The sequence below is a fragment of the Hordeum vulgare genome, chromosome 5H (assembly GCF_904849725.1).
Source record: "Hordeum vulgare subsp. vulgare chromosome 5H, MorexV3_pseudomolecules_assembly, whole genome shotgun sequence".
Lineage (NCBI taxonomy): Eukaryota > Viridiplantae > Streptophyta > Magnoliopsida > Poales > Poaceae > Hordeum > Hordeum vulgare.
The window spans coordinates 573,748,567-573,819,921 of record NC_058522.1 but is presented as its reverse complement, the minus strand read 5'-3'; the positions used below and the strand labels follow the sequence as shown (position 1 = coordinate 573,819,921).

General features: G+C 44.3%; 4 protein-coding genes across 6 annotated transcripts; 3 read left to right on the top strand and 1 right to left on the bottom strand.

Moving 5' to 3' along the window:
• Positions 1-27,127: 27,127 nt before the first annotated feature.
• Positions 27,128-33,054, top strand: LOC123394973 (trafficking protein particle complex subunit 5). Of its 2 annotated transcripts, none has more exons than XM_045089883.1 (9): positions 27,128-27,375; positions 28,061-28,253; positions 29,486-29,574; positions 30,290-30,353; positions 30,904-30,981; positions 32,239-32,315; positions 32,398-32,464; positions 32,553-32,660; positions 32,749-33,054. In XM_045089883.1, exons 2-9 carry the CDS (start codon positions 28,182-28,184, stop codon positions 32,776-32,778), a joined length of 585 nt encoding a protein of 194 aa, XP_044945818.1. In that variant the 5' UTR covers positions 27,128-27,375; positions 28,061-28,181; the 3' UTR covers positions 32,779-33,054. The 2 variants fall into 2 exon arrangements, with proteins under 2 accessions (XP_044945818.1, XP_044945819.1); XM_045089884.1 differs by having other exon boundaries at positions 28,021-28,253.
• Positions 33,055-34,874: 1,820 nt separating this feature from the next.
• On the bottom strand, positions 34,875-39,318 carry LOC123394972 (disease resistance protein RGA4-like). 2 transcript variants are annotated; one of them, XM_045089881.1, is made up of 3 exons: positions 38,422-39,318; positions 35,839-37,932; positions 34,875-35,154 (listed from the first exon to the last, which is right to left on the bottom strand). In XM_045089881.1, the coding sequence occupies exons 1-2, from the start codon at positions 39,231-39,233 to the stop codon at positions 35,871-35,873; spliced, it is 2,874 nt and encodes a 957-aa protein (XP_044945816.1). In that variant the 5' UTR covers positions 39,234-39,318; the 3' UTR covers positions 34,875-35,154; positions 35,839-35,870. The 2 variants fall into 2 exon arrangements, with proteins under 2 accessions (XP_044945816.1, XP_044945817.1); XM_045089882.1 differs by having other exon boundaries at positions 34,875-35,206; positions 35,840-37,932.
• A 10,938-nt stretch (positions 39,319-50,256) lies between these two features.
• LOC123397374 (putative receptor-like protein kinase At4g00960) lies at positions 50,257-52,381 on the top strand. Its single transcript, XM_045091940.1, has 6 exons — positions 50,257-50,421; positions 50,505-50,736; positions 50,824-51,040; positions 51,147-51,270; positions 51,703-51,873; positions 51,995-52,381. The coding sequence occupies exons 1-6, from the start codon at positions 50,257-50,259 to the stop codon at positions 52,379-52,381; spliced, it is 1,296 nt and encodes a 431-aa protein (XP_044947875.1).
• Positions 52,382-53,661: 1,280 nt separating this feature from the next.
• LOC123397373 (disease resistance protein RGA5-like) lies at positions 53,662-63,165 on the top strand. Its single transcript, XM_045091939.1, has 7 exons — positions 53,662-54,671; positions 54,787-57,222; positions 57,342-57,519; positions 57,825-57,892; positions 59,437-59,497; positions 62,126-62,371; positions 63,064-63,165. Exons 1-7 carry the CDS (start codon positions 53,662-53,664, stop codon positions 63,163-63,165), a joined length of 4,101 nt encoding a protein of 1,366 aa, XP_044947874.1.
• The last annotated feature ends 8,190 nt before the right edge of the window (positions 63,166-71,355 follow it).

The window sequence follows — 71,355 nt, the reverse complement described above, 5'->3', positions numbered from 1 at the left end:
TTGCAACTCGAAACAGGAACTGCGGAATAGACGAAGGTTGGCGAAAGATGAAGTGACGATGCGCGTAGGAAATGGTTCCAAGGTTGATGCAATTGCCGTCGGCACAGTCTCACTTCAGTTACCATCAGGATTAGTTATGAACTTAAATCATTGTTATTTAGTGCCTGCGTTGAGCATGAACATTATATCTGGATCTTGTTTATTGCGAGACGGTTACTCTTTTAAGTCTGAGAATAATGGTTGTTCTATTTCTATGAGTAACATCTTTTATGGTCATGCACCCAATGTGAGAGGATTGTTCATATTGAATCTTGATAGTGATACACACATACATAACATTGAGACCAAAAGAGTTAGAGTTAACAATGATAGCGCCATATTTTTGTGGCATTGCCGCTTAGGTCATATTGGTGTAAAGCGCATGAAGAAACTCCATGCCGATGGACTTTTGGAGTCACTTGACTTTGATTCACTTGACACGTGCGAACCATGCCTCATGGGCAAGATGACTAAAACTCCATTCTCCGGAACAATGGAGCATGCAAGTGACTTGTTGGAAATCATACATACCGATGTGTGTGGTCCGATGAGCGTAGAGGCATGCGGCGGATATCGTTATTTTCTCACCTTCACTAATGATTTGAGTAGATATGGTTATGTCTACTTAATGAAGCACAAGTCTGAAACATTTGAAAAGTTCAAGCAATTTCAGAGTGAAGTTGAAAACCATCGTAACAAGAAGATCAAGTTCCTACGGTCTGATCGTGGGGGTGAATATCTGAGTTTCGATTTTGGTGCTCACTTAAGACAATGTGGAATTGTTTCACAATTGACACCGCCTGGAACACCACAGCGTAATGGTGTGTCCGAACGTCGTAATCGTACTTTATTAGAGATGGTGCAATCTATGATGTCTCTTACCGATTTTCCATTATCATTTTGGGGTTATGCATTAGAAACAGGTGCATTCACTTTAAATAGGGCACCATCAAAATCCGTTGAGACGACACCATACGAACTGTGGTATGGCAAAAGGCCAAAGTTGTCGTTTCTTAAAGTTTGGGGATGTGATGCTTATGTCAAAAATCTTCAGCCTGAAAAGCTGGAACCCAAAGCGAAAAAGTGCATCTTCATAGGTTACCCAAAAGAGACAGTTGGGTACACCTTCTATCTCAAATCCGAGGGCAAAGTGTTTGTTGCTAAAAACGGAGCTTTTCTCGAGAAGGAGTTTCTCTCGAGAGAATTGAGTGGGAGGAAGATAGAACTTGATGAGGTTGTCGAACCTCTCATCCCTCTGGATGGTGGCACAGGGCAAGGGGAAACCTCTGTCGTTGCGACGCCGGTTGAGGAGGAAGTTAATGATGATGATCATGAAACTCCGGTTCAAGTTTCTGTCGAACCACGCAGGTCGACGAGACCACGTGCTACTCCAGAGTGGTACGGTAATCCCGTCTTGTCAATCATGTTGTTGGACAACAATGAACCTGCAAATTATGAAGAAGCAATGGTGGGCCCAGATTCCAACAAATGGCTGGAAGCCATGAAATCCGAGATAGGATCCATGTATGAGAACAAAGTGTGGACTTTGGAGGTACTGCCTGAGGGCCGCAAGGCTATTCAGAACAAATGGATCTTTAAGAGGAAGACGGACGCTGACGGCAATGTGACCGTTTATAAAGCTCGACTTGTGGCAAAGGGTTTTTCACAATTTCAAGGAGTTGACTACGATGAGACATTCTCACCCGTAGCGATGCTTAAGTCCGTCAGAATCATGTTAGGAATAGCTGCATTTTTCGATTATGAAATCTGGCAGATGGATGTCAAAACGGCGTTCCTTAACGGATTCCTTAAGGAAGAGTTGTATATGATGCAACCCGAAGGTTTTGTCGATCCTAAGAATGCTAACAAGGTGTGCAAGCTCCAGCGATCCATTTATGGACTGGTGCAAGCATCTCGGAGTTGGAACAAACGCTTTGATGAGGTGATCAAAGCATTTGGGTTTATACAAGTGGTTGGAGAATCTTGTATTTACAAGAAAGTGAGTGGGAGCTCTGTGGCGTTTCTAATATTATATGTGGATGACATATTGCTGATTGGAAACAACGTAGAGTTCTTGGAGAGCGTAAAGGATTACTTGAATAAAAGTTTCTCTATGAAGGACCTAGGAGAAGCTGCTTACATTCTAGGCATTAAGATCTACAGGGATAGATCAAAACGCCTGATAGGACTTTCACAAAGCACATACCTTCATAAAGTTTTGAAGAGGTTCAAAATGGAATAGTCCAAGAAAGGGTTCTTGCCAGTTTTACAAGGTACGAGATTGAGTAAGACTCAGTGCCCAGCAACTGATGAAGATAGAGAGCATATGCGCTCCGTCCCCTATGCTTCAGCCATAGGTTCTATCATGTATGCAATGTTGTGCACTAGACCGGATGTTAGCCTGGCCATAAGTATGGCAGGTAGGTTCCAGAGTAATCCAGGAGTGGATCACTGGACGGCGGTCAAGAATATCCTGAAGTACCTGAAAAGGACTAAGGAGATGTTTCTCGTGTATGGAGGTGACGAAGAGCTCGCCGTAAAAGGTTACGTCGATGCAAGCTTTGACACAGATCCGGACGACTCTGAGTCACAAACCGGATACGTATTTATTCTTAGTGGGGGTGCGGTAAGCTAGTGCAGTTCCAAGCAGAGCGTCGTAGCAAATTCTACATGTGAAGCGGAGTACATGGCTGCCTCGGAGGCGGCTAAGGAGGGTGTCTGGATGAAGCAATTCATGACGGATCTTGGAGTGGTGCCAAGCGCACTGAATCCAATAACCTTGTTCTGTGATAACACGGGTGCCATTGCCCTAGCAAAGGAACCACGGTTTCACAAGAAGTCCAGACACATCAAACGACGCTTCAACCTCATCCGCGACAACGTCGAAGGGGAGGACGTAAATATATGCAAAGTGCACACGGATCTGAATGTAGCAGACCCGCTGACTAAACCTCTTCCACGGGCAAAGCATGATCAACACCAGAACTGTATGGGTGTTAGATTTATTACAATGTAATTCGCATGATGATGTGAGGGCTAGATTATTGACTCTAGTGCAAGTGGGAGACTGTTGGAATTATGCCCTAGAGGCAATAATAAATGTGGTTATTATTATAATTCCTGTATCAAGATAATCGTTTATTATCCATGCTATAATTGTATTGAACGAAGACTCATTTACATGTGTGGATACATAGACAAAACACTGTCCCTAGCAAGCCTCTAGTTGGCTAGCCAGTTGATCAACGATAGTCAGTGTCTTCTGATTATGAACAAGGTGTTGTTGCTTGATAACTGGATCACGTCATTAGGAGAATCACGTGATGGACTAGACCCAAACTAATAGACGTAGCATGTTGATCGTGTCATTTTATTGCTACTGTTTTCTGCGTGTCAAGTATTTATTCCTATGACCATGAGATCATATAACTTACTAACACCGGAGGAATACTTTGTGTGTATCAAACGTCGCAACGTAACTGGGTGACTATAAAGATGCTCTACAGGTATCTCCGAAGGTGTTCGTTGAGTTAGTATGTATCGAGACTGGGATTTTTCACTCCGTGTGACGGAGAGGTATCTCGGGGCCCACTCGGTAATACAACATCACACACAAGCCTTGCAAGCAATGTGACTTAGTGTAAGTTGCGGGATCTTGTATTACGGAACGAGTAAAGAGACTTGCCAGTAAACGAGATTGAAATAGGTATGCGGATACTGACGATCGAATCTCGGGCAAGTAACATACCGAAGGACAAAGGGAATGACATACGGGATTATATGAATCCTTGACACTGAGGTTCAAACGATAAGATCTTCGTAGAATATGTAGGATCCAATATGGGCACCCAGGTCCCGCTATTGGATATTGACCGAGGAGTCTCTCGGGTCATGTCTACATAGTTCTCGAACCCGCAGGGTCTGCACACTTAAGGTTCGACGTTGTTTTATGCGTATTTGAGTTATATGGTTGGTTACCGAATGTTGTTCGGAGTCCCGGATGAGATCACGGACGTCACGAGGGTTTCCGGAATGGTCCGGAAACGAAAATTGATATATAGGATGACCTCATTTGATTACCGGAAGGTTTTCGGAGTTACCGGGAATGTACCGGGAATGACGAATGGGTTCCGGGAGTTCACCGCGGGGGGGGGGGGGGGGGGGGGGGGGGGGGGGGCACCCACCCCGGGGAAGCCCATAGGTATTGGGGGTGCCGCACCAGCCCTTAGTGGGCTGGTGGGACAGCCCAAAATTGGCCTATGCGCGTTGGGAAGAAAATCAAAGAGAAAAAAAAAGAAAGGAGGAGGTGGGAAAGGGAAGAAGGACTCCACCTTCCAAACCAAGTAGGACTCGGTTTGGGGGGGGGAGACCTTCCCCCCTTGGCTCGGCCGACCCCTTGGGGGTTCTTGGACCCCAAGGCAAGGCTCCCCCTCTCCCTCCTATATATAGTGGAGTTTTAGGGCTGATTTGACATAACTTTGCCACGGCAGCCCGACCACATATCTCCACGGTTTTACCTCTAGATCGCGTTTCTGCGGAGCTCGGGCGGAGCCCTGCTGAGACAAGATCATCACCAACCTCCGGAGCGCCGTCACGCTGCCGGAGAACTCTTCTACCTCTCCGTCTCTTTTGCTGGATCAAGAAGGCCGAGATCATCGTCGAGCTGTACGTGTGCTGAATGCGGAGGTGCCGTCCGTTCGGCACTAGATCGTGGGACTGATCGCGGGATAGTTCGCGGGGCGGATCGAGGGACGTGAGGACGTTCCACTACATCAACCGCGTTCACTAACGCTTCTGCTGTACGGTCTACAAGGGTACGTAGATCACACATCCCCTCTCGTAGATGGACATCACCATGATAGGTCTTCGTGCGCGTAGGAATTTTTTTGTTTCCCATGCGACGTTCCCCAACAGGTACTTCTAAAATTAATGATGATACTACTACTATATTTCATGAAACTAGAACTGTGCCACTGAATGAATTATTTGATGCTCATATTGCTAGAGCTAAAGAAATTGAAAATGATGAAACCGATGAACGCTTTGAATCATCTACTACACCTTGCTCTACCTATAGATATGAATTTCCTTATGTACCCAAAGGTTATGGTATGGATGGGAAGTAGCTAGGGACTTCCTTGCTTGTGAAAATAGAGATGATCTGAAGAAACTAATATGCAAACTGAAAGAAAAATCTATGATGGAGAAAATGAAACGTGATCCTAAATTTGTTACTTATCCTATATTTGTTACTGATAAATATTATAAATTCTCTATAAACCTTGAGTTGATTTCGATAGTAGAATCTGATCCTTTCCATGGTTATCAAAATGAAACTGTTGTTGAATGATATTGTTGTTTGTTTACTAATGAGGAAAAGATATGTTACTATTATATCATTAAGCTTTCTCCTTTCTCGCTAAAAGGCGAGGCTAAAAAAATGGGTCCCTTTCTCTTGCTCCTGGTTGTGTGCGTAGTCCCCGGGAGGATATTCTTTATTACTTCTCTGAAAAATATTTCTTTGTTCATAAGAAACAAGCTGCCTTACAGGAGATATTTAATTTTGGGCAAATTGAAGAAGAGAATCTCCCTCAAGCTTGGGGGAGACTTCTCGAGTCACTTAGAGCTTTGCCTCATCATCCCCTTAAGGACAATGAAATACTTGATATATTTTATAATGGACTAACCAATACTTCTAGGGATTTTCTAGATAGTTTTGGTTGTTAACCATGATATTACTTGCACACAACATTCGCTTTTATTACTGGCACACAACATAAGAAGTTTGTGTTCTAGAAACCTCGGTCAACTTTATAGTTGTTAACCATGATATTTAGTGAAACTAAAATAGATACAAATGATAACATATATTTGCGGATCATCTAAATAATGCAATTTTAATATTTGAAAACTTATGAACCTTTTCTTAGTAGATCTAAAATATATTTTCTAGTATAATAGTATAATAAATATATTGTAATTTTAAATTTAGCTATATCATTCCATAGGTGCTAAGTATAATAGGAAAATAATTAAGATCGTATCTCGAAAGATAAGTTGTAGTTGTAAAGAAGTAAACAAAAATTGTCTAAAAACGGCATACACATAGGTTTGACTCTCATGAACCTCACGGGTGGGTATATGACAATGACCATGTTTTTTTAGTATGTAGATCATTGACATCACCCAAAACATTTTCCTGGAGTTGTGGGCCTTAAGGACGATGAGATTTAGCACCACATGCCCATGAGCTTTGCGGCCATGTGGTAGCATGCTCGGCGTCTATGCAACCCGCAAACTTTGAAGGTCGAGCTATCTTACATTAATTTACTCCGAAGAAGCACCAAGACATTGTTTACATTGTTCTTTGATCGTGGATTTTTAGCACGGAGCTCTGAGGTGTCTTTCAGAATGGAGCCTCCATCGTGAGCGTACCACATCTCCAAGTTTGTTCGTTTGTGTGCACCATGGTCTATTTAATAGAGTATGCATAGAAACCTAAACTAAATTGTTTGTTTACGCGATTATAAAAATGTTAGCTTCTTGTGAACTTGTGATTGCATTACAGAATTCGTGTATCATCTTGAGCCCGCGCTTTTCTTCTAACTAGATGACTCGTGTCTTGTTAGGAGGGTTCTACACTAGTGTCATAATTGCCCGTGCTAACATAATTTTAGGGGGGTGAAAATTATTGTTTCTCTTTAGTGTAAAATAAATTTCCTAAAATATCACACAAAAATAGTTTCGGTCATTTACATGCAAAGGGGAGCCATCGGGGGACAATATTAGTCATTATGGATGAGGTATGAGAGGGCAATACCCTAAGGAAATGGATATACTGAGTTGACTAGGCCACACCATGAGATACGAAAGAAGACACTCTCATGAGATAATGATATATAATCCATACCCAGGATCGGTTGTTATAAGGGATATGTTTGTTGTATCTGTGCATGATTGAATCATGGGGAATCACCTCAAGATTTTTTTTCCTCAACCGAGGGCTGCCTACAAAACCTCTCGGGCCCTTTCCAGAGGTGATGGATCGAATCTATAACTTGTAGGATATATCCTCACATATAAATATACACGCAGCAGGAGTAGGCTATTACCCATCACGAGGTTTAGAACCTGGGAAAAATGACAATGCCATGTCTATGCTCATTCTCTCTGGCTTTTAGGATAACATCGCTACTCTATACCCATGTTGTACATTGACATGAGAGTACAAGATCAATGGTTATAACCCCTTCCCACTCCATGGAGAACTAATCTTCAACATTTGGTGCCCATCATGGGGTAACACATTGATCATGCCGTTGCTACAAATACACAATCATGAAAAGAAACAACTAGACAAGCCAAAGAAAAATTAGTCTACTATTTGACTATGCATCTAGTATTTTTCATTTCTGTCCTTACCTTGACATGTGTCCAGGTTGAGAAGCATAGGCGCACTCATAAGATATGGACATTGGATCGGCAAGATACCAATGACGCGCAAGTGAACAACCATATGAGGTGTTGGCCTCGCCACCTTATGATATGCCTACATAAGCGTATGCGTGCGTGGACATCTTCAATCTTGTCCGTCATATACACCGCCTTGGCATTCACAGTTTGAGAATCTTACAAACCATCTTTCCCAATACTATAAGCCATGAATCAATCAATTTTTTTTAGTATTTGTTAGTATTGCACAACAACATAAGCACCCATTAAATGTTTGATACTCTAAATAGAGGTGTGGCGGCTCCATATTCGTCAACCCCTCCATTGCTCATTCGGGCTAGGCTAGGATAGTTTGATTTTTAAATTTGAAATTTCTTAACTAGATTATTCATCACTTAGGTGTGGAAGTCAGTCCATGCACGGACGGAACCAGGATTCGGCCTCGCCTAGGGCCCCAAGCTTTCAACAGTGTCAGCACAATGCTAACAGTGTATGAAGGAATTGCTCCTCACGCCCTGGGTCCAGGCCCTCCTGCCTGGGTCATGGATCCGCCAGTGAGTCCATGACCAAGTTGTTAGTTGTATTTGAGACAATTCATGCTGACTAACAATAATGATGATTCTATTCTTGCAGGTTGTTCTAATATAAAATGACCCGAAGAGGCAGATTCAACTAATCTCGACCATTAATTCAATGGTTTAGATTACTTCAATTGTGAATGCTCAACACATTAAACATGCAACTAATATTATATCAAATATCAACATTAATGCTAATCGTGCAAATAATATCCTATAAATAGTTTCATACAACTAATAGTATATTTGTTAATATGAGCGTGCATTTGCACCATACATATCAACTACTTCCTCCGTACCTAAATGTATTTTTTTTAGATATCAACTACTATTGGACCGTGTACAAATGTATATAGACATATTTTGAAGCTCATTGCGTTTCGTATGTAGTCTCGTATTGAAATGACTAAAAAATCTTATATTTAGGAACGGAATGAGTAATTTGCCGAAGGAGTAGCCCAGATCCAAGCATATACGAAAACATCTTGTCATGCATGGCGCCGGACCCACATGCATGCAGACCAAACCGGAGCATGCTTGGCTGCTCGCAGACACGGGAGACGAAGGAATTCAGGATTTCTCCCGGGGAATGAGGATCTCCACTTGAACATAGATCATGCCGGCTTGATTCGGAGTATGAGCTTTAGCTCCCTTGAAGTTGCTTTCACGCTCACGTATCCGCATGCAAGTACTCCAGCATCACTGAGACGGCTGAAAAAATGTGACACTTCACAAATTCCAGGAGACCCGCACGCATGTCTGCTTAGTTGATCCTTCCGACCGTGACAGCCACAGATCTAAACAGCATGTCTCGTAACCAGTGATGTTGAGTTTGGAACCGACAAGGCCGGGGTACGTCTTCGGTCCGCGTCTCAAGGGTAGAGTACAAGAGCATTGTTGCTGTTGATTTGAACAAGGGTCCAAGCATCGGGTAATACACCGAATACAAGGGGGGCCCGCCCAGGTGTGTGTGACCGCCATTGAAGCCTGGAAGCTCGTTCATGTCTCTGTGAGAAGACCGAAACGTTTTCTTCTAACCTGACGGGCCTTGGGCCTCGTTTTCTTTTGATGGTCAAATAGTGGTGGGTCACAGCAGGCTTGGGCAGAGACCACAACGGATCAGCATGAACTAGCTATCCTATAGACTTTAGTTGTGCTATATAAAGAAAAGTATGCTTTTATGTTTGCCTTAAAAGGAAAAAAATATTCTTTTATGTTCTGCTAAAAAGAAGAAGAAAAAAAGCTATAACTTTATGCTCCCTTAAAAAAGCTATCCTTTTATGTACGCCTAAAAAAGGCTGTCCATTTTTTTCTTTCTAAAACAGGGAATTAGAGATAATTTAGTACTTGCAGCAGCCGCAATTCAGTTCCACATAATGAATTCATACATTGTAAGCTATAAAATATTCTTTGATGTTAATTTCATCATATGAAATTTATAGTTCGTCGTGTCGTCGAGCATGAGGTCAAAAAAAATGGATCAAGATTCGCACACTAGTTCAATTTGGCTCATAGGATGGTAACCACAATGCGGCTTGCTTTTGTGTGCCACCTCCAGTGATCAATGCTTTATCAGGAGGCGCTACTCATTCAACGGTAATATTTTATATTAATATGTCTCTTCTCTTTCATAACAAAACCTAAGATATTTTGGAGATTTTCAGATAATAACTATAAGTTATTTGATATGAATATTTTTAGAATGTATTAAGATGTTTATTGATAACATATTATGTAAACATATACTCCCTTCGTTCTTTCATATAAGATGTATTTTTTTAAGAAAAATTCCACAATATAAAATGCATTTCTTCTAGTTTCTCATAATTCCATTCCTAGCCCTCTAGAAAATAGGGAAGTATATCTCTCCTGATTACATGTATCACTATTTGTAGCAAAAGAAGGGAAAGTATCTTCCTCTCAATTGCATATATCTCTTTCTTTCACGGACTAATTGATTTATCTGCAACAAACCGACGAATTCATGTGCCTTGCTCACTGTGTCGCAAATAATACATCTTACATAAAAAACAGAGGAAGTATTAATTATTTTGATGCTTATATTAAAGGGCCCGTGTTCGAGTTTGGTCCCGGGCCCCCGAAACCTCAGGACCGGGCCTGTCTAGCAATGACGTTTTAGCTCCGGATATCATATAACAAAGGTTAAGTTTTGAAATATTTTTAAATTATGATCATTTTGTAAGCACCATACTTCAAAATTTTGTGTATCGTCGTTCAATACTATGCCGATACCTCGATATGTCAGATACGGCTTCGATACAGGTATCCTCGAGGTCGCGTTGATGTTATGAGCATACGACCAGCACGGTCAGGTCAGCCTAGGTATCTGCATCACTCCTGTCCATACCGGATTTCTAAAACCGATGAAATAACAATTACAGATTGGAAAAAATGTATGATCAATCGTAGAGAGCTACTTGAAAGCAAGATTATGCGTATGCCAAGAATGAGAGACAAGATGATCTCCATTCTCCATAATGGAGAGTTACGGCCTATCTTGTTTTACGATATTCTACCTAAGAAAGGATAGAGTAGGTCCTATGAGAGAGGAGTAGGTCCTAGGTACAATGTGTTATTATGTGCTATAATATGTTATAGTTGATGATGATGATGAGGAGGAGTTGTGATTATGACTAGTGACCAACTTTTGTTATATGATGTCTCATTGATGAAAATGATGATTAAATAGTGTTGGTGGTAATGACTATGATGATTATTAGCTATAGTGATGCAAGAGTTTTTATATTAATATGATGATGATGTTGATCATGATTATCATGATGATTTGTTATTATGATCATGATTGGTTATTATATCATTGGGTAAGGAAAGCGGATTAGATTACTGTGTGGATGAATCTTCGACGTTGGGTTCATTAGCCCAGATGTCGTAAATGAATGGTCGGTATGCCATAATACCTAAGAGACCGAGTATAACTTGCTAAAGTCGTTACTTCTACATCACGGAGAAAGAGAGGACACTTCTCTCTATTAGCTAGCTAACACAATATGAAACCCATAAATTAGCCCTCCAAAACCCCCAACACCACCCCCCTCATTTGAAAAAAAAAACACCTTCTGATCCCGTTGATATTACCAACCGAGACTATAGCCCCTCATGCCTGGGCTCCCCGTAGAGGCTACGTGGAGGCCCGTCTGTCCCGGTTGATAAAGGAACCGGGATTAAAGATTTTGGGCTTTAGTCCCGACCCTTTAGTCCCGGTTACGGAACCAGGGCTAATGGGCGTTTGGAACCAGGACAAATGTGCCATTTTCTACTAGTGACTATCCGATGTTGTGGCTGGAGCTTCTCTTCATTTTCACGGAATGATCAATCAACGCTTGTACTAGTTAGTGATGTTGGACTTGGTCATCAAGTAGGTCATGCCATCTTTGACCACGAGGACCATTTGGTCGTCAAATAGCCTATTTCCAATGCCATGCGTCTTGGAATGCATCCAAAGAATACTAAGAAGACACAAATAAGCATCAATACTCGAAGATTTGACATGTAGCCACAAGAACGACTCTCGTCTACGTGGAAAATTGTCAAAGTCAGGTTAGGTCAAGCCAATTCAACATAAGTCCTGAAAGTCCTGAACTACCAACGATGGTAAAAAGGGGAAACTAGGAAACAAAAATATTCAACGCCCACATCGATACTACTCTTTTTTTTGCGTGTGAACACCGATACTACTTTAACACTCCATCTTATTGTCCCCTTTCTCAAGCGTGGAGACACCCAACATATTTGTTAAGGTTTTTCACTACATTGCTCAGGGTACCACCATCCGTGCCTTCCACTTGTAACCCCTCTCATTATGGATAACTGCCATTTATCAGTGCGGAAGTATCTCTCTAGGATAACTCTCTGCTTCCTCAGTTCTCACCAAACATAGCCATATGGATAATGCTTTTAAGGCAGACCCATGGGCATAGAATTTCGGACCCACATGGAAATAAAAGGCCCGGGCCAGCCTTCGGCCCGCCACGGGCCAAGGCTGATGTGACATCCTCGACTTTTGCTACAGTGATTATTGTAATTAAGCTACAGTGATCAACCGCTAACGATGCCACGTCATCGAATTCCCATCTCAGACCCGCGTTGATTTCGCGTCTGTCCGGATTAAAAGGTTTGGAAACAAAAGAAAAAAAAATTTATAAGTTCATTACGAATATTAAAAGAATAGGGATATGAAAGATAGGATTAAAAGTACGTATAATAATTTGTAAAAGAAAATATAATAAGAGAAAGTGTTTCAAAAGAAAAATTCAAATAGTAAATTAAATAATAAAAGAAAGAAAAGAAAACTGAAAGAAAGAAATGATAAAAGGGAAAAGGTAAAACAAAATAAAAACAAATCTAAAAAAAAAAAGAGAAAGCAACTCCCTCCCCGGCCCAGCTGGGCCACCCACCGGCCCAGCCGGCCACCTCCCGCAACCCTAATCCCCCCTGGCGACCCCCACTCCCCTCGCTACTCCCTCCCCCCCCCCCTGTCACGCCGCCGCCAGCCACCCCCTCGTGGGGGGGCCCCACCCCACCCACCGACGCTCCCCCCCACGCTCGGTCCTCTCCCCCCCACGCCCACGAGAGGACCCCATCTCCCCCGTGACCCACGCCCCATCTCCCTCCCACGACCGAGCCCCTCCACACCCCGTCGCCCCCCTCCTCTCCACCTCGCCTCCCCTCCTAGATCCTCCACCGCCGGCGGCCACTCCTCCCGCCGGCAGCCCCCCCGGCGGCCACTCCTCCTCCCACCGGCGGCTCCCCTTGGTCCCCCTCACCACGCCGGCGAGCCGCCCCCCACGGCTCCTCTCCTCCCGCCGGCGGCCTCCTCTCCCCACGGCCGCCTCCCTCCACCGACCATCCTCTCCCGGCGGCCCCCCCCACCTCTCGGCCTCCACCCCGCCGGCAGGGGCGCCGGCCACCTCGCCCCCCCCCATCTCGGCGGCCGGCCCCTTCCGGGAGGTCCCTCTCCGGCGGCCCTCTCTACGGTGGCCGCCCCTCACCGTCGGCGGCTCCATCTCCGGGGGGCCCTCCTCACCGGCTCCTCCTCGCCGGCACACCCGTCTCCACCGTCATCTACGTGCGAACTCCGGCTTCACCGGGCCGTCACGTCACCGTCGGTGAGCCCCTCCTCGGGCTCCTCCCACCGTGTCGATCTCCTCGCCGCCCCGGTTCCGTTCCGGCAAACGGGGCCTCGATCCGTCGAGGGTAGACTCCGTTAGGAGGGATTAAAGTTTAGGTTCTTCTAGGTGGTGTTAGAGAAAGTTGTTCTCTGTCTCTGTTAACACAGGGAGATGAGTGTTGAGAGAAAAGAAAAATGAAAAAGAATAAATGGTGTATTAGATGCGTATGTATGTATGTATGTATGAGATGTGATGTATGTATTTGTGTATTTGGATATTTAGAGGAATACGGTATTTGCACGGATAGGTATCTAATAAAAATAAATGAGGAAATAACCTTAGGCCACTTACCGGTGGGGCCAATGCACCGCTGTCAATGACAGGGAGGCCCCACGCGATAATTAAAAATAATGTTTTTCTTAAATAAATAAATAAATAGATATATTAGTTAAAATAATTAATTAACATAATTAGAGTATGACACGTGGGTCCCTCGTTGAATTAAATAAAACTTGTGCCTATGACGTTCGGGACCCGCTGGTCAGTTGACCAGTCAAATGTGATGTCAGCATGACATCGCGATGATGTCATAATAGGATTTTACTAAATCTTTTAAATCTGTTTTTAATTCCTAAATAATTAATAAAACTTTGAAAATTAATATTAAATAATCCGTAAGTCAGATTAAAATAATTTCAACATGAAAGTTGATCAGCAAAGCGAGACGAACCCGGATACACGGCCCGTTCGTCTGTCACGCGTCCCTAGCAGAGCAAACATGGAACTTTTCCATCGTTTCCAGTGTAACCGGTAGTAGCCCGAGACCCGGAAAATATCGTCAGATATTCTTCCGACCCGTCTATGACGGATGTTGCTGTGTTAGCTCATGTCTAGCCTGCATATTTCCATGTCATGCTTTGTGTTGCACCGGTGCTATTATTTATTGTTTCTTCCCCCTCTTCTTACCGGTAGACCCCGAGACTGACGCTGCTGCCGGGTACATCTACGACCCTGCCGATCAGTCCTTTGCCGCAGAGCAGCAAGGCAAGCAAACTCCCCTTGATCATTCCTATATCACCTATGTCTTTCTTCCTACTGCTTGCATTAGTATTTTGCTACTGTTGTAGTTAGCTCCTATATCTGATGCATAGCCTGTTTTTGATGAACTGCTACTTTCAGTCCTGTACCTTTAATCTGCTTAGTATAGGTGGAGCAGTCATCCCCTCTGACCCCGTAGTTCAGTTGCCCCGCTTGTTTTCAAATCTCGATCTCTGATCGACGAGCCAGACCCGACACAGCACGTTCACCCCCCTTCGTTGTACGACGCTACAGGGATACTGTCGGGTACCGAGGGTGACACCTCGCTAAGTACTCCTGATGATATCGCTGTAGTATAGCTAGTCGGTCGTGGTTATCGAGGGTGATTCCTCTTTCACCATTCCCGATGACGTCTCTGTCGTGCAACCCCGCGAGTGTGGGACCCCCGAGGGTGATTCCTCTAAGCCCACCTTGACGGGTACATCGTTCGGGATCCAACGAGGGTGATACCTCGGATTCCCCCCCGATGTTACGACCACACAGTTACTCGACCATGTTTCTGGGATCATTGGTGTTTAGTTGTAAGACGGGTGGATTCCCGCGAGACTGTGTTGTTGGCCTAATTAAAATGCTAATGGATTTGGGTATTTGATCTGGGTTGGTCGGAGACCTTTTCGCACTAACCGGCTACGCGGGAAGAATTATGGGTACTCGACGTCGCGGTATCAGCCGAAGCTTTTCAGATGCCAGCAGTGTAGCGGCGCGCGCCCGAGTGGTCCCGAGATGCATCGCGCTTGTGATTAAGGGATGCTAGGACTGACGTCGGCCGCCCACGCCACGTGCAGGAGCGTGAAGGGGAACTGGGCCCATGACCCCTTTGTGCTTAGGATTTAGACCGGCGGGCTGGCCTCTCTGATTAGTCTTAGGTGGGGCTGCGACGTGTCGATATTCCGAGGCCGGGCAGGACCCAGAAAAGTATGTCCGGCCAGAGTGTTATCGAGCGTGACGGGACATGTGGTGCACCCCTGCAGGGATGAAAATTAACTATTCGGATAGCCGTGTCCACGGTTACAGGACGACTTGGAGTTGTGCCCCGATCTTTTACAACTACAATTGTTACTTAACTGGAATTAGTTTGCCTCAGGATTGCTTCCTTGCAGGGAGTCGAGGGAGGATCTTTAGGCGTGACCTCACTTTTATATTGCTGCAACAATATGACTATTTATGTGTTACCCCTGTTCTACTCCCGTCTATTGCTGCAAGACCCTGAAGATGCTAGTCTTCGATAGGACTAGGCCTTCTCTCTCTATTCTCGCATTGCTGCAGTCAGTCCACATATACACCCCCCTTCTTTGATACTGATGCATAATTAGAATAGTTCTGATGTAAGACTTGCGAGTACTTTGGATGAGTACTCACCGCTGCTTTGCTCCCCCCCTTGTCCCCTTGATCCGTTTGCTGCGACCAGATGATGAAGCCCAGGAGATGGAGGTCCCCGCCACCGACGACTGCTACCCCGACGGTGCCTACTACTACGTGGAGGCCGCTGATGATCAGGAGTAGTTAGGAGGTTCCCAGGCAGGAGGCCTCGCCTCGTTCGATCGTTGTATCTTTTGTGCTAGCCTTCTCTAAGGCACCCCCATGTTGTTTTATGTCTGTACTCAGATATTTGTTGCTTCCGCTGACTCGTGTGTTTATCGAGCTTTCGTATTCTAGCCCTCGAGGCCCCTGGCTTGTAATATGAAGCTGATGTTATTTTATTTGTGTCTAGAGTTGTGTTGTGATATCTCCCCGTGAGTCCTTGGGTTTGATCGTACGCATTTGCGTGTATGATTAGCGTACGATTAAGCCGAGGGCGTCACAAGTTGGTATCAGAGCCAACTTCCTGTAGGTAGCCCCCTTTCCAACTCCTTGGCCGAAGTTGAGTCTAGTGTTTGAAAAACTTTACTAACACTAATGTTGTGGCTTACGGGCCCACATCTCAATTGGGTGGTATTAGTATCTTTTACTCCTTTTCTATACTCTGGGCTCTACTTTCTCTTCTCTTTCGGGTCAAAGATTTTACTAACTCTAACATTAGGTTCTCGAATCACATCAATCCGGAGCGCTGGACTATCTACTCTTTTTCTCCTGAATATGTATTACACACACTGTCATTGACATTCGTCAATCTTATTTTCAGATGCGTCCCGCAAGACAGCACGTGCGCCTGACACAGGCCACCGAGACGACTGGGTTCCCGGCCATTTTGGTCGATCTCCTGACCAGGCTGGGATATCGCTCGTACCCCGAGTACACCGTGTTCGAGGATTTCCACGAGTACAACCAGTGCCAGTATCAGGCTGAGGTTCGCATCTTCGACCAGAGGGGCGGTGAGACCCTCGAGCGCCACGTGTTCTGTGGTATTGGAGTGTCGGTCGAGATGGCCGTCCACGATGCGGCCTACATCGCCATCACCCGACTCCGTGGAGCGTACCCTCACCTGGAGGAGAGCCCTTTCAGATACATCCCGCATGCTCCTGCTGGGGATGAGACTGGGTCTGATCTCACTGCCTACGCTTCTGACGTTCGGGAGCGCAGCGACCGTTCCTACGTCGCTGTCTGCGCCCCCTACGTGACGCGTCGGTACGACGCGCGGATTCTGGTGCAGTACACTGAGGCAATGGATCGTGCTTTCCGAGCTCTGACTGTGGAGTTGTATGCTACGCGCGCTCGTCTTTACGACGCGTTGACAGAGCTGCATCCATCACACTGTCCGAGGGTTCCACCTATGCGCATCCGCGAGCCGAGCAGGACAGAGCTACCATTAGCTCTCGAGTGGACTGATGTTGGGGGTAGAACCCCTGCACTTGGACCTCAGCTGCTCGACTGGATGCGGTACCCTCACCAGAGTCACAACGGGACACAGGGTCCTGTCCCTACCTTCTATCACCGCCAGCTACCAGGATTCGATCGTCCTCTCCGACGTTGATGTAGCCTTATCGCTACATCTCGTTGTGGTACTCTTCCACCGCGTGCCTGCGCGCCGCCTAGTGAGTCCAGGGTATCGTCAAATGCGTCCGGGCTATCGCCAAATTTCGAGTTTTTAATCGTTAGTCTGTAATCGAACTTATGTATGGGTCTGTATGTCGAACTCAACTACTATGGAGTATCTATCGCATTTCCCTTTCATTATGCTTGATTACTTCATGAATGCGTGCGATGCCTTTCGATTACTTTAAGCTAAACTACCCGTGCTAAATATTTAACAGGATGGTTAGACCAGCTGGCCGCCCGCGTGGCCGTGCCAACGATGCACCACCCCCGCCTCCTGAGTATATGTCGGGGATGATCCAACAGTTTGAGCTGAACCGCCAGTTTATGCAAGGGCTCATGGATCAGTTCCAAAGGCCGAACATGAACCAACCACAAGGCGTGACACTGCAAGACTTCTGCCGTCTCAACCCTGCGATCTACCGCAGCTCAACTCAGCCTCTTGATGCTGATGACTGGCTCCGTGACATTTCTTATGAGCTAGAGTCTGCCAATGTGCCCCTAGCAAGCTATGTCAACTTTGCCGCCTACTTTCTGAAGGGTCCCGCTGCTCAATGGTGGGACAGCCACAGGCACTCTCAGCCCGATGGAACTATCATCACTTGGGCAGAGTTCAAGGCTGCTTTCCGTGCTCGATACATTCCCCAGGGAATCATGGATCGGAAGAAGCATGAGTTCCGCAACTTAGTCCAGGGCAACAAGACTGTGGATGCTTATCAGCGGGAATTTCTGGAATTATCTCGCTATGCTGAAGAAGACATTGCGACTGATGCACGCAGGCAGGAGAAGTTCCGTGAAGGCCTCCACCCTGATATCAAGCTGACACTCCTCGTTCAGGACTATGCTGATTTCGCCACCCTCGTGAACAAGGCTATTCAGGTTGAGACTGGTCTGCAGGAATACAAAGATAGCAGCAAGCGCAACCGTGACATGGGCTCATCTTCGGGCTCATCTGCACAGAAGCGGAAGATCTGGATTCCCAACAACATGTACCATGCACCTGCTCCTACTCCGAGGCCGTCCTATGCTGCACCTCGCCTGCCTCCTCCACCACCTAGGCAGCCGAGGCTTCCAGCTCCACCACCTCGAGTTCCTCCTTCCCGTCCTGAGGACGGGCTGTGCTTCAAGTGTGGCCGTCCAGGTCACCGTGCTAGAGACTGCAGGCAGAATCAGAATCAGCTGGCACTTCCCGCAACTGGCCGTGGCAACAACCAGAACCGCAACTTCAACACTAAGCCAGCTTATGTTCGTGGTCAGGCCAACAACATTGATATGGGTCAAGCTCAAGACCAGCCTGCTACCGTGATGGGTACACTTCTCGTTAACTCAGTACCTGCTTCTGTATTGTTTGATACAGGAGCATCGCATTCCTTTATGACGGAAAAATTTGCATACATGCATGACATTAGGAGCGAAGAGATGAACCTCCCGATAGTGGTAAACACCCCTGGGGGCGAATGCCGAACCTCTGTGATTTGCCCCCATGTTCCAGTTGAAATTGAAGGATTAGAATTCCTTGCCAACCCCATCCTACTAAAGTCATCCAACATTGATCTCATATTGGGGATGGACTGGTTGAAAGCTCATACGGCGTCGATCGTTTGTGCCACCAAAACCGTCCACCTCCTACACCCTTCAGATGAACTAGTAAGCTACCATGCTCATCTCGTCCGTAATGCTGAGGCACGGCTGTATGCCTTAAATGCATTAAATGCGTCGCCTCTTGAAGGGATTGAAAACATTCCAGTGGTCCGAGAGTTCCAAGATGTCTTTCCAGAAGAACTTCCGGGGATTCCCCCTGCTCGAGCTGTCGAGTTTGTCATTGACTTGGTACCCGGTACCACTCCTATTGCCAAGCGTCCTTATAAAATGCCACCACATGAACTCCTTGAACTTAAGCAAGAAATTGACAACTCGCTCCGTCTGGGTTTCATCCGTCCGAGTTCCTCTGCTTGGGGAGCACCTTCTCTCTTTGTTAAGAAGAAGGATGGGACAAATCGATTGGTTCAAGACTATCGTCCTATCAACCAGGCCACTATTCAAAACAAATATCCTCTCCCTCGGATAAATGATTTGTATGATCAACTTGCTGGTTCCACCGTTTTCTCTAAGCTCGACTTGAGATTGGGATACCACCAGATCCGTGTTCGCAAGGAGGATATTCCAAAGACCGCCTTTGTTACTCGATATGGATCATACGAGTACACCGTCATGTCCTTCGGCTTAACCAATGCACCGGCAACCTTCTCTCGATTGATGAATTATATATTCATGGACTACCTCGACAAATTTGTCGTGGTATATCTGGATGATATTCTGGTGTTTTCGAAGAACAAAGAAGAGCATGCTGAACATCTTCGTCTTGTACTGGATAAGCTTCGGGAGCATAAACTCTATGCGAAGTATTCCAAATGTGAGTTCTGGCTAGACGAAGTGACTTACCTTGGTCATGTGATTTCCAAGGATGGTATTGCGGTCAACCCCGAACGAATTCAAGCTATTCTTGACTGGACTCCCCCAAAGAATGTCAAGCAAGTTAGAAGTTTTCTCGGACTCGCCAGCTATTGCCGTCGATTCGTCGAGAACTTCTCCAAGATTGCGAAGCCCTTAACCAACCTGCTTCACAAAGGTGTTAAGTATGAATGGACTGATAAATGTCAGGAAAGTTTCCAGGCACTCAAGGACAAACTGACGTCCGCTCCAGTACTTGCTCCTCCAGATACGAAAAGGGATTTCGTCATATACTGTGATGCTTCTCGTCAAGGGATAGGTTGTGTCCTAATGCAGGATCGCAAGGTGATCGCTTATGCTTCACGTCAACTGCGTGCTCATGAAGAGAACTACCCAGTTCATGATCTCGAGCTTGCCGCAGTCATTCATGCATTGAAGGAATGGCGACAATACCTAGTCGGTAATCGCTGTGAAATCTACACCGACCATCAAAGTTTGAAGTACTTGTTCACTCAACCGGAGCTGAACCTGCGTCAACAAAGATGGATGGAGCGTATAGCAGATTTTGACTGTAGTATATCATATACCCCTGGCAAGGCTAATGTAATGGCTGATGCCTTAAGTCGCAAGTCATACTGCAACCACCTCCAGGTTCATCAGGTTCACGATCGTCTGCAAGAGGAATTCCGTAAGCTGAACCTCCACATTGTTCCTCAGGGTTACCTTGTTCCCCCTCCTGAAGAGTATCAAAAGATGAACCTTCGTGTTGTTAATCAGGGTTCCCTCAGTAACCTAGTGGTTGAACCAGATCTTGTGAGCTCCATAAAGAATATACAAAACTTTGACGATGATGTCGACAGGATTAAGAGCTATATTGCGAAGGGTAAACCCTCCTTTTTCACTGTTGATGAAGGTGGCGCCTTGTATTTCAAGGGTCGCCTATTCGTTCCAAATAAGAAGGAAAATCTCAGGATGACTGGGAAGGTGATGGAAGAAGCTCATGACACACCATTGTCTATTCACCCGGGTAGTACCAAGATGTACCAAGACATCCGGCAAAGATTCTGGTGGCCCAATATGAAACAAGACATTGCACGCTATGTGGCAGAATGTGATATATGCCGGCGTATCAAAGCAGAACACCAAAAGCCTGCTGGAACTCTGCAACCTATCTCTATTCCCGAGTGGAAATGGGATCACGTTGAAATGGACTTCGTCACTGGTTTTCCCAGATCTCAGAAAGGTAATGATGCTATTCTTGTCGTCATTGATCGACTGTCCAAAGTTGCACATTTCCTAGCCGTCAAAGAAACGATTAATGCTAGTCAACTGGCAGATCTTTATATGTCAAGAGTTGTTTCACTTCACGGTATTCCGTTGGTAATCAGTTCGGACCGTGGCAGCTTGTTCACTTCAAAATTCTGGGAAAGTTTTCAGAAGGCTATGGGGACTCATCTGTCCTTCAGCACGGCATTTCATCCTCAATCCCAGGGACAAGTTGAACGAGTCAACCAAATTCTCGAGGACATGCTTCGAGCTTGTGTCATTTCTTTCGGTAAGAAATGGGAGGAATCTCTCCCGTATGCCGAGTTCTCTTACAACAATAGCTATCAAGCTAGTCTGAAGATGGCCCCTTTCGAAGTATTGTATGGGCGAAGGTGTCGGACTCCTCTGAATTGGTCAGAAACTGGGGAACGATCACTCTTCGGTCCGGATATTATTCAACATGCCGAAGATCAAGTGCGCATTATTCATGAGAATCTGAAGGCTGCTCAGTCTCGTCAGAAGAGTCAGTATGACCGTCATCATCAAGATATGGTCTATCAACCTGGCGAAAAGGCTTATCTTCGTGTCACACCAATGAGAGGTGCACACCGTTTCGGAATCAAGGGCAAGTTAGCTCCTCGTTATATTGGTCCTTTCACTGTTCTCGAAAGGCGTGGAAGAGTGGCTTATCAATTGGAACTACCGGCGAACCTTTCTCAGGTTCACGATGTCTTCCATGTTTCTCAGCTCCGTCGCTGCTTCAAGGACCCTATTCGAGCAGTGGATCACGATATGCTTGAGCTACAACAAGACCTCTCTTATAAAGAGCATCCGGTCCGCATTCTCGACCAAGCTGAACGTAAGACTCGTCGCTGGGTCACCAAGTTCCTTAAGGTGCAGTGGTCAAATCACTCTGAAGATGAAGCCACTTGGGAACGCGAGGATCATCTTCGCGATGAATACCCCGGGCTCTTTCCATCTACCTCTTAATTCTCGGGACGAGAATTCTTGTTAGTAGGGGAGAATTGTGACATCCTCGACTTTTGCTACAGTGATTATTGTAATTAAGCTACAGTGATCAACCGCTAACGATGCCACGTCATAGAATTCCCATCTCAGACCCGCGTTGATTCGCGTCTGTCCGGATTAAAAGGTTTGGAAACAAAAGAAAAGTACCTTATAAGTTCATTACGAATATTAAAAGAATAGGGATATGAAAGATAGGATTAAAAGTACGTATAATAATTTGTAAAAGAAAATATAATAAGAGAAAGTGTTTCAAAAGAAAAATTCAAATAGTAAATTAAATAATAAAAGAAAGAAAAGAAAACTGAAAGAAAGAAATGATAAAAGGGAAAAGGTAAAACAAAATAAAAACAAATCTAAAAAAAAAAGAGAAAGCAACTCCCTCCCCGGCCCAGCTGGGCCACCCACCGGCCCAGCCGGCCACCTCCCGCAACCCTAATCCCCCCTGGCGACCCCCACTCCCCTCGCTACTCCCTCCCCCCCTGTCACGCCGCCGCCAGCCACCCCCTCGTGGGGGGGCCCCACCCCACCCACCGACGCTCCCCCCCACGCTCGGTCCTCTCCCCCCCACGCCCACGAGAGGACCCCATCTCCCCCGTGACCCACGCCCCATCTCCCTCCCACGACCGAGCCCCTCCACACCCCGTCGCCCCCCTCCTCTCCACCTCGCCTCCCCTCCTAGATCCTCCACCGCCGGCGGCCACTCCTCCCGCCGGCAGCCCCCCCCGGCGGCCACTCCTCCTCCCACCGGCGGCTCCCCTCGGTCCCCCTCACCACGCCGGCGAGCCGCCCCCCACGGCTCCTCTCCTCCCGCCGGCGGCCTCCTCTCCCCACGGCCGCCTCCCTCCACCGACCATCCTCTCCCGGCGCCCCCCCCACCTCTCGGCCTCCACCCCGCCGGCAGGGGCGCCGGCCACCTCGCCCCCCCCCCATCTCGGCGGTCGGCCCCTTCCGGGAGGTCCCTCTCCGGCGGCCCTCTCTACGGTGGCCGCCCCTCACCGTCGGCGGCTCCATCTCCGGGGGGGCCTCCTCACCGGCTCCTCCTCGCCGGCACACCCGTCTCCACCGTCATCTACGTGCGAACTCCGGCTTCACCGGGCCGTCACGTCACCGTCGGTGAGCCCCTCCTCGGGCTCCTCCCACCGTGTCGATCTCCTCGCCGCCCCGGTTCCGTTCCGGCAAACGGGGCCTCGATCCGTCGAGGGTAGACTCCGTTAGGAGGGATTAAAGTTTAGGTTCTTCCAGGTGGTGTTAGAGAAAGTTGTTCTCTGTCTCTGTTAACAGAGGGAGATGAGTGTTGAGAGAAAAGAAAAATGAAAAAGAATAAATGGTGTATTAGATGCGTATGTATGTATGTATGTATGAGATGTGATGTATGTATTTGTGTATTTGGATATTTAGAGGAATACGGTATTTGCACGGATAGGTATCTAATAAAAATAAATGAGGAAATAACCTTAGGCCACTTACCGGTGGGGCCAATGCACCGCTGTCAATGACAGGGAGGCCCCACGCGATAATTAAAAATAATGTTTTTCTTAAATAAATAAATAAATAGATATATTAGTTAAAATAATTAATTAACATAATTAGAGTATGACACGTGGGTCCCTCGTTGAATTAAATAAAACTTGTGCCTATGACGTTCGGGACCCGCTGGTCAGTTGACCAGTCAAATGTGATGTCAGCATGACATCGCGATGATGTCATAATAGGATTTTACTAAATCTTTTAAATCTGTTTTTAATTCCTAAATAATTAATAAAACTTTGAAAATTAATATTAAATAATCCGTAAGTCAGATTAAAATAATTTCAACATGAAAGTTGATCAGCAAAGCGAGACGAACCCGGATACACGGCCCGTTCGTCTGTCACGCGTCCCTAGCAGAGCAAACATGGAACTTTTCCATCGTTTCCAGTGTAACCGGTAGTAGCCCGAGACCCGGAAAATATCGTCAGATATTCTTCCGACCCGTCTATGACGGATGTTGCTGTGTTAGCTCATGTCTAGCCTGCATATTTCCATGTCATGCTTTGTGTTGCACCGGTGCTATTATTTATTGTTTCTTCCCCCTCTTCTTACCGGTAGACCCCGAGACTGACGCTGCTGCCGGGTACATCTACGACCCTGCCGATCAGTCCTTTGCCGCAGAGCAGCAAGGCAAGCAAACTCCCCTTGATCATTCCTATATCACCTATGTCTTTCTTCCTACTGCTTGCATTAGTATTTTGCTACTGTTGTAGTTAGCTCCTATATCTGATGCATAGCCTGTTTTTGATGAACTGCTACTTTCAGTCCTGTACCTTTAATCTGCTTAGTATAGGTGGAGCAGTCATCCCCTCTGACCCCGTAGTTCAGTTGCCCCGCTTGTTTTCAAATCTCGATCTCTGATCGACGAGCCAGACCCGACACAGCACGTTCACCCCCCTTCGTTGTACGACGCTACAGGGATACTGTCGGGTACCGAGGGTGACACCTCGCTAAGTACTCCTGATGATATCGCTGTAGTATAGCTAGTCGGTCGTGGTTATCGAGGGTGATTCCTCTTTCACCATTCCCGATGACGTCTCTGTCGTGCAACCCCGCGAGTGTGGGACCCCCGAGGGTGATTCCTCTAAGCCCACCTTGACGGGTACATCGTTCGGGATCCAACGAGGGTGATACCTCGGATTCCCCCCCGATGTTACGACCACACAGTTACTCGACCATGTTTCTGGGATCATTGGTGTTTAGTTGTAAGACGGGTGGATTCCCGCGAGACTGTGTTGTTGGCCTAATTAAAATGCTAATGGATTTGGGTATTTGATCTGGGTTGGTCGGAGACCTTTTCGCACTAACCGGCTACGCGGGAAGAATTATGGGTACTCGACGTCGCGGTATCAGCCGAAGCTTTTCAGATGCCAGCAGTGTAGCGGCGCGCGCCCGAGTGGTCCCGAGATGCATCGCGCTTGTGATTAAGGGATGCTAGGACTGACGTCGGCCGCCCACGCCACGTGCAGGAGCGTGAAGGGGAACTGGGCCCATGAACCCTTTGTGCTTAGGATTTAGACCGGCGGGCTGGCCTCTCTGATTAGTCTTAGGTGGGGCTGCGACGTGTCGATATTCCGAGGCCGGGCAGGACCCAGAAAAGTATGTCCGGCCAGAGTGTTATCGAGCGTGACGGGACATGTGGTGCACCCCTGCAGGGATGAAAATTAACTATTCGGATAGCCGTGTCCACGGTTACAGGACGACTTGGAGTTGTGCCCCGATCTTTTACAACTACAATTGTTACTTAACTGGAATTAGTTTGCCTCGGGATTGCTTCCTTGCAGGGAGTCGAGGGAGGATCTTTAGGCGTGACCTCACTTTTATATTGCTGCAACAATATGACTATTTATGTGTTACCCCTGTTCTACTCCCGTCTATTGCTGCAAGACCCTGAAGATGCTAGTCTTCGATAGGACTAGGCCTTCTCTCTCTATTCTCGCATTGCTGCAGTCAGTCCACATATACACCCCCCTTCTTTGATACTGATGCATAATTAGAATAGTTCTGATGTAAGACTTGCGAGTACTTTGGATGAGTACTCACCGCTGCTTTGCTCCCCCCCTTGTCCCCTTGATCCGTTTGCTGCGACCAGATGATGAAGCCCAGGAGATGGAGGTCCCCGCCACCGACGACTGCTACCCCGACGGTGCCTACTACTACATGGAGGCCGCTGATGATCAGGAGTAGTTAGGAGGTTCCCAGGCAGGAGGCCTCGCCTCGTTCGATCGTTGTATCTTTTGTGCTAGCCTTCTCTAAGGCACCCCCATGTTGTTTTATGTCTGTACTCAGATATTTGTTGCTTCCGCTGACTCGTGTGTTTATCGAGCTTTCGTATTCTAGCCCTCGAGGCCCCTGGCTTGTAATATGAAGCTGATGTTATTTTATTTGTGTCTAGAGTTGTGTTGTGATATCTCCCCGTGAGTCCTTGGGTTTGATCGTACGCATTTGCGTGTATGATTAGCGTACGATTAAGCCGAGGGCGTCACAGCTGATCCCCGAAGCCAAGCCTTGAGGCTGACTACGACATGGCTTGTTTATTCGCAAGCCGTCCCGAAACAGCTCAGACTCGGCACACGACCAAGTCTGCCCTCTTAGCACCGTTTGGGGGTGTTTCGACCTTTTTAGGGGGACACATGGTTTTGGAACCCCGAGCTCTCACACGCTTCGCTATGTACAATAAAATTAGAAAAAATAATTAAGAAACTTAAATTTTTCCGTTTTTGTGATAAACCTTGGTGAATGTGAAGGTTTGGGCAAACAAACTGATGCTTCGAAAAGACTATTGTTGGAAGCATTTTGGAGCATCAATTTTGTTTTTTGTCCAGATCTCCACGAATGTCATTTCATTAGAAAAAAATGCAGGAAGTTAAAACATTCATCAATGCTTGTCACAAAAAATTGAAAAGATTTACTATTTTTTTTGTTTTTACTTTTCATCATAGAGCATGTGAGCCGGGGATTAAAGAGCACTTCCGTTTTTAGGAGCCTTTTTAATACTGCTTGACATTTTTAGGGATTTTTTTGCATTTAAACCTTGAATTAAAAGGCCTGGATGGCTGAAATGGCTCAGAAGGCTGAAAATGAACGAAGCCCAGCCCACAAGCGTGTGTCGGGTCATGCAGATCCTTTTACTGCCTCCATTTTTAAATATATTTTTTTGTTTCTAAATAATTGTAGTCAGGATGAGTTTTTTTAACTACAATTATCTAAGAACAGGGGAGTAGTCTTTTTTAGAGATTTCACTATAAACTACATACAGATGTATATAAACATATTTTAAAATATACATTCATTTATTGTAATCCATAATGATCTTTTTAAAAAGACTTGCATTTAGAAACGAAGAGAATATGTCGCATGCTAGATGGTTTTCAAACTTAAGCCATGAAAGGGCCAACATGGACCCTGCCAGGCCTGTATATTGACCAGGTTTGGAGAGTAGAGTAGATCCCCATTTCAGAATTATCCAAAAAAAAGATCCCTATTTCAGAAAAATTACCACAAAAATCCCACCTCTCCCTTTCCTCTCCCCTCTCCCTCTCACCTCTCTGGTTTACTACTCGTCCCGCTCACACCCGACCTCGCCTCCCGCCGGATCGCCGCCGGCCCCGCCCGCCAGCCCGCCGTGCCTCTCCCCGCCCCCACCGTCTCCATCCAAGCCGGTTCCGGATCCAGGCCGCTCCGTCCCCGCCCGCTCCCCCACACGTCAATCTCGGCCGCCCCCGTCCCGCCCTCCCTGCGTGCAGATCCACAGTCCTCGACATCCCCGGCTCCCGATCTGCCCGGCCCGCGCTCCTCCGCGTCCGCTGGTACTGCCGCTTCCATCTCTGGTTCTTCTGCCGTGCGAGCAGAAATGACGCCGCTGTTTGCTAGAGTAGTATTTCCCTTTTCATCATGCTCCGTATGCCATTGCTGCTGCTGCTGTGTGATGCCATGCTCGCAAACAAATTGTGGCTTTAGAGCCTCTGAGACGCTAGGACCGCATGGCCTGACCTAAGAATGTCTGAAGGTGCAATGAATTTCAGTGGCCCCATACAGATCACTGTAACGAAAATATCACAATTCTTCACTTTTGCCATCGGTCCATAGTCTAAGATGCTAAGAAAGAAGGACTTGTAGTGAAGATGTTAGGGAACAGGCATGTACACAACTGTACTTAAATAGCATCGCAAGAACATGCAAATTGTGTAATAAGAACTAGGAGTATTTCGTCTTGGCATCTTACGGACTCTAGAGCAATAGTTCTGTTTGTGTGTATGGCATATCAGTTCTCCCCAGATGATTTCAGAAACTGCCTACCTCTTATATCAGTTTTCATTATCCTTCAATTACTGCTTATATTTGTTCTATGCAATTTGCTCCCTACCATTACTGTAGAGCACCTTTCCAGTATGCTGAACACATAATTGGTTCATGGACTGAACTCTAGTAATGGGCATCATTCAATGGTGCAGTTTACATGTCTCAGGACCTGCCTCACTTCTACCTTTGCAGTATAGAAAGAGGTAACCCAGGAACCCCTGTACGGTCTCAGCTTGGTCATAAGTATTTCGACAAACCCCAAGAAATCTGAAGAAACCCGGAGGAAGGGAGAACCCAGAGGAGGCCAGACAAGATGATCGGCGTGGGGAAGGCGAAACAGTATGCAAACGTGCTCGACAAGCCTCTCGGTCGTGGCAGACAGGAGGTACGCTTGTTGCCCACCTCAAAATCCCTTCAGATACCATGAGTCAGGTATAGGTAACTGAGGCAAGTTCACGGGTTCGGCGAGTAGTTTGACGGGAAGTTGTTTCAGATCCTGGACAATTATATCGAGCAGCATGACTGTTTTTTACTATGGTCTGTAACTGTGGGGGTGTTGTTTATTTTTTGTTATGCAGTAGTATGCAATTGGAATGCGAGTCTAGTTGAAAGTTGAAACCTAATCCATGTTGGTAGTGGTAGCTGTGAGGAAATATGCAACTTGTATGTCCTGGAGGCCAAGGACGGCCAGTACAAATATACCAAGTACATGTGGAAATATACACAAAATCTCTAATGAAAATTGGAAATAACACGTCCTACAAAGGAAACTAATATATATGTCTTAACAGTAGCTTCCATTGGAGACGTTCTGAAACTATTGCCCAAGCACACTAGTTCATGTGTTTTTCAGGAATGGAAGGAAATACGTTGATATTATGCATATCAACAAACTGTATTGAAGTGGAAGTTACTGTGCACCTCAGTGATACTTTCAATTGGATAATTTTTGTAGAGCTAAAATGTTGCTTTATTCTACCTTGATGGCAAAATGCAAAATGTGTACTTGCTTAGTTCCTGAATGTGAAAGAGTTTGACTGTAAAATGGAGTGACATTCATTCTTTTCATTGGTATTTGCCTTCCTGAAGTTTGATTGAAGCTTTTGACAGGAGCCATTTGTATTTGTGCCAATATATTTTTGTATCATGCAGACAAGTTTCTTATACCAAGTCATCACATTAGTACTACATGAAAATACTCCCAAGTGATTTCTCATTTTTCTCTGAAGTACATTCAAGTGAGTGTGAACCTAAACTGTAGTTGCTTTCCTGTAAGCACTAAGGAGGACCCATTTCTTGAAAAGGGCCAAATGCAATAACAAACAACAACTCCTTGCATTAGTTGAGTTGTTAAATAAACAGCATAAATATATTGAAGTGAAAGTTACCATGCACTTAGTGATACTTGGATATATTTTTAGAGCTAAATATATTGCTTCTCCTCTGCCCTGGTTGCAGTATGAGAAGTGTTACTTGCTAAATGTGAGTATTTGAATGTAAGATGCAGTGGCACATTCAGTCTTTCTGTTTATAGTTTGTAACTTGTGGCGAAACAATATTTTTGCTTCCTTGTTTTGTTTTTGTACATGCTTAATAAATGTTTTTTGTATTTCATAGGTCAGTTTGAGTGCGTTTGCATTCTTGTTCTCGGAGGTAGTTCAATACAACCAGACTCAAGTTGACAACATTGCTGAGCTGGAAAGGAGGTAGTCTCTGTTTCTTATTCACACATCTGCTCATACTGTTGATGAGCATGTTCTAGTTCATGGTAAAAAAGAAAACCTGTGGTCTAGTTAATTTTATCCATACTAACTAGTTATTCACTGTCCTATGGCAATTCGTTTTGTGCCTGATGAACCTGTGAGACTGATGAACTAGTTATACACAAGGTAGGCAGTTTCAGTTCTCTGAGACTGATGAACCTGTGTTCTAGTTCATGGTAGAAAAATACTTGGTTGGTACCTGGTAGTGGGTGGTACAACCTTTTTAGTTAGTACATGGTACTCTTGGATATACAGGTCACATAAGTTTCCAGGTGCTATGTGTTGCCACTTACTGTATGCTAGTGTCTTAAATCATACAGAATTTCAGATAATGTAAAGGTTCACAGTTACTTTTTCATATGTTGAGATGTTTCTCTGATATGCCATATAATGTGACTGACATCTGGTTGGTCCAATTTCTGCAGCTCTAATGTTTCAATGTATCTACTTGTTGTGAATTGTATTTGTCATTTTACCATATAAGATACTATCTCGTTACTTCTCATTGGAGAATGGAGACGGTAATGTTATTGTGTTAATTCATGCAAGGACGTTTGATAATGATTCTCACTAGAAATACATTGCTCGATTTTCATGGTTAATATTTATTGATGCTTATCGTAACATCTGTTTCTCTTCTTTTATGATTTGTACACAGGCTGGAGGACGCTGGTTATGCTGTTGGTGCAAGAGTTCTTGAACTCCTATGTCACAGGGAGAAGGTTTGATGCATAGTCATCTTATTCCATGATTTTCTTGGTCCAGAATATGGCTTTGTAGTAGAGTACTTGTCTATTGCTTCATATACTTCCTCGCTTCTTTGTTGTGACTTGTGAATGGCATGCCATAGTCATGGCCTTTTACTTGCATAACTTCTTTTGGATAATAACTTGCTGCTTGTATCACTTGTCTTCCTTTAAAGAGGAAATCATAGCACAATATCTGTAGCACATCTAAAATGCAGATAATGATCCATCTGGATAGAGTTATCAGAAGAATTTGTAATTTGGATAAAAAATCTAACCGTAATGTTAGATGAATTTTTGAACTGATTGAATAATAACAACTTAGTGTGACCTCATCATTTTTTGTGGACCCCATAAATATGATATTCAATTAATCATAGGCTATCATTTCTCTCAGGGTTCCATGTGTTCTCCAAGTTTACATCATTAACCTCCTTTATTGACTTATTGTATACATACTTAATGCTTTCTGTAATTTTTTATTCTGTTGAGATAGTCATGTTAGTAATGATAATAATCAATCCAGGGGAATAGACGAGAGACTCGACTGCTGGGCATTTTATCATTCATTCACAGCACGGTATGGAAAGTACTGTTTGGAAAGGTAATCTATTCTGCATATCAATCTTCTTTTATTCCTATTCTGTCCCACAATAGTTGGAGTCATTATCATAACTGTAGGCGTTTTTGTAAAGGTTGCACTTACCTTTTTAGTTTTTCCATTCACTGTGCACTTTCTTTGTTGTCCTCATGTCCTGTCAAAAGATTGCTGGCTGAGCTTATTTGTTAGTGGTCTGATTGCCTGAGTATTGTTAAGCTTCATGCACTAGCCAACGCAACCTAAAGTCCGAACTGATGGGAAGGGCTAGGCAATCCACATATACACTTCAACAAGTATCATGACTGATAAAATGGTCTATACCTAGCTGCCTTGGTGTTTGATATTTCTGCCAGACTACCTAACCAAGAACACCTCAACAATGTAATTTGATTTCTGTCTTTCTGAATTCTGACTTGTGATTTGAAAAATGAAATAAGTCAGGATGTTGTAATAGCATGGAAGTCAAAAAGACAGTATTATCATTTTCAATAATTTCTCTCACAAGCATGAGCACTAAAGAAGAGCTTGGATGGAAATTTAACATGAATGATGTTTCAACATTTTGGTGCCATTTGGAATGTTATTATTCAGCAAAGAAGACTCTTTCGAGTAGTGTTCTCCTAATTCCCACTCTTTGTAGTAGTATGGCCTAATATTCTGTGTTTTTAAATGATGCACTCATTTGGATAGCGTTAGCATATACCCCGTATTGATCGTCTATGAGAAGAATAAACTAGAAATATATAATCCCCATTCCCTTCTATGCCCCGCATCCCAGGTGACTTGACCAGCTTACCATTGCTCTTTTGTTATACTACCTCTGTCCTGGTTTATTGGTCACCTTCGTATTTTGTGCTAAATTTTGACCATAGATTTAACTAACAAAATGTTAGTGCATGTCACCAAAAATTATATCGTTGGATTCGTATTGAACATAGTTTCTAATAATATTATTTTTTGTCACATGCCATTAACATTTTGTTAGTTAAATCTAAGGTTAAAGTTTGGCACAAAATACAAAGAGGACCAATAAACCAGGACGGAAGTAATACATACTTAGGCTGGTCCTCAAACCCCCATACAAGAAGATTTATGATACTCATATTTAAACTACTTTCTGTTGTTGTGTTAAAGAAGAAATTGACGCATTCATTTATAGTATGGGTTGAGAGTGAATAGGGGCCTGGTTATGTTCTCATCACTGGACTGAGTTTGCTTATTTGATGCTTATCCCCGAAGATGCTTTCTTATTGTTTCCAGGTGGCTGACTCGCTTGAGAAAGGGACAGAACATGAGGATGAATACATGATTAGTGAGAAGGAGCTTCTTGTTAACCGGTTTGACGAACTTTCTTTTTAACTCCTATATTTTCCCTTCCTCTGCAAGTCTAAAACCATGGGTTCCATTATGTTTGATCAGGTTCATTTCCGTGCCGAAAGACATGGGAGCATTCAACTGTGGAGCTTTTGTTGCAGGGATTGTAAGGGTGGGAGCTCCAGCTCAAATATCCAAGTCAAAACATGTCTTGTTGGATGAACAATTGGTGCCTGAACACGTTTTTGAATTTCTTATAGGGCGTATTGGACAACGCTGGCTTTCCTGCGGTGGTGACGGCACATTTTGTGCCAATTGAAGGCCAACAGAGGCCCAGGACAACGATCTTGATTAAATTTGCTGAAGAGGTAAAATAGATTATGAAAGGCAGCAAGAGTTTGGGGCCAATGTTTTAACAGTGAGCTAACGTTGTTTGAATAAATTGCTCATTTTCAGGTTATACACCGGGAAGCGAGGCTCGGCTGAAATTTCTGCCATCTGTGTACACCTTGTTGCGAAAGATTGTTTTTATCCGCAAAGTTAATCTCCCATAACTTGAATTTTTCACTTTGTTCGTTCTACCTTGTATGGAAGGAGCGTCCCAGCATTCTTGTTTGCAAACTATTAAAACTCTCCGCCCTGCAATGACGATTTGTTAGTGAAATTGGGCAAGATATAGTGATATGTGCATGAACCGCAAACCCCCGGAATGTTCAGGATATAAATATAACATTTGGTGAATGCAACATTTATGTGCCCGTGCACATATAAATGTAACACAAGCTCCTCTGCTGGGTTGTGCCTCCGCTGCCGGTTCAAAAAATTTTGGCTGCTTCATCAACAATCAATCAAAAAATAAGCCAAGAAACCTATTTTTGGATCACAATGGCAGATAGCTGTGCCGGCCGGGGCAAAATCGACAAATTTGACCTTAGGGCGTAAAAAATTCACAAACTGAACTGTATTTGAAATTTTTTTTGTTCAGCTGACCCTTTTGTGTGGCGCCTGATAGTTAGACGCCACACTAAAATGTGACGCCTAACGCTTAGGCACCACACTGCCATCTCTGTGCCGTGACGCATTGTTCACTAGCTGTACATCGGGTCACCTGCTCCTCTCGATGTTAGCCCATGCTGTTCTGTGACTGTCAGCCTTCTTATTTCCACTAATGCTGCTACTAACCCGCACGCCGAGCCAGCACCGATACGCTGATTCCGTGTGTGTGGCCTGTGAATCTTTTTAGCAGTGGCATCAATATCCGCTTGTAGCATGGTTGCATAAGCATGTGAAATGCTGTTGGGATTGCAATGAGATAAGCGAAAGGTATCTGGATCGCGCCTATTCCTTTGTCCATGGTGCCGTCGACTTGTATCGTCAATGTCATTAGCAGCGTGAAGGGCATGTAGATGAGCAATCAGCTGATGAAGATTGGAAGCATTCGAATGATGGCCCTTGTTAACTCCTCGATTTGAGTGGTGCTACAGAATGAAAATGAATTGTTATCTCTATCAAATATATTCAAGATTTTTCCAGGAATATACTAAAAGGATTATAGTTGACGTCTTGAGCTAAAAGGATTATATTTGCTTTTTTGTTTCTTGATACAAGTGCAGAAGAGGAGAAAAGGATCGTTGATTCTTGACCATGAGACTGAGATTTCGTCAGAATTTCTCATGATGAGGCATGATCAATGAGGATTTGGCTGCTTCTTTAACTTGCTCGCCCCCTTTCTTGTTTAATGCTTGGAAGTCATAAACTATGTAATGAGATTTCGTTTGATATTACATCTTGGACTCTTGGTAGATGTATCTTTTTGCTGAGGCGATAGAAAATTCTCATTTTCTGTGATGCAGTTCTTCCTAGGAATCATGGACGCAGCAACCTTCAGTGGACCGATCGAGTTCATAAAGAGCGAGCCATCTCCGGAAATGAAGCTGATAGCACCGGCAGCGCAGTCCATCATTGCTGGAATAGCAGCCTGGCTACCATGTGCCTTCATACAACTAGCCAACAATGCGGCACGGCACACAGATGGCAGTGTGGCGTGCAATGACTACAGCTAAGGTGCCACACTGCTGAGGAGGGTGGGGTCGGACGCCTGCGTGCCCGAGGATGTGATGCCTACGGCTAAGGCGTCACACAATGCAGTGTGACGCCTAACTGTCGGGCGCCACACAAAAGGGTCAGCTAGGCGAATTTTTTTCAAGCGCAGTCTAGTTTGTGAATTTTTTGCGTCCTAGGATCAGATTTTGCCGCCGGCCGGCATTCAGTACTACGGAGCTCAGCAAAAAAAAAAAAGTAAGCCCTGTTTTAAAAAAAACTTTGGTGGGTGCATTTTGCAAAATATCATGTCTTTTTTCTTTATCTCTCTCTTTTTCTTTTACTGGAAATGTGCCGTGAATTTTATCAAAGTAAATCCTGTTTGAGTGAATATAAGCAAGACACATACGAGGCTGTTTTTAACTTGGGTAGATGTTGGTCCAGTAAATGAGTTGCAACATTAGCCATCATTGGCAGTAACAGGCAGTTCAGCCTATCTAGTAAGTGGATTACATTCTACCCATAGCATATGCTGCACAACAAAAATAAACAGACACCGCTGATTATTTTTATTTAAAAAATGTCAGAATAACTCTTCTGGTGTCAGCACCCAGGGGTGCACACAACCAATTGTTACCAAGTCATAGTTCAACCAGTCATACAACAAAAATAAAGATACAAGCAAAAGGCATTAACCCCACTAAGATCTCAGGAATTATGAAGCCTGTTCCTTAACCATGACCCATTTTCAGACATAAATCCTCCGATAATTTGTCCCAGCTCGTTGCTACACTCCATCACGGCCTCCTGCTGATCCGCCCGTTACAACATTGACCATGACTGTAGCCAGTTGATAGTGATACATGTACATAGCCTGCAGATGATTAGAAATATTATTATTTTTGGTCAAACACAACATCATTGTGGAAAGCCATATGGACGAACGTAAAACGCTTACACCAACAAAAGTAAGAGATCCTAATGCCCGCGGGACTTCTTAAGCCAATTCCCAAATATACGAGCAATTGAATTAATGTGGCTTAAATAGAAAATCTGCTGAATAAGTTACCAATTAAAACAAGAAAAATGTCAGTGAAGGAATAGACGACGAACGGTCTTCTCCTGATCATGAAAGGCATAAAGCATACTGCTATTCCAGTTCTTTTTTCCAAGGTCATATTTAGCGAGCATTACTCCTCGAAATAAGTACCATAGTTTGACTTTGAGAGGAGTGAGTAAGTACATATATGCCTACTTCGACACCTAAAACCCATAGTAATAAGCGCCTTATACATCGAGCTAACTGAAAATGTCCTAGATCAATAAAAATGTCACATATAAAGACACCCCTTTCATTATTAAGCTGCACAGTGGTTAAATCAGCACAAAGGACATTCCTCTCCACTAACTTATTGCCAAAAATAGGCCGCCTAAACTCCAGAGGAAGGTTGGAAATTAGGGTCATACATCACGTAAAACTACAGAAAAGTAAATCGAAAAAACTGACCAGCATGCTGAATCAAGGATCGAGATCCTTCTTAAGACACCACAATGCTGCTCGCCGACTCATTTAAAGGAGGACAAACTTCAGAAATCCCCATACGACTGAATGCTGGATTCAGTTGATCATTTGAACTCTCTGCTTCATCACCAGATTTGAACAGCAAAACTTTTGGCCCATTCGGGTGATCCTCAGCGGCCTTCTCCCATTGTTTCTGGGTTTCTTGACTGACTTGAGGATGAAGGATGACCTCCTCAAGATGTCCGAAACATTCAATATTGATGACAGAAAGGTCATTTATATCTTTGCAAAGAAGCTGGAGTGTGACGAGAAACCGCATAGCTCCTTGTTTGATTGTGGGGAATGTCGAATGTTGCAGCTCAAAACAAAGGCGTAGAAGCCTGGGCAGTGCATGAACTTCTATACTGAAGTCCTCAATTTCGTGAGCAATCAGTTTTAAATACTGAAGGTGCTTCAAACTACTCAAAGCTTCAAGAACACCAGCTGTAAGTTTACTATTCGAAAGGCAAAGCTCCTTGAGACCCCGAAGTGATACAACAAACTGAGGCAAGGTAGTCAAGTTGCCATGTAATTTCAGAGAGCTGAGGTAGCTGGGTCCTTGTATGGAATCCAGGAAATCTCCAGAGCATTCATCGAAATGAAGCGATAGAGAACGTGCAGTATCACTGTTTTCATCCTTTTTGTCCTGAATGAACTGTTGAATGGCCCTCATAAGATCGGACCAGTCAGTGCTACTTGCAGTTGCAGATGGCTTACACCAAATCTTCACCTTCCTCAATCTATTCATATGACCCATGAGATGAAGAAACCCTTCACTTCCATCGGTGATAAATCCTGCTAGAGTTTCGATGTTACTTTTTCCTTCCGAAAGAAACTTCTGTACTTCATTGCCTGTCTTCTTTTTGAGGAAAACACTCTTTTTATAGACTTTGCCTGAAATCCTAAACTCTCCCAATATGTGCATTAAACAGGGCAACAAGAAAACTTCCACCGGCAGTATATTTACCTTTGTTCTCCTCACATCAAGTGCCTCCAAATGCTCCAGTTTTGCAATATCCTCTGGAAGTTCGGTAACACTACCCCCAAGGCTCAGATACTTCAGCAGCAGCAGGTTGCATATGCCTTTGATATGATCATCCTTCAAGTCATCACATTTTTCAAGATCAAGGACTCGCAGCAGTTCATACTTGCTGAAGTTGAGTACAGTTTTACATGCGTCCCCGAAGATTGTCAGGGATCGGACAAGTGATAAATCAATATTCTTTAATCTGTCACCATCCTTGGCATTTTTATGATGGAGAGAAAGCCGACGGGCATATTTGCCAGCCTCTTTCTTGTCATCACAAAACAAAGTTACAAAGTTCTGAGAGATTGACAACTGCAAAATGAACTCACGCATCATGCCATAAGTTTGGCAAGTCTTAACATTACCATTGTTGCTTACACCGATGGGTTCGATGAGGTTCCGGTCCATAAGCTCGTCGAAATTTTCAGCTGCAAGTTTCATGGCATCACATGAAGCTTGGGTTTCTACAATCCCCTCAGCTGACCATCGCCTCAACAAGCTTTTCTTTCTCATGGGATGATCACTCGGGAACATGGCAAAATATAACAAGCAGGCTTTGAGAGCATGCCCGTCCAGGCTGGCGTAGCTACGCATCAGAGCCCGTCGCATATCACCAAAGGTCTCTCCATTCTCCATATGATAACGAATGTTGTTGCATGCATCTTCACATGTACGTCCAATCGGCCAACCAATTGATTTCAAGAACTCACCCATGGTAATCAGGGCAAGGGGCTGGCCATAACATTTGTTCAGAATTGCTGTTGTATCAGGCTGGTCGTAATGTAAATATTTCTTCGGGCAAGCTTTCTCGGAGAATAATCGCTTCGAGCATTTTTCATCGAGCCTACTCATTCTGTGCACATAGCCGTTCTCAGAGCTGCAGGCACTAGCAACTGACTGAATGGTTGTCGTCACCACAACTCTGCTGCTACCATCGTTGCCATCTGGGAAAGCTGGTTTGATTTTTTTCCACTGAACTTGCGTTTGAATGTCATCGATTACAATGAAATATCTGAAAAACAAATCAAGAAGAAAAAATGATTTAATCTGCATCCTTTCTGAAGCCAGCTATACATAACGACTTTGCTACCAACTACACCCGTGGTCGCAGGGCCGCAATTTCTCACACTAGCTACATAAAATGTAGAGAAATTATCAGGTTCGAGTACATCTTTCGGTTTTAAGAGATTAAAACTCATAGTAGAAAAAGAGAAACATTAGAGAGTCACTCATTTTAACCATGATAACAGAAGAACACATAGTCTGCTTATTTTTCAGGGTTCAGGGCTTGCTTACAACAGCACAACAAAGTAATTAAGGAAAGCTGAGATATTATTACTACCGTTGACTCTTTTGAGTTTTGATTCAGCACACTTAGTGCTAGCAAGGTGATACCAAATTGATACCTTTAGTGCTAGTAATTAGAGCTCTCTGGATTAACAAGTCAAAATATGAAATGAATCGGAGAAGAATAAAGGAGATAAGTTCTAGTAGTAATTACCTCTTGTTGGCCAACTGATTTCTGACTTGTACGCACAGCTGCGAGACATTGGAGGTGTCGAGCAGCAGAGTTTCCTGGCAATCAGATCCGAACTCCCGGAGCATGTCCGCCAGCACCTCCCCCGGGCTCTTGAGCGCGGCACACACCCACGCGCGCTTGTCGAACCTCTCGCCGCCGGCTTGTGTTCTGTACACGTCGGCGGCGAGAGCAGTCTTCCCCAACCCCCAGCACCCTACGATGGAGATCACCTTGAGCTGCATCGGCCGCCCCTCGGCCGCCTCCGCCAGCTGCTCCAGGAGCTTCGCGCGGTGCTCCTCGACGCCGACGAGATCCGCGTCGACGAGGCGCGGATCCGAAGCAGAGGAGGGCGACGGGGCAGCACCGGAGGTCTGGGCGGGGACGGGGTACCTCTGCCTCCGGTCGTGCGCCTCCACCACCATCTGCTTCATCCTCTGCAGCTTCTGGGCGAACTGCAGCCCGGTGAGGAGCGTCTTGGGGGACTGCACGCGCCGGCGGAGCAGAGAAGACTGCTGCTTCCAGCTCGCGCGGTACATGAGGCTGTCGATGCAGTCCTCTATCCCGTGAGCCAGCTCGCGCAGATCTTCCATGGACAGGAGCAGCAGGGCTGCTCCATGGTCGTGTCTCGGCGTGTTGAGCTCCATGTCGATGGAGCGGACGATCATGCCCAGCTCCTTCTCGAGGAATTTGATGTCCCGCATGATGTCCTTGCTCAGATTCCAACTCTTCTCAACCAGCGAGAAGAGCTTCGGCAGCATAATCTTGATGGAGCCGCTCAAGATGGCGGCCTCCATCTCCGTCTCCTAGCTACAAGCTCGGCTGCTCGAGCTCGATCGATCCGCAGCTCTCCAGTATGCGTCCAGTGGTTGACCAAGAAGAGGATATCTGTTAGGAGCTGCTAGCACGGAGAGTGCATGGACGAACCGGATACATACGACTTTGAAAATTCCATTTCCAAATGCTAAAAAATCTGAAAAAAAGTTACAGGGTACATCTCTGTGTTCTATTTGCATGCATAAGTTTTCACAAAAAAATATTTCTTTCCTTTGACCTTTGAAAAAAGATAAAAAATTGTGTCTGAAACACTATTTAGAATAACTGAAATTTGTCTTTTTTCAAGACAAAACAAAAAGACATTTTTTCACAAAAAAAGTGTGCCGCACACCCAACTTTGTGATCATACACATCTATGCGTGAAGTTTTTATTTGAATTTTTTGACACTTTAAAACTGCTTAAAATGTTTTTTTAAATAGGTTCATATGCCCATGGGTTCAGGTCCTGCGAGAACTCAGAGCATCACCCTCTCATACATACCCCGAATGGATCAGTGTCCGTACAAAAACCACCTAGACGGATGCCTCAAACCCATGCTGAACGGGGTATCTAGCCCAAATATGAAGCTTGATATGGAGAGGTCCAGGGGCGACCAGTTGCATCCGTCATGTCCGATTGACGACCAGGTCCCACATATAATCGCATGAAACCCAACAATCCGACGAACGTCTCCTCAAGTGGAGGTGTGAACGCGGCGTGACACCGCTTTGACTCGTCGACCGAGGCCTTGGTACGTATTTAAGCCGATAGGGAGATGTTCGATGAGGATTATGGTAGCATAGTTTATTTAATCTACTTAGTATGCGGGTTTTCTTGTTTGCATATCAATTATCCGGATGTAGAGTAGTAATTTTAAGGTGTGGCGCACTGGCCCGCATTTCTTGTGCGCAACTGTAGATGCTCGCACTACTCACACTTACTGATATGTATCCAACTAATCTATAATTCTTCATTGTTTCATGCTATTATATTATCAATCAGGGATGCTTTATATGCATTTATTTGTTGTTTCATACTATTTTTTTAGCACTAACCTATTAATCCAGTGTCCAACGTCAGTTGTTGTTTTTTGCGAGTTTCTAGCTTTTTAGGAAATCGGTATCAAATGAAGTCCAGACACAATGAAACTTTTTGATGATTTTTTGGGACAAAAATAAGACCTGGAAGCTTGAGAGGGAGACCGAAGGGCACACGAGGTGCCCCAAGCCAACATGACGCGCCCAAGGGGGTGGTCGCGCCCTGATGGCTGGGGCCACCTCCTAGCTCCTCCTGACCTAACTCCGGCTCTATAAATCCTATTTCATGGAAAAAGCACCAAATATCCAACCAAAATACTTTTTCACTGCTACAAGTCTCTTTTCCGCCGTGATCCCATATGGAGCCATGTTTGTTGGAAATATGCCCTAGAGGCAATAATAAGTTAGTTATTATTATGTTTCCTTGTTCATGATAATCGTTTATTATTCATGCTAGAATTGTATTGATTGAAAACTCAAATACATGTGTGGATACATAAACAACACACTGTCTCTAGTGAGCCTCTAAGGACTAGCTCGTTGATCAAATATGGTCAAGGTTTCCTGACGATAGACATGAGTTGTCACTTGATAACGGGATCACATCATTAGGAGAATGATGTGATGGGCAAGACCCAAACTATGAACGTAGCATATGATCGTGTTAGTTTATTGCTACTGTTTTCTGCATGTCAAGTATCTGTTTCTATGACCATGAGATCATGCAACTCCCGGGCACCGAAAGAATGCCTTGTGTGTATCAAACGTCACAACGTAACTGGGTAACTATAAAAGTTTTCTACAAGTATCTCCGAAGGTGTCCGTTGGGTTGGCGTGAACCGAGAATAGGATTTGTCACTCCGTATGATGGAGAGGTATATCTAGGGGCCACTCGGTAATACAACATCACAATGAGCTTGCAAGCAATGTGACTAAGGAGTTAGTCACATGATCTTGTATTACGGAACGAGTAAAGACACTTGCCGGTAACGAGATTGAAATAGGTATGGAGATGACGACGATCGAATCTCGGGCAACTAACATACCAATGGACAAAGGGAACAGTATACAAGATTGATTGAATCCTTGACATCATGGTTCGACCGATAAAGATCTTCGTAGAATATGTAGGAGCCAATATGGGCATCCAGGTCCTGTTATTGGTTATTGACCGGAGAGTGTCTCAGTCATGTCTACATAGTTCTTGAACCCGCGGGGTCTGCACACTTAAGGTTTGGTGACATATCGGTATAGTTGAGTTATGTATATATGTTGGTGACTGAAGGTTGTTCGGAGTACCGGATGTGATCCTGGACGTCATGTGGAGTTCCGGAATGGTCCGGAAATGAAAATTGATATATAGGAAGGAGGTATATGGGTTCTGAAAAGGTTTCAGGCATTACCGGTAAAGTACCAGGAGTGACGAATGGGTTCTGGGGGTTCACTGGGAGGGACGATCCACCCCGGGGGGGGGGGCACATAGGCCCAAGAGGTGGCACACCAGCCCCTGGTGGGTTGGGCGGCCAGCCCTTATGGACCTATGCGCCGAAGTGTGAGGAGGGAGGGAGTCCAAATTGGAGGAGGACTCCTCCCTAGCGCCTCCACCTCCCAATCGGAGGAGGACTCCTCCTCTTGGGCGCCACCCCTCCCGTCCTTCCTATATATAGTGGAGAGGAGAGAGGCAGCCACACCCGAAAAGGTTATGACGTGCAGCCGCACCCAATTAGGTCATGGCACAGCTTTCTCTCCCTCCTCTAGTTCGTTGTACCTCTAGCTAGATCGATTCGGTAGCGCACGTCGCAGCCCTGTCGGATCAACCCCACCAACACCGCCGCCATGTCGTCGTGCTGACGGAGAACCCATCTAGCTCTCCGCCTCCTTTTGCTGAATCAAGAAGGTAGAGAACGTCATCAAGTTGTATGTGTGCTGAACGCAGAGGTGCCGTCCGTTCGACACTGGATCGGGCGGATCCTGATCGGATCGCGAAGACGTTCCACTACATCAACCGTGTTATATATGCTTCCGCTTAGCGATCTACAAGGGTATGTAGATGCACTCTCCCTCTCGTAGATGTTAGTCTCCATAGATTGATATAAGTGAGCGTAGGAACTTTTTTGTTTCCCATGCGACGTTCCCAACAATTGTATCAGAGCTAGGTCTATGTGTAGATGACATCTCGAGTAGAACACAAAGGAGTTTGTGGGCGTTGATATTCAGATTGTTGCCCTCCTTAGTCTTTTCTTGATTCATCGGTATTTGGGATGAAGCGGCCCGGACCAACCTTACTCGTCCGCGTACGAGAGACCGATTCCATCGACAGATATGCAACTTGTTGCATAAAGATGGTTGGCGGATGTCTCTCTCTCCGACTTTCGTTGAATTAGATTCTTCAGAGGCATTCCTTGTAGAAGGTTAAATAACAACTTGCATATCACCGTTGTGGTTTTTGCGTAGGTAAGAAGCGTTCTTGCTAGATACCCATAGCAACCACGTAAAACATGCAACAACAAATTAGAGGACGTCTAACTTGTTTTTGCAGGGTATGTTATGATATAATATGGCCAATGACATGATGCTATATATTTGATGTATGACATGATCATGTTGTAATAGTTAATATCGACTTGCATGTCGGTGCTACGGCAACCGACAGGATCCAGAGGGTTGTCTTTAATTTTTTAGCGTTTAGTGGTGCTTTACTTTATCGCTAAATCAGTAGCAATAGTAGTACAAGCATAGATGGCGCGACAATCTCTATGGCAACACAATGATGGAGATCATGGTGTGGCGCCGGTGATTATGAGCATCATGTCAGTGCTTTGAAGATGGAGATTAAAAGCACAAGTTCATGGCCATATCATGTCACTTATGATTTGCAAGTGATGTTAATCCTTTTTTATGCACCTTGTTTTGCCTAGGACGATGGTAGCATTATAAGGTGATCCCTCACTAAAATTTCAAGATAAGTTTGTGTTCTCCCCGAGTGTGCACCATTGTGACAGTTCATCATTTCGAGACACCACGTGATGATCGGGTGTGATTGACTCTATGTTCACATACAATGGGTGCAAGCCAGTTTTGCACACGCGGAACACTCAGGTTAAACTTGACGAGCCTAGCATGTACAGACATGGCCTTAGAACAGAGAAGACTGAAAGGTCGAACATGAGTCATATAGTAGATATGATAAACACGGATATGTTCACCATTGAAACCACCTTATCTCACGTGATGATCGGACTTGGGTTGGTGAATTTGGATCATGTACCACTCGAATGACCAAAGGGATGTCAATTTGAGTGGGTGTTCTTAAGTAATATGATTAATTGAACTCATTATCATGAACATAGTCAGAATATCTTTGCAAATTACATAGTAGATGATTAGCTTGCACTATAGCTCCCATGTATTTTGATATGTTCCTAGAGAAAACTAAGTTGAAAGATGATAGTAGCAATTATGCAGACTGGGTCCATAAATTGAGGATTGTCCTCATTGCTACGCAGAAGGCTTGTGTCCTTAATGCATCGTTCGGTGAGCTACCCCAAGCGTCGTTTGTAGATGTTGTGAACATCTAACATACACGTTTTGATGACTACATGATAGTTCAGTGCGTCTTGCTTTACGGCTTAGAATTGAGGCTCCAAAATGTTTTGAACGTCATGAAACATATGAGATGTTTCAAGAGCTGAAATTAGGATTTCAGGCTCGTGTCCGTGTTGAGAGGTGTAAGACCTCCGACACGATTCTTTGCCTGCAAAGTAAAGGAGAAAAACTCAATCGTTGAGCATGTGCTCAGATTGTCTGGGTGCTACAATTACTTGAATCAAGTGGGAGTTTATCTTCCACATAAGATAGTGATTGACATAGTTCTCCAAAGTCACGGCCACTAAGATACTAAGCTTGGTGATGAACTATATTATACCAGGGATGGAGAAGATGGAGCTCCCGAATCACTTTTTTCACCGTCGCAAGTCTTTGTTCCGCCGTCTGCCTATCTGGAGCCATGTTCCGGTGTCCTGCTAGAGGGGGAACGATGACGGAGGGCCTCTACATCAACCTTGCTGCTCCCATGATGATGTGTGAATAGTTTACCACAAACTTATGGGTCCATAGCTAGTATATAGATGGCTCTCTCTCTTTCTATGTTCTTCAATACAAAGTTCATCGCATCTTCACGATGATCTATTCGATGTGATCACTTTGTGCGGTGCATTTGTTGGGATCCGATGAATTATGGGTTTATGTTCAGATTATTCATGATAAAGATTTGAGTGTTCTCTGAATATGATTCTTATTTGCATATTATAGCTTCATAAATCTCTCCGATCTATTGATTTGGTTTGGCCAACTAGATTGATCTATCTTTAGTGAGAGTGGTGCATTATAGTGGGATCAATCTTGCGGTGCTTAATCCCAGTGATAAAAAGGGACATAACACATACTAGTATTGTTGCCACTAAGGATAAAATGATGGGGGTTCATTCATATTTGAGTTTAAATTGTCTACATCATGTCATTGTTCTCCAAGCATTACTCTGTTTTACTTAATACTCTAGTTGCATGTTGGATAGCGGTCGATGTATAGGGTAATAGTAGTAGATGCCGACAGGAGTCGGTCTACTTGCTTATGTACGTGATTCCTATATACACATGATCATTGTCGTGAATAAATATTGCATAACTATGCGCTTTTTTATGAGTTGCCCAACAGTATTTTGTTTATCCATGGTATGCCTTCTTCGACAGAGATGCCACTAGAGAACCCTATGTCCCCCGGATCTATTCACATATAAATTTACAAAAGCTCTAAATACCTTGTTGCTTTTATTATTTGTATTTACTATTTATATTTAATATATTTCAACTATATATATACACTACTTATCTTCTTGCAAGTAACAAGTTCAAGGGGATTGACAATCCTCTTGTCCGCGTTGGATGCAAATGTTTGCTCTTTTCTATGTAGACACTTAAGTCGGGAGTTGTGTGATCCTCCTATTGGTTCGATAACCTTGGTTCTCACCGAGGGAAATACTTATTTATATTCTATTGCATCATCCCTTCCTCTTTGACGGAAAAAACCCAACGCGTATCACAAGTATCATTAGGTTCAACACTATTACTTGTCGAAAGGACTAAAATTGATCCACTATACTTGTGATTCATCACCTCTCTGGACGATGATGTTGCCATGTCGCTTGCCGGGATGGGTGGTTGAGGGTGGAACGACAACAGGCAAGACCCGACCGAGACGAGATCTGCTTGAGGGGTTGCGCGTCCAATACTTCCAGGCGACGGGCGCCGGCTGGGATGCGTCCATGGTGGTGCTACAGAGCTGGGGATGGTGGTCCAGAGTGGCTGGAGGAAGAACAATGTCAGTGGATGGATGGAAGAGCGAGAACTGACGTGCAAAAATGCCCCTCCCGTCAAATCTCGCTAGCGATAGGGGTCACCCTCGGTTCGGCCTCCTGCCCCATGTTTCTAAGGTTTGAAGGGAAGAATATGCCGTGCCCCGTAAAAAATTTAAGGGTCTCGGTTCGATACGATTTCTATGCAGACCATTTTTTCCGCGCAAAACTGTAAGCCGACGGTTATTTTTGCGGGCCTACGCGGTATAAGGGGTTTGCTATGCTCTTAGCATCTACAAAGGAGTGTCGACCTGCGAATATGGTATTGCCATCACATGTGAAATAGCTCGCGGGGCAAAAAAACACCACATGACTATGGCCCCGGTCACACCCATGTCCCACTTGTCATGGAGCTCTGTGGACAGTCGTGCTAGTGCAGGTTGCTCGTGCATATAGAACGGTCGAGAGATCACTAAGAAGCCAGCCGGGGGGGGGGGGGGGGGGAGCACCACACCGCAGGGCTGGGCCCTCAGTGGTGCTATCTGTGCGGCCAGCACGGGGCCCATAATTCTGTAGGGCTCAAAAAAATTAAGTAGACCTAGTATTGAGAAAAAATGGGCCAATGGACAAGATTGGTGTTGGGCCGAAGCCGCGACGGGGGAAGCTAGAGATGGGCACTGGTGGGGAGGGCGAGTCTATCGACGACTCGATCTTGGCATCGTGCAGGAACCCAAGTCGCCGCCTCCTTGACTCCTCGTGGTTGCGTCCGTGCGTCGAGGGCTCAAGGCGCTCGTGCCCTGCCTGGCTGCCGCAGTGCCTTGTGCATCTGGCCGCCCTGCCTCTATGGCCTGGTGCGGTACTGTGGTGCCATCTGCATCTGGTCGGCCGCCCAATCCAGTGAATTCTACAAAGTCTGTCGTCTGTGTGTACACATTACACAATTCCAGCCCACTCCTTAGTTCTTAGTGCTTAGCAATTAGCATTAGGCATTAGCCATTAGCACTTCGGGTCTTACTTTTAATTTATAATTTTGCAATTAACTTTTGACAGAGATTCAAGCCTTGATTAGAGATTGATTTTTATCGCATGGAGTAGAAATTACAGTGTATCCGTATTATCGAACATGACCCAAAACTAGGTGAGTTAGATGGTTCGTCTAATTACCAAACATTAACACATGATCTTCAATTGACATATGATATTATATAAGTTTAAGTTTATTTAATTCATTTTCCTTATCTTGTGTTTTGATAATGCAGATTTGAGTCATCATGGAAAACATCAATCTCGTGCCTATAAACGCAAGAATAAAATTTAATTAATACATCTTATAAAGATGGTATGGACAGATATGTTAGAAGAAAAGCACCGCAAGCGTCATCTGGTAATCAGTCTGTTGATCCTTCTACCCTTGCGCTTGCAATTGTTCCTTACATTCATTCTAAAGATGTTGAGACAGAGACAAATAATATAGAGGTAGAGGAAGATAATATTGATGTTGATTTGAATAATTCACCTCGTGAGGATGTTGATGATTCTTTTTGATCTGATATATTTGATCCAAGAAGCTGGGATTCTCTTGATTCTAAAGAGATTTATATCTTAGCACAAAACCGTCCAAAAAAGACGAATCAATTAAGAAAGGTCCTAAAGATAGATATCATAAAAGGTTTACTGCAGTATTACATTACATAAATTATATTTTTTTCTGCGACATATATATACACTATAATTGCTCGTTAGTTTTTTCTAGATAGGACCCTAATTTTTAGTTTGCACAGGGTCTCGGATTTTGCTGGCCCGACCTGGCCACACGGCATGTAGGGCACTCTCGCTACTGAGAGGTGGCCTCGACTGCACGGTGGCATGTGTGCATCGGCGATCCACCCGTCATGGACCGTCGTGATGGTTCGTTCGGGCATACCGAACGACCCGCGAGGGACCGATGACGCTGACAGGCGGACCAGGGCACACCCTGAGTGCGGGGCAACATGCGGGAATGCGCTCACAGATGTGCCCGACGTCACCCAATGATGGTGCCTCCAAATGCGGCCCGAGTCCACCCCTCATGGAGTGTGGAGACAGGTTGCTCGGATTCGTGGGCAGGTCGAATGGCTCAGAGAGCTTTCGAGAGGCCCCCACGACACGCCCCTACGAAACGGACGAGCGAAGGGCATTCTTGATTGCGAGGCCCCAGGGAGGTGGGTCCTCCAACATTCTTTATAGGAGTAATGATCTTCTTGATGTTGCCTTAAGTTAACCATCTAATATATGCTCTTTCTGAAGAAAAGTGACACTGCTTACCTCCCTCCTTTCCGAATCATTGCAATAGGGGATAAACAGAGACCACCTTATGTGCGCCCATAAGGAAACTCTTAATTATCGTTTGATAATCAAAGTGAGGTTGAATTATAATGGCGTATAGGATAAAGGGGCTTCTGCATGTATATTATAAAAATGTTCATAGTGTTAAAAAATGTTCATTGTATATTTAAGAAAATGTTCATTGTATATTAATAAAACATCTAACATATAAATAAAATGTCCATTGTGTATTGATAATTGTTCAGGTATATCACAAAAATGTTAAAAATGTTTAGTGCTTATCACAGAAACGTTTGGTGTATATTTACAAATTGTTCAATGTATATTACAGATTTTTTCAATGTATTTTTTTTTTCACATTTTTCATTTTTTCGTTCGCTTTTTGAAAATATGTATCCGTTTTAAAGGTTTTTTTGGACATCTTTTCAAAATTTCAAACATATTTACATTTTAAAAAAATTGTTGACATTTTCCAAAAAATTGAATATTTCAAAAAATACAACGGATTTGCCAGTGTAGCTAGTACTTACTCCCTCCGTTCCTAAATATAAGTCTTTTAAATATTATGGGTCTACATACAGAGCAAAATGAATGAACCTACACTCTAAAATATGTTTATATACATTCGTATGTAGTCCACTAATGGAACATTTAAAAGACTTATATTTAAAAACGGAGGGAATAGAGCTTCATTTTGGCACGCCACAGGTGCTAGCTCGATTGGCTACCACGTTGCTTTGTAGCATTTTTTTAAGGTATGGGAGTCGGACGAAATCACTAATTGAAGAGTACTTTGAAAAATCACTATCGCCTTTTTAGGTTGTAACAAGTGATGTTCTGTGTATGTCTGTTACTTGTTGTAGCTTGAGAGTTTTTTGTAGGTCCATTATTTTTAAAACATTTTATTTCTTAAACTATGCGTACAAATCTTGAATCATTTTCATCGTTTGATTCTTCGCATCGAGATCTTCAAAATTAAATAACATGTTGATATGTTTTGATAACTTTTTGTTTATGAAAAAAGACAAAAAAGCCATGCCTCTTCCAAAGAAAAATAAATAAAAAACATGTTTTTTTTCTAAGGAAAACGTTTCGTCATTGCGCGCCGGCCGGTCGCACGTGACCTGCGCATGAGCTTATTAGGCATGCAACTTTTATCTCGTTTAAATTTGTTACAACTAGTGTTCAAATTTGATACAATTGTTTTCCATTTGTTACATCTATTCATTAAAAAAGTTGTATTCACGTTTGGTTGCAACTCGAGTTCGTCGGATTTTTCGTTACAACCAGTGTTTTTGATTTTTGCTACAACTGTGTTAATTTTTGCTGCAACCGTTCACTAAAAAAGTTGTATACACGTTCGTCAGAGTTACACCCCGAGTTCACCGGATTGTTTTGCTATAATCCTTTTTTTGTTTTGCTACCGCGCATCATCAACTTCGTTTTTTCTTAAAAGCACATTAATATTTTTTTGCTACAACTATATTTTTATTACAATCGTGGACAAAATTACTGCATCGTGAATGAAATTTATTGTATCATTTTTTTTTGCTTTATGAAGATCTGACAGTGCGGTCCGTGTGCAGCTGGCGGATCGGCCGGCCCGCGCGTGGCCGGCCGAACGATTGGACGGAAGGGCCGGCGGAGAGCACTGCCCTTTTTCTAACGGGCTCGGCCGTTTGGGCGCCCTTCAGCGAAAGCTTAGTATTGGACGCACGCGGACGTCCAATAAGAGCTCTCATCAACATGCTCATGTGGAGGGAGCTAACTCAATTAGTGCATCCCTTCTCCCAAAGAGACCGTTGACCTGATAGCCTCATCCCCTTCTTCTCCTTCATCAAGCAAGTAAATCTGAAGCTCCATCTCCTTTACTGGGAAGCAAGCAGGTAAATCTGTCCAGGTAAAGTAGTGGATCTTGCCTGGGATGTACGGGGCTCTGCCGTCTGCGGATTCATCATTCATCATTCATCCGAGTGTGATGGAGGGAGTATATATGTAGTCGTCGTTTTGGGGGATCTGCCGTCAACCGTGTTTTGTTCCGCCATCGGTGGTAATGATAGTGGAATCCGGCGATGAGGTCGTCTGAAAAAAAAAACTGTTTTACTTGGTCGCAGCTGATAATTAGTTGCATAGTAGGAGTGCGATCTTAATTTGTTCCTTAGGTTCCATATCGATCTATATTACTTCATTAATTAGCTTCGGAGCGAGTGGGGATTTGGGTCTACTATGTAGGTCATACATACATAACGAGTTTGCTCTTATTTCCAGGTTAATTACATACTGAATGCAAATGGACAGCAAAGCTTTTACTGCACAAAAAAGTACCCTAGAGCAGATTTTAATTGATGAAACAGCCATGCCCAAGCCCCTACCATTATCACTCTTGAAGGACATCACAAATGATTTCTCCAATGACCGGGAGATTGGAAGAAGTAGATTTGCTGTGGTTTATAAGGTAGTATACATGGCATGAGTGTTCCAATCTTAATCACACATGTTTTGAGAACTCAAACACATGCTAACACTTGTGAGCAATAGGGAATACTTGGCGACAAGTTGGTTGCAGTGAAGAAGTTGTCCAACCGTTATATGCATGACACGGAGTTTCACCAAGAGGTTCAATGCCTGATGAAGACAAATCACAAGAATGTAGTAAGATTTCTGGGATATTGTGCTGGTAAACAAGGAAACCTTGTCATGACACATGTCCAACAAAGATTGTTTTGCTTCGAGTATATACCTAAAGGGAGTCTTGATAAATATATCACCGGTATGACCATGCGGCCTCTATTCGATATACTAGAAATTGTGTAATGTGTCCCAATTTATAAGCCCGTTTCTCCTATCACCTTTATAGATGCATATCGTGAGTGGCAAACCTGCTACAAAATAATTAAAGGGATTTCTGAGGGCCTGCAGTTCCTGCATGAGAGGCATATCATTCACTTGGATCTGAAACCTGCCAATATACTGCTCGACGATAGGATGGTACCAAAAATTACTAATTTTGACTTGTCTAGATGCCTTGGTGGAAATCAAAGACAGAATATTACCAAAACTATGTTAGGAACATTGTAAGCTAGCTAGTTCCTCTTGAAAGCTCATTCTTTTCTGCTATGTCATTTGAATTATACTCTCTTTGTCCATTAATCCGTCAGATCTTTTTCTATTTTCATACAGTGGATATTTGGCACCAGAATTTTACGAAATGGGTGCAATCACAAGTGGGACTGACTTGTATAGTCTTGGTGTTATTATCATAGAAATACTGACCGGGCAGAAGGGGTATCAAGATACTGAGCAAGTAAGAACACTATATGCCATTTTGACAATGCTAAAAGCTCATTTTTCTTTTTGGCTAAGAAGGATGGACTTAGAAAAAATCACTCTTTTACTTTGCACATTGTCATTAGATTTAGTTTGAGATGTAGCACACTATCATTTCTGGAAGTACATCTAGTAGAGGAAAACACAGTTTTGGCTGCAAAAGAATCAATACAACATATTTCCATGTAGAGAAACTTCCTTCCCAATTTGATGCTTCATTTATGGAAGTGCAGTTTACATTGATAGGTCTGACTCGAATTTTTTGGGACAGTCTACTTTTTAGAGAATTTTTGTTCTTAGTTTGATGCTTGAATGTGTGTGGTTGCCATATACTACACATATGGTTCCTATATAGAAAGATGTTGTTCATCCATTTGATGGACCATAACCCACCGGCACAATTTTTTAGGTACTTGAAAGTTGGAGTTATAAGATGGAGAGATCACAACGAGACACATTATTGGAACAAATACGAGTATGCTATGAGATAGCTTTAGAGTGCATAGACTTCAATCCAAAGAAGAGACCAACTAGTGCACGTGATATAATTGAGAGGCTTCATGAAATGGAGAATATCCAGGTACGTTCAAATTTTTAGAGTTAATAAATTTCTACCTTGCTATAGAACCGTTTGAGCTGGTAGAATATGGGCTTTGGTGACCCAACTTTTATGTTTGACCACCAATATAGAAACACAATAGCTAAATGTCAGTCGACTGACTTATGATTTTGGGTCAGTCGATTTTGAACATCGTCGAAGGGAGGCCGGAGGGAAGGAAATAGAAGGAAGGATCTTGTCGGAGGGCTACCCCACCATCTATCTTAGGGTGGCGGGTGGAGGCAGAAGAACGGCAGTGGTGCAACTTCACCGAAGAAAATCTCCGTCGGCTCTGGGACTAGAGGGATGGCGCGAGGGGGGTGGGGGTTGTTGGGAGGAGGGAGATGCGGCAAGGCTGCACGGGAGCGCCGCCGGCCGCGGGCGGCTAGGCTGGCGGCGGGGCGACGTTCGAAGGAAGAAGATGGGTGGCTGGAGGCTAAAGAAGGTGATCCAGTCATCCTTTTCATCCAACGGCCTAAACATTGACTGAGCACAGTTTTTTTAGGCGATTGTCATCTAGCCACACCCATATAGAGAATATGTATATACAAAAAATAATAATACTGGATCTGTTACGAGATATATTTTCGTAACATTTAGTTATTTTTTGTTCGAAACACCCCCCCCCCCCTCGTTCAAAAATGCATGATGTTTTGGATTTTGCATAGTCTGCAACATACAACTTTGACGATGCTTTTTTCTTCCAAGTATTTTCTGTAGCAATGCATGTGTCACACTTCTTCATTCCAGTCTTCTATCACTAAGTAATTCTTAAATTTACCAGATTAAAGAATAAATTTGCTATTGCTTAGACATTTGGGAATTTGTAAATTATTAGTTGGCCAAACATTTTTTTTGTGAAATATGCTTAGTATGTTTTTGGCCTCGTAGTTTTTCTTATTGTTTCATCTGTTCTCTTGTTTGTGTGTAATTTTCTCTATTTTTCTTACGTTTTATGAAAATCTATAATGATTGCGCCCTAGAATTTAATCACGGCCTATAGAGCAATGCCATTTAGTACTTAATAAATCTCTTTGAGGTCTTTTTTTTGATCTAATCTTCTCCAAATAGTTTCAATCCCTAATCCATATCATACAACTGGATTCTCCATCTTGAAGTCTTTTTTGGGTGTGTGTTTCTTGTTTCCTCGATTCGGGCTTTGAGTGCCAGATGCTTGTAGTTAAGTCTGTTTGTTGAGCTTCTGTTAACACTGTTTATAATGAGTTATGTTGGTATCAGTGGTCTTTTTGATTGATTCGTGTGTTCACGGTGGTCTCGCTAGCTTCTCTGGTATACAAAATGTGGGTATCATGGAAGGTTTCAGGTTTGATAGTTGTGTTATTTTATTAAATCGATGGTAAGCTGAATATGCACTATATTTGTATGTTTAGTCTGTCATTAATTTTAAAAGATACGTAGGAATGTATATCCGATTTGGTATGTACGTCTGAGTTGAACCAACTATAAGATTTTCTTTGAACGGAAGTATCTAACATAGACGCCAGCTATAAAATTTCTGATCTGTCGCTCAATCCTTGCCTGAAATTAAAGATTATTGACCAAAATAATTTTGATGATTTGGATTTATGGGGTGTCTTGAAAAGAACCCCGTATTGTGTTTGCAATTTTTTTTTCAAATTTTTGTAGATAGCTTACCAAAGAACCCCGTATTGTGCTTAGTATATAAAATAGATAAAAATATAATAAATAATAGATAGATGGAAGCATAATACACGCTCTCTCTGATTTGATTTCTCTCTCCAGACAGAGATGGATTCTGCGCTGGCCGTCACCGGCGCCATGGATGCTCCGGTTAGTTCTTCGCTGGCCGACATGGGCGCCATGGAGGCTCCGGTGAGCTCTTGGCTGGCCGACATGGGCTCCATGGATGCTGCAATGAGTTCTTCCCTTGGTGTCACGGGTCCCCTTCTCAGGAAGCTAGATTCGCTGCTGCCTCTCAATTACCGGCTGCGAGGGCTACTCAAGGACAGAGTCGTGCTCCTCAGGGCAGATCTGGAAGAAATAAGTGTCGCCCTTGTGGAGCAGTCAATGGTAGATTCCCCCAATGAGATGGCAAAATACTGGATGAATGAGGTGCGTGAACTTTGCTATGATATCGAGGATTTCATCGATGACATGATGTTGACGCATGCCGATGCCAAGATGAGGTCGGTGCAGAGCTTCAAGGTTGGCCGTGTCAAGATCCCTTGGCTTTCCAATACGGTGAGGCCGTGCACGAGGGCCGCCAAGATCGCAGAACTCAGGGACCTGGTGCGGGAGGCGATTGAACGACATGGAAGGTATCTTGATGGTTGCACCTCGAGTTCTAGATCTCTGTTCACGGTGTACGGCCATATTCCATTCATGTATGCAGAGGCTGCAAACTACCTTGTTGGCATCGACGACGCCAAGACAAAACTTATCAAATGGATTACCGACAAGGAGCAGCATCCAGCAGAGACTACAAACTACCTTGTTGGTGTGAACGACGCAAAGACAAAGCTTATCAAGTGGCTCACCAATGAAAAGGAACAGCAGCTGAAAATGGTGGCCATAACTGGACATGCAGGGGTTGGCAAGACCACGCTTGCAAAACAGCTGTCCCGTGAAATTGGGCAGCAATTCGAGTGCCGTGCTTTTGTGCGGGCATCTCGGAAACCTGACATGAGAAGACTGCTTGAAGGTATCCTCTCTCAAGTTCAGCAGCATCGATGCCCCTCTAATTCCTACACAGTGCAAAACCTCATTGACAATCTAACCAAACATCTCCAGAATAAGAGGTACTGCATTTTACTTTATTATTTCTATAATTAATTTGTAATTATCTTAGTGCTTCTGTAATGATTGTTTCTATAGACACGATAAAATTATAACTATGGATAGTCTCTTTTGCAGATATTTTATTGTAATTGATGATTTGTGGGAAACAACATCGTGGGATATTCTTGCTAGTTCATTCCCGGAAGGTAATAACTGCAGTAGAATAATAGCAACCACAGAAATTGAGGAAGTAGCTCTGGAATGCTGTGATTATCAATCTGATAATATTCTGAAGATGAAACCTCTTGGCGGGGAAGACTCTGGTAAACTGTTACTCAACCTGGTTTTTGGTCCTGAACGTCTGTGCCCTGAACAATTAAAGGGGGCTTTGGACATAATCATAACAAGATGTGCTGGTTTGCCACTAGCAACCATTTGTGTATCTGGTCTTTTAACAACCCAGCCGGACAACCCTAAACTTTGGCAGCATGTGCAGGATTTTTTGTGTTCCAGTTTGAGTACAGATTGTACTTTGGAAGATACACTGCAGGAAGTACTAAAGCTTAGTTACAATAGTCTTCCTCACTATTTGAAGACATGCTTGATGTATCTGAGTGTGTATCCGGAGGGCTGCACAATGTGGAAGTTTGATTTGGTTAAGCAGTGGATAGCAGAAGGTTTCATCTGTGCAGTAGAAGGAATAGACACAGGGGAAGTTGCAGATAGCTATTTTGAAGAGCTTGTCATCAGGGGAATGATCCAACCTGTGGATATCAACTACAGTGGTGAGGTGTTGTCCTGCACACTGCACCATGTTGTACTGGATCTAGTTACACTTGAGTCCACTGAAGAGAGATTTATCACAACATTAGATTACTCACAGACCATCACAGGACATTATAGCAAGGCTCGTTGGCTATCGCTCCACTTCAGCAATCCCAGATACGCAAAGAAACCAACTGGCCTAACACTGTCAAAAGCTCGATCAATTGCCTTTTTTGGAATCCTCAAGTGTGTGCCTACAATTGTGGGATTTAAGCATCTCCGAGTTCTAATCCTGGAGTTTTGGGGTGATCAACAAGGGATCACGAGTTTTGACCTCACAGGAATTTGTAGATTTTTTCAGCTGAGATATTTGAAGATTTCATGTGATGCCAGTGTAGAGGTAGAACTACCAACCCGTATGCGAATGCTGCGATACTTGGAAACACTGATAATTGATGCAGCAGTGTCTGCAGTTCCATCAGATATTGTTCATCTCCCAGGCTTGTTGCATCTCTCTCTTGGAGATAAGACAGATCTACCTGATGAGATTGGTCGCATCAGATCTTTGCGTGCGCTACATTGTTTTGACCTTAGCAGTAACTCTGAAGACAGTGTACTGAGCCTTGGTGATCTGTTAAACCTGCAAGATCTTAACCTCACTTACTGTACAGAAGAGTCAGATGACCATCTGAAGAGAAACCTGGCAGCTCTATCCTCTTCTCTTGGGAAACTTGTGAATCTCAAATCTGTCATTCTGGCTCCTGGTGCTTCAGGAACGGCAATCTACCATGATATGTTGAGCAGCATGTCCTCTCTTCCCCTATTTCTTCAGAGACTTGAGTTGTTGCCCCCCATTTGTATCTTCTCCAGGCTTCCGCAGTGCCTTGGCCAACTCCGCAAACTCTGTATTCTGACAGTTGTTGTTAGTGAGCTGTTGATGGAAGATATGGATATACTGACAGGATTGCCTGCCCTCACTGTTTTCTCACTCTATGTCCGGCAACCCACGGAAGAAAGCATCATCTTCAAAAAAAGGGCATTCCTTGGTCTCAAGTGTTTCAAATACACATGTGGTGTACTGCCCCTCACCTTTCAGGAAGAAGCATTTCCCAATCTTCAGAGGCTCGAGCTAAGTTTCAATGCTCACAGAGGAGAACATTATCATGATTTTCTTTCGGGCATTGGTTACCTGCTAAATCTCAAGGAAATTGCTGGAACGATTGGGGCAGCCACAGGTGCTGAGGAATCTGACAGGAGGGTTGCAGAGTGTGCTTTCATAGATGCCATTCGCAAGCATCCAAGGTTTCATAGTTACGATCACACAAGAAGAGTAGACTCGGTTCAGGAAGAATACTCCTTATCTGACAGGAGGGTTGCAGAGTTTGCTTTCACAGACGCCATTCACAAGCATCCAAGGTTTCCTAGATACGACTACACAAAAAAAGTAGACTTGGTTCACCAAGGATACTACTTAGACCTCACAGGCATTGGTACCATATCACCCAGGTCGTCTTTCCTTAATGCCTGCGCAGCCAGGCAGAGCCGAAAGATCTTGCTCGGTAAAATGGTTGGGCTTGGACTAATGGATTCTGTCAGTGATGAAAACCCCACAACCTTGGGCAGCAGGGAGGCTTCTTTTCTTCGATCTGAGATGAGGATTACTGACAACTTAACTCAGGAGAACAGCTTCTCTGATGAGAGTGGGTGTGAGGAGAGTTTGGCCCCTCATCTGAAAGTGGGCACCATGAGCTTCTGTTGTTTTTGCGGTCAGAAGCTCAAAAAAGGGGAAGCCATCTATATTTACCAGTAAGTGTTCCAGTAAACTAGACGCACCATTGTTATGTTTCTTTTTTTGCTGGTTTAATAGATGTGCAATTGTTTCGATTGCTGTTTAATGGTTTTTTTATCATGTCTTTCAATTGTAGGGGTGACAAAGCCTTCTGCAGCATGGAGTGCAGGCTGCCCTTCTTGGAAAATGACATCCTTCTCGCAAAAAGAAAAGAAAAAAAGGAAGATGGCATCGAAGGTCCCATTTTCCAACATGCTGCCCATGAGCTTTCTGATCTCAGCGGCCCATCCTTTGACATGTTCCAACTGATCCCAGTACAACACGGATCCTAATGGGAAACACTTTCTATGTTTAGGAAGGTACTATCACCCAAAAATATGCCTTGGCTGGACCTAGCTTTGAAGGCGTTTTTACAAAACGCCTCGGTTTGGACCTACCTTTGGCGGCATTTTTCAGAAAAGCCTCCACTTGATCGAGATTTGTGAGGCGTTCGACAAAGATCACCACGGAATTGATTAGGATGTGAGGTGTTTCTCCAAATTGCCTCCAAACTGATCGACGTTCCCCAAAAATCGTCCCAGAATTGCAGGCACTCTGATTGGCTTAGGCGATTATTTAGGCTGCACCGCAGCTGCTGCGGCGGCAAGCGGAAGCGGACAGAGCAGTTGGACAGTTATGGATCGACAAGTGAGAGCAGACTTGCCGTATTGTGGCAAGACAGCTGTAACCTTGAAGACTATATTCCCCTACAGATATACTAGTACATATATGTGCGGTGTACCATCTGGCTAAGTTTGACGACGAAGGCACGAGATCCTCTCATGGCTGCGCCTCTCTTGCCCGCTGCCCAACAACGATGCCACTCTACACGACTGGTGGTGCTCTGCACGACACGACACCCCTAGGCCTATGCACAAGGGATTGGCTTCCGTTGCTTTGCTCGTCCCTTGGATGATTTGGAAGCATCGCAACGGATGCGTGTTTGAGGGTGCAACACCGTCGGTTACCTCCCTGGCGGCTACGATTAAGGAAGAGGCCGGCCTCTGGGCCAGAGCGGGCGCCTTGGGGCTTCGGGCCATCTTGCCACAAACATGGGATGTCCACTAGTGTGCATGTGTTCACCTTGTAAATATGCCTCCTAGGAGGATTGTACTAAACCCCTTCTTTTCAATACAATGAACCGCAAAAGTCTTTTGCGTTTTCTCAAAAAAAAGTTTGACGACGAAAGATTGGTTGCTGGTTTGAACATTGGGGAATGCTTTTCCATCCAGCTTATTTAGTCCCATACTGCTTAAGGAGCAGAAATTTAAAAGGAGAGACGGTAATATCTGCTAAAGAAATCTTCCATGAATTTTTGGAGGAGCCTGAACGATTACTGCTGGGGATTTTATCATTCATTCACAGCATCGTATGGAAAGTACTGTTTCGAAATGTAATCTATTCTGCGTACTTGTCTTTGCACTGACTGACACAGATTTGACTAACATACTGAAGTCAGCTTTCAGCATTACACTTCTGCCATGGAGCTGATGCTTTTTTGTACTGATTTAGTTCGATGCATGGGAGATAATGATATTATAAATAGACCTGCACATGACCACAGCCGTTAAAATGACCTCGAGCCATTAAATCATTCTCCCAGCTCACAGGATCATCAGTTCATCACACAAGTTTACAGAATACCTTTACTGTTCACAAGATAACAAGTTAAAATAATATCCCAGAATAAAATAATATCCAGCTAATGCATTCCAGTAAAACATAACAAACATTGCAGATATCAGGATGCTGGAAATAGCATGGAAGTCATGTTCAGCAATTTATCTCACAAGCTTGAGCACTAAAGAAGAGCGTGGACGGAAAATTTAACAGGGATTGTATTTCCATATTTCTGACTGTTTGTGCTTTTTGGGATGTTATTGTTCAGCAAAGAAGAATCTTTGGAGTCGTGTCCCCCAAAATTTCCACTCGTTGTAGTAGGATGAAACTATTTTTCTGTGATTTACAAATGATGCATCCCCAGTCCTCAAACCCCATAAGCCCAGGCGGTATGACAGGAGCCTTGCTCTTCAGAGTCATACCCACACTGTCTGCGGATGAAACATGAGGATGAACACATGATTAGCGAGAAGGAGCTTCTTGGTAACCGGTTTGACGATCTTTTTTTTATACATATAATATCTCCCTTTGGCTACAAGTCTAAAACAATGGTTTCGATTTTGTTTGATCAGATTCATTTCGTTGCCGAAAGACATGGGGGCACTCAACTGTGGAGCTTTTGTTGCAGGGATTGTAAGGGTGGGAGCTCCAGCTCAAATATCCAAGTCAAACAAACATGTCTTGTTGGATCAAACAATGAATGCCTGAACGTATTTTTGAATCTCTTGTAAGGCGTACTAGACAATGCTGGCTTTCCCGTGGCGGTGACGACACATTTTGTGCCAATGAAAGGCCAGCAGAGGCCCAGTACAACGATCTTGATTAAATTTGCTGAAGAGGTAAAATAGATGAAAGACAGTAGAGTACTAGAGTTTGTGTCCACTGTTTAACATATGGAGCTAACCAGCTTGTTTGAATAAATTGCTCCTTTTCAGGTTATACACCGGGAAGCAGGGCTTGGCTGACACTCAGAGCAACTCTAGCAGACCCCGCATTCGTCCGACCCGCAAAACGTGTTTGCAGTTCGCGTAAAAACGTCTATACGGGATGGTGCGCACGTACGTGAATGCAGACCCCGCATAACGGATCCGTAAAGGAGTATATTCGCGGAATATGCTTTGATGGGGGAAAGCGCGGGCTGAAATGTCCCCCCACCAACCGCTTTCGTTCATATGCGGGGACCGCAGCGGCGAGGTGGAAACCCGCGAATACGCGGGTTGCGGCCGAGATTTTGCCGTGCGGGGTCTGATCGGGCAGGTTTTTTCGCCCCGATCCGCATTTTGACGGTTATTTTCCGGGTCGCGGCGAGATGCGGGGTTTGGTATAGTTGCTCTCATGCCATCAATGTACACCTCACCGCAGAAAATTTCTTTTATCCACCAAGCCAATCTTCTGTTACTTAAGTTACTAGATTTGTTCGTTCCTACCTTGTATGGGAGGATCTCAGAGTCCTTGTTTGCAAATCCTCAAAAACTCTCGGCCCGGCCATGACGTGTTATAGTGAATCTGGACAAGAAATACTGACATGTGCATGAACTGCAAACTCTCACAATGTGCAGCATATATTTTCGAGAGCGGAAGAAGGCCAAAGAAAAAAACAAACATACACAAGCAGAGCATCAGTTTCGGGTTACTAGGTGGATGCAACATTTATGCGCCTCTGTTGTACGCGCTAGCTCTATGCAACCCATACACTCGTACTCTTCTTTCAGTTCAGTTTGTTTGCATGTACAGCAACGGAAACAAGGCAAGGCGTTGGCAAGGTGACGGAGACATGGCCGGCCGAAGCACGGCACACCACATTCTCGGAAGAGCCGGTGCCATGGCGGCATGCACCGTCGTTGAAGCACTTTGCCAGTCCTCGATCGGATGATCGCTGACTAGAAGAAGGATGGTGTCCGCTCGTCCTTGCTTGTTGGAGCGACCCGTCATTGCGGTCCGCTTACCAGCTACGTATACGTAACCAAAATGCAGGTGACATGGGCTGCAGTGCGCACGCGAGCAGTGACGTTGGCCTAACATATTTGGAGTTTGACTGCACGGGTATCCCCATTGGATAATATAATTCAGAGTAGGAAGCAAAAGAGTTTCCTACTTAGGACCGATCGACTCATAAGCGATTGAAGTTTGACTGTTTACAGGGAACCCACATGGGACAATGTAGACTAGTAGCGGGATTCCTTCCTACTTAGAGGTTGCTTGGATCCAAGGAACTAAAATTAGTCTGACTAAAACTAGTCTCTTTAAGAGGTTAAAGTTTCAAACATCCCTGACTAAAGAGAGGCTAAAACTAGTCTTGAGGCAAAAATCTTTTAGTCAGGGGTATCTCTACTAAAATATGCATTAGTTATCTCTCTCCTCATTTAACTCCTCAGACAAGTTCTGGATTGGAGGGTTTGGAGGATAATAAATGCTCATTAACTTGATTTTAGTCTCTTTAGTATTTGGATCCAAGCATGGGTGAGGCTCGCAAGTTTTAGTCTCATTACTTTTAGGCATGAGACTAAAACGTATCCAAGCACCCTCTTAGGGGGTGCTTGGATCCAAGAGACTAAAACTAGTCTGACTAAAACTAGTCTCTTTAAGAAGCTAAAGTTTCAAACATCCCTGACTAAAGAGAGGCTAAAACTAGTCTTGATGCTAAAATCTTTTAGTCAAGGATACCCCTACTAAAATGTGCATTAGTCCTCTCTCTCCTCATTTAACTCCTCATGCAAGTTCTGGATTGGAGGGTTTGGAGGATAATAAATGCTCATTAACTTGATTTTAGTCTCTTTAGTATTTGGATCCAAGCATGGGTGAGGCTCGCAAGTTTTAGTCTCATTACTTTTAGGCATGAGACTAAAACGTATCCAAGCACCCTCTTAGGGGGTGCTTGGATCCAAGAGACTAAAACTAGTCTGACTAAAACTAGTCTCTTTAAGAAGCTAAAGTTTCAAACATCCCTGACTAAAGAGAGGCTAAAACTAGTCTTGATGCTAAAATCTTTTAGTCAAGGATACCCCTACTAAAATGTGCATTAGTCCTCTCTCTCCTCATTTAACTCCTCATGCAAGTTCTGGATTGGAGGGTTTGGAGGATAATAAATGCTCATTAACTTGATTTTAGTCTCTTTAGTATTTGGATCCAAGCATGGGTGAGGCTAGCAAGTTTTAGTCTCATTACTTTTAGTCATGAGACTAAAACGTATCCAAGTACCCTCTTACCGACCACCGCTGCCTACCAGCGAACAACTGGTACATAAACACATGGCAAACACAGCTCGCGCCGTACCAAGGGAGCTTAGAAGGGATGACGCCTATGAAGGTGTACGGATGGGCGGTGTCGCCATGGATGGCCCGGGTCCTCGTCTGCCTAGAGGAGGCCGGCGCCGAGTACGAGTTCGTGCTCATGAGCAGGAGCGGCTTTCCCACTTGCATGGACATGCGTCGCCGCTTTCCCACCTACGCCAGCCCCGTTCAATCTCACCTCCCGCGGTCGCCCACCTGCATCGGGCGAATAGCTTCTGTGCAACATATTTTCCCGTTATTCGCTGGAGAACGACGTCGTTCAATGAAATAGCTCAGAGACGACCGTTGGAATGGTTCAAATAGCCACGGCCCGATACGGCTCTTTTAAGCCCTCAAACAGAAGTAAACTGTTAACAAATTTGGATTATGTGAGCTCGGCTGTTTGAACGCGGGACCCACCAGTCATCCGTTGCTACACGGGACCCACCAGTCACTCGTTGCTGTGTGCCACCTCAGACTGGGACCCACCACTTATTCACGTCAACCTTATCGATTTTATAAGAGGCAGTCTGCCCCTGCTCTCGTGCTCGTGCCCTGTCCCCGACATAACCGTTGCCTCCCTTCCCATGTTCTTGTTCATTCTTCTGCGCACCTTCTTCTTCCTCTTCTCTGGCAATGGTCCACTGCGGTGGCGGTGAGGGATGTCTAGCTCCGCTTCTGGCTCCCAGAAGTCATGGCTGCGTCATGGAGAAGTCCCAATGACTAGATGCCCGGACTGCCCTCGCCTAGATCCATTGAAGCGCTTGACGTGTGTGCGCTCGACGAGGGACAATGTCGGTCGGGAATTTGTCAAATGCGAGAGCGACCCGCATCGTGGGAAGGATGGGAAGGTAGGGCTTGTCTTGATTTGGCGTGATTTTGATTTTGCAGTATGGATTTAGGAATTAGAGTTTTCGTTCCCCTTTTCAGGATTTGAAGGAATGCGGCCATTTTGAGTGGATGAATAAGTACATTCGGGATCGATGGTTTCAAGTTAAAGTGCTGCCCCCAATTCAGGGACTTCCAATTTAGGCGGCTCCCATCTTGTCTGCTGTGGAGGAGGAGATCTCAAACGGGCACAGAGCCGATCGTCCATTGGAGGATTTTTTGGTGAAGAGGGAGTTGCAGAAATTGAACAAGCAGTTGAGCCAGATTGTGGAATTGAAAAACAGTCAAACATGATGGCCGGAGCATTTTATCTTTATGTGTTTTTAAATGGTGTCATTGCTTATTTGGTGTTTCTTTGTTTTTCGGATTAGGAATTTTGATTTAGGAGTTGTTTGTAAGATGAACTATGTTATGAATTCGAATAAATTAGCTCTAAATGTTTGCAGTCGAAATCGAAAGCGTATAAATTCAGGTGGAAATTAGCTCTGAATTCAGTTAACACCTCGAACAGGTTCAATTAGTCATTTCTGATAAAGAAAAACCGACAAGTTCATGGGTCTGTTGTTGGGCCAAGCCGTGAGTACTCACTTAAATTAAGTGAAGGAAAAAAAGAATTTCGTGTTGGAAAAAAAAGGTGGGAAAGGTTGGCTAAGTGGATGACACGCGTTCGATCAGAGCAAATGTTGCTTGACACGTTATTGTTGGCTAAATCATTATTAGCCGTGTTGGAATGTTAGCTAAATGTTTTATAACGTGTTCGACCGAAAAGCTGGGTTGAATGAAATATTGTGGGCTAAACATTATGGTGTGTCGTGTTGGCTAAATAAAATATTGTTGTGCTGGCTCAAAAAATAATGTGTCAAGTTAAAAGAAATGTCTACTTGGCTCAAACATAGGCGTGTACGATGTCAAGTTTTGATGTGTACATGTCAAGTTTTGGTGTGTACATAGAAGTGGTTTATTAAAGTTTTGAAGGTGTGTGTAGGATGTGTTTTGAAGTGGGAGATAGATCCATTCATGCATACGAGTACCATTACTAGATAGAACAGTACACATCAATATAATAGATAGTACCATATTATATAGATAGATAGATCCATTTATATAGATCGATAGTACCAATATTACAACTTATATATATAGATAGTAGCATTACAACCTTAGATAAGATAGATAGTAGCATTACAACTTATATAGATAATACCATTACAACCCTAGATAAGATAACACACGACACCTAACACCACCGGCTTGCTTGCTTGCTCCAAGGCCAACTCCTTCACTCTCGTCGTACGGGAGGGTGTGCATGTGACCATCGGCGGGGAAGGAGCTGTCGAAATCCATGAAGATGTTGTAGTTGGTGAATGCGATGAACTCGCATCCACACCAAAAAACACGGCCGAGGAGTTCTACGGCGACAGAAATCTTCTGTCGTCTCTTGAGCTTGCGTTGGTTTTTCCCTTGAAGAGGAAAGGGTGATGCAGCATAGGAACAGTAAGTATTTTCCTCAGTTTGAGAACCAAGGTATCAATCCAGTAGGAGAATCGCGTCAAGTCTAGAGTACCTGCACAAACACAAAAGAGCTTGCACCCAACGCTATAAAGGGGTTGTTAATCCCTTCAAGATTGATTGCAAAGTGAGATCTGAAGGCGGAAAGTGCAACGAAGTAAAAGTATAAGGCTAAAAATATGGTGTGAAGTAGACCCGGGGGCCATAGTGTTCACTAGAGGCTTCTCTCAAAATAGCAAATATTACGGTGGGTGAACAAATTACTGTCGAGCAATTGATAGAACCGAGCAAAGTCATGACGATATCTAAGGCAATGATCATACATATAGGTATCACGTCCGAGACAAGTAGACCGATACTTTCTGCATCTACTACTATTACTCCACACATCGACCGCTATCCAGCATGCATCTAGTGTATTGAGTTCATGACGAATAGAGTAACGCCTTAAGTAAGATGACATGATGTAGAGGGATAAACTCAAACCAATGAGAAAACCCCATCTTTTTACCCTTGATGGCAACAACACGATGCATGCCTCGCTACCCCTTCTGTCACTGAGTGAGGTCACCGCACGGTATGAACCCAAAACCAAGCACTTCTCCCATTGCAAGAATCATAGATCAAGCTGGCCAAACAAAACCCACAACTCGAAGAGAATTATATGGATATAAAATCATGCATAAGAGAGATCAGAAGAAACTCAAATAAGATTCATAGATAATATGATAATAAATCCACAATTCATCGGATCTCGAAAACACACCGCAAAAGAAGATTCATGGGATCTTGCGGAGACAGAAGCTTGCGGCAGCGGAAAAGTATTTTTGTGGCTCTCTTGATTTTTTCTGGGATTTTAGGGAATATATAGGCGAAATACCTAGGGCAGCGGAGGCCCAGGGAGCCCACGAGCCTGGGAGGCGCGGCCCCCCTGGCTGCGCCATGAGGGCTTGTGGGGTCCCTGGTGACCCTCTGCCTTGGTTCTCAAGTCTCCCGATCGTCTTCTGTTTTGGAAAAAATCTTTTCGGAAGTTTTATCCCGTTTGGACTCCGTTTAAAATCCTCCTCTGAAAAGGGTCAAAAACACGGAAAAAACAGGAACTGGCGCTTGGCACTGAGTTAATAAGTTAGTCCCAAAAAAGATATAAAAGGCATACAAAACATCCAAAGTTTGACAAGATAATAGCATGGAACTATCAAAAATTATAGATACGTTGGAGATGTATCAAGGAGGTGGTGGGCGTCTAAGGAGTTGGTGAACCTGACGGTAAGCCCGATAGGATAGCCGTTGTTAGTAATCTCTTCGACTCAGAACATGACTGGAGAGCCCCTCGGGAGGTGGCGGTAGCCAGCGACGAGGAAGTACTCCGTCAGCCCCCTTGCACCCATCCACCTCGAGATCGCCCACACCCGTAGGGTGTTCTCCACCCGGACGTTGGCTGGGAAGAGCCTCTCGGGGACGGTGCGTGGCGTACGGTAGGTAGGCCCGGTGAACTGCATCTTCGCTTCGCTTCGACCGTGGATCTTGGGACGGCTTGTGGTGAAGAAGGGGTTGGGTGGGCAGATGGGAGATGAAGGAGAGTGAGAGGAATTGGGTCTGCTTAAATATCTGAGGTGCACCGTTTTGTTTTCGTCTCCATCGTGGTAGTAATGGCATGGGAAACGCGCAATGTGGCATCGAGCTAGCCATTGTGTGCACATGCATGACAACGGGTGGGAAAGGAGCAATGTGGCATTGTAGTAGTAATGCCAACGACCGGCGTCGCATAGTAGCCATTAAAACGCGTCGATGGATGAGCTTCTACATGCCTGTTGCGACGACCGAGAATCCAAGAATAGCCATAATGCGATGATGCATGGCCATGCATGCATGCAACGTCGAGAGCTGCGCAGGGCTACGCACGCATGCATGCTTTCGATGCCTACTCTCAGTGCGATTTCCATCGGTCCAACGGCTGGGTCACTTTTAATTAAGCCCAACAATGTATCACAGGTCGGCTCAATCATATCCAATGTAAAATATGGGGCTAAAACGATCAGCCAATGAAAGCACAACCCGCGGATCTATGACGTGGCTTCTGATCCAGACCTTTGCTTCAGTTCACATCCATCCAATGGACTAGAATGATGCTTATTATAATATCCAACAATTTCGAATCAGCCAATCATAGTGCAGCCCGCGAATCGCTGACCTATCCCTAGTGCCTGATCCAGACCGTCCATTCACAGCGATCCAATGGCCCGAAGGGGTGCAAGATTTTGATGGGGTTTTGAGGGGTTTTCAAGGGTTAGGGTTGAGCATAACTAATTCCAAAAAAATCAAAAAACTATAAAACTTGTGCCAATCATCGTTCTATGTGACTAAGTTGCTAGGAAAAATAAAAAACTTGGACTACGAATATTTTCGTGAAAAAACCTTCACAAAAGATGGCTATCAAGAACGAGGTTGTACGGTTTTCAAGGGTTAGGTTTGAGCATAACTAATTCAAAAAAAAATTGTGTCAATCATCGTTCTATGTGACTAAGTTGCTAGGAAAAATAAGAAACTTGGACTACGGATATTTTCGTGAAAAAACCTTCACAAAAGATGGCTATCAAGAACTAGGTTGTAGGGTTTTCAAGAGAAGTGAGGTAGGGTTTAGTGTTAAACATGTCATACTTTATCAAAACGATCCCATATCAAGAAGGACTCTTATAGACACACACCATATGTCAAGCTTCCTTTTTTGGCTCATTTAGAGAAGGTAAAAAAACTTGCTTACAGATGGGTTTGTTTTCCCTAGCTTTGGAGGGGTTTGGAGCTCATTTGGAGCACATTTTTCATATCCAAAGTTTCACATAATATACGCCCCGATTAATCAACTAACATGCATAATACTCGAGAAATCATTGAAACACCAATACCACATACAAAATAACTTCAAATTTGAATTTCGGCTCAAAATTGAATTTTGGATCAAATTTGAATTTTGGCTCAAATTTAAATGGTGTCTCAAACTTGAATAGTATTACAAAAATACATATGATTTCAAAGTAAAAATACCATTACACATATCCAGGCAAGGTTTTATTTCTACAGTATAGTACTGATACACAAGTTTGAACAATTTTTCACTTCAGCTTCTTCTTACCACTCGTTTTCTTCTTCTTTTTACGAGTGCTTATTTTTATTGTACAACACTCAGTTCACTCAAGCTCTTTGTTTTCTTCACTGGACTGCCTGGAACAACAGTTTGACCCTCATTTTGCACCACAATAGTTGCAGTATCATCGGGCCCATTATCATTAGTTGGCAACACAACTTCCAATATAGGCTCAGTTAGCACTACATGAGCTGGAATATCATTAGTTGGCAACTCAACTTCCAACATAGGCTGAGGTTGCACAACATCAGCTGGAATATCTTCACATGTACCTATATCTTCAGTTGGCACCACAACATCGAAATCTTGCTCATTTTGCAGCAGCACATCCAAGTCTTGCTCATTTTGCACCACACCATCCAAGTCTGGTTCAATGGGACCGCCCGGTTCAATGTGCATTGTTTCACCAAAAATTCTCTTTTTTCTACAACCATTGCCTCTTGCCTTTTTCTTTGGCCAGCAATCTTCAACAACGAGGGGCTCACCTGCACGCTTCCTCCTAAAAAAATAAAATCTGAATTTTCCTGGCACAACTTGCATCTATTTTTGTTACCTTTTTGGGACCTTTTTGGATTTGCATCCTTCTTTCCCTTCCACTTTTTACTACTCCCACCTTTCTCAAACCATGCCTTGAATCTACTCTAGTTTTGGCCTGCCAGCCTTTCTTTTTGTTAGGGGAGGACACATAGAAAATTCAGTTTCCACTTCAAGCCACTGAGACTGATCTATAAGTGTTGGAATTGGAGTTGCACATGCAGCCTTGAATCTTGCTACTGAGTAATATTCGTGCAAATATGGGTGCATGTTTAACTTCGGTCGGGAGGCCAAGAAAAGTATGGCATGATCACATGGTTTCCTAGTGTGTTGCCACTCCAAACAAGTGCAATCATGCATTGCAGTGTTAACAACATGCCTTCTATCAGTTTTGGTATCTCTAACTTCAGCACCCCACACAAAAGATTTTTCAACAGATAAATGTGTAAGAATTCTGCTCCTGTTGTACCACTGCACGAATCTTATCCCCTTGTAAACAATCACCAATCCTTCTTCCCAATTCCCACAAGCGCATGATCATGATCCTGATTTGGTCAACCATGTCATGCACATGCAAGCTTTTTAACTGCTTCACCTTGTTGTTAAAACTTTCTGCCAAGTTGTTGTTGATATGATCACACTTTATGGAAGTGTTAAATTGTGACATATACCATAATAGAGAATGGTAGGTGTTCATTCATGGACCAAACTCAGGGCATCTTCTCATTATCTTACCAAGATGATATGAATGTGTTTGTTTAGTGTAAGATCTTGCTGCTGGCCACATGCGACCAAATTTTTTCCCTCTGAATTTTTTGATCAAATTCATCCACATATGGCCGAAGCACTCCCTGTGCTCACAATGGGGGAAACATTCTTGACTGCGTTTTCTAGCCCTTTGCATGTATCTGTGTGGACTGCCAAAGGTGACACTGGCCCTATGCATCTTTTCAATTACATCATGAACCATGTCCATGAGACCTTTGTCTCTGACTGAAACAAGCCAATAGCAACAGGGAACATCCAGTTGTGTCCATCTAAAGCATTGCAAGCTGCCAATTGACCATTCCACTTACCAGTCAAAAACGATGAGTCTATGCTCAAATATGGAAGGCACCCTGCCTTGAAGGCATCGACGCAAGGCTTTAAAGCCACAAAAAACTTAGAGAAAAGGACTCTACCATCCTCTGTTACCTCAATATCTATCTCCACAACACTGCGAGGTGACCTCTTCTCCACCTCTGCTTTGAAATTGTAAAGCATACTAAAAGTATTTGCCCAGTCACCATATAATTGTTTCATTGCCCTTTGTTTTCCTTCCACACTGTGTTATATTTCACCTTAATGGGGTACTGCTTTTCCAAGTCTACCTTAAGTTTCTTTGCAGTAGTGTTTGGTTTCTTGGCTAAAATAAGAGTGATCTTTTCTACAATCCAAAGTTGTGATGTCATGGTTGATACTCTCTGTGAACTTGTAATACAAGTATGTTGGTGTGGGATTTGATTGACCCTAATGGTACTTCCATCAGGCTTGACACTTCCATAAAAACTTCTGGATCTTGCATAAAACTTCTTTCTATCAGTCCACTTAGTCTTGGCATCAAACTCATGTTTGTCTGCATAAGTCTTGAAACACATCCTAAACTCATCCATGTTTGGGAACAACTTCCCTACTGCAATACCAGGGTTTTCCATGTCATACACATTTACCAACTCATCATCATATGCATCATCTACATCATCTGCAACATCTTCCATCAGCTATCCATCCACATCTTCATATGTGTCTCTGTTAGCATCAATAGGCATACTAGATTCACCATTGTCCTCCTTATCTTCATCAGCTACTGGAATGCCCATTTTTTTGGCCATCTTAGTGTCATCCATTGGTGCAATGATTAAATCAGTTGGGTCATTTAATTCTACTGAATTCCAATCAACAGAAACAACCATTACAACACCATGAGAGCCCTCTTGTGCATCAACCCCCTAAGGTAATACTGTCACTTCACCCGTACACATGGACATTATATGCCTCTCTGAAGCCCAATCATCATCTACCATCTGTGAAGCTAACTTTGAGGGCACATATCCAACCATAGAATCTGATTTCATATCAACGAGCTCTGCATGAAACATAGTCTGTTTGGTTGTCCAGCCATCTTGTCAATCGATTTCATCAACCATCTCTTTGACATCCTCAATTCTCACATACTCTCCTTTCTAATTATCAAACCGGAACAATGCTACCTCTTTCTCTCGACCCCAAAAAATGCTCTCCCCAATTTTTTCCACAACATTCTTCACAACCTTCTCTTCCATGCTCTGTAGGTCTTGTGGATCAATCTCTGCAAAATAAACCTCCCACTTCACAATTGTATCTCTCTCTATGTCCCGCACGCTACCATTACCTAGCTTCACCTTAGAAGGAAGGAATTCAACTGTGAAATCGAAGGACCGAGCACCATCGCCCCTGTTTGTCAATGGCGGGCTGTGTTAGCTAGCGGAAGCAGACGGGGCACAAATCGCATAGGTTGGAAAGGATGCACAATAAGGGATTACCTAGTCGATGTGGTTGTCTCTGGCGGCTCCATCACGGTCATCCCCCCTCCCCCCACCCAAATCTGGATCAAATCGACCAAAAACAAAGGGAAACAGAGGCGATGCGGTGAGATCTAACTCAACACGAAGGGGAACGGGACAAGGGTTCCAGATTCACTCACCACAGCCGCCACCATCGTCGATAACGAAATCTCCGCCGCTGCTATCACCGAGAACAGAAGCTGTGGCGCCGTCATCGGCTCACCGTCGAGAATGAAGAGGAGGGGGGTGGGAGCAACGATACTCACCTGATGCACTGCCAACTGGGGCTCGTAACTAGATGCAAGGCCAAGTGGGACCCACGTGTCTTAAACATAACCTCACCCCCGTTGACGACCATTTTAATCGCCCGAGTGGAAATTGGCTATTTGGGCTTCTGAAATGTAGCACTAGAGCTATTTTGCTTCAACTACGTCGCACTCGATACAAATTGCCTCAAAGGTATCGCACATGAGCTATTGGCCCCACCTGCGCCACCCGCGATCGCCCACCAGCGTCGCCCACCTTTGCCGCCCACTGCTGCCAACCGATTCCTCCAATTTCGTCCGC

What these genes read in the sequence shown, in the direction of transcription:
- LOC123397374 (XM_045091940.1), top strand. Translation starts at nt 50,257, where the DNA reads ATGGACAGCAAAGCTTTTACTGCACAAAAAAGTACCCTAGAGCAGATT. An exon ending in GATTTGCTGTGGTTTATAAG is followed by an intron (nt 50,422 to 50,504) that starts GTAGTATACATG and finishes TGTGAGCAATAG; the next exon opens with GGAATACTTGGCGACAAGTT. An exon ending in TCTTGATAAATATATCACCG is followed by an intron (nt 50,737 to 50,823) that starts GTATGACCATGC and finishes TCACCTTTATAG; the next exon opens with ATGCATATCGTGAGTGGCAA.
- LOC123394972 (XM_045089881.1), bottom strand. Translation starts at nt 39,233, where the DNA reads ATGGAGGCCGCCATCTTGAGCGGCTCCATCAAGATTATGCTGCCGAAG. An exon ending in AATCAGTTGGCCAACAAGAG is followed by an intron (nt 37,933 to 38,421) that starts GTAATTACTACT and finishes TTTGTTTTTCAG; the next exon opens with ATATTTCATTGTAATCGATG.
- LOC123394973 (XM_045089883.1), top strand. Translation starts at nt 28,182, where the DNA reads ATGATCGGCGTGGGGAAGGCGAAACAGTATGCAAACGTGCTCGACAAG. An exon ending in TCGGTCGTGGCAGACAGGAG is followed by an intron (nt 28,254 to 29,485) that starts GTACGCTTGTTG and finishes TGTATTTCATAG; the next exon opens with GTCAGTTTGAGTGCGTTTGC. An exon ending in TGATTAAATTTGCTGAAGAG is followed by an intron (nt 32,661 to 32,748) that starts GTAAAATAGATT and finishes GCTCATTTTCAG; the next exon opens with GTTATACACCGGGAAGCGAG.
- LOC123397373 (XM_045091939.1), top strand. Translation starts at nt 53,662, where the DNA reads ATGGATTCTGCGCTGGCCGTCACCGGCGCCATGGATGCTCCGGTTAGT. An exon ending in ACATGTTCCAACTGATCCCA is followed by an intron (nt 57,520 to 57,824) that starts GTACAACACGGA and finishes GCGATTATTTAG; the next exon opens with GCTGCACCGCAGCTGCTGCG. An exon ending in GGACAGTTATGGATCGACAA is followed by an intron (nt 57,893 to 59,436) that starts GTGAGAGCAGAC and finishes TTGTTTGATCAG; the next exon opens with ATTCATTTCGTTGCCGAAAG.